General features: G+C 45.0%; 1 protein-coding gene across 1 annotated transcript; it reads right to left on the reverse strand.

Moving 5' to 3' along the window:
* Positions 1-2,086: 2,086 nt before the first annotated feature.
* Positions 2,087-33,095, reverse strand: LOC132579355 (sodium/glucose cotransporter 1-like). The gene is made up of 15 exons (XM_060249661.1): positions 32,950-33,095; positions 29,970-30,041; positions 23,805-23,909; positions 23,427-23,486; positions 21,147-21,251; positions 17,189-17,294; positions 16,815-16,895; positions 14,173-14,387; positions 10,841-10,976; positions 10,496-10,603; positions 7,582-7,732; positions 6,446-6,614; positions 5,555-5,770; positions 3,888-3,993; positions 2,087-2,815 (listed from the first exon to the last, which is right to left on the reverse strand). Exons 1-15 carry the CDS (start codon positions 33,073-33,075, stop codon positions 2,601-2,603), a joined length of 1,971 nt encoding a protein of 656 aa, XP_060105644.1. The 5' UTR covers positions 33,076-33,095; the 3' UTR covers positions 2,087-2,600.
* Positions 33,096-70,724: the final 37,629 nt, after the last annotated feature.

Here is a 70,724-nt window from a genome sequence, read left to right on the forward strand (position 1 = left end):
TTTTCAAGGCAGGAGATGTTTGGAGGTGGCTCGTCATTGCCTGCCTCCACATCAACCCTGCTTAGCTTCTGAGATCTGACGAGATCAGCCTCTCCTGAGGCTATCCAGGCCAGTGCTTGGCTGAGAGTAATGTGACTGGCCCAAGGTCACCCAGCAAGCTTCCACAGCACAAGTGGATTTCCCAGATCCCAGTCCAGCACTTTAACCATTAAACCATGCTGGTTCTCATGATGGAATAGTGTATTGGAATTTGATTTTTTTTACTGGGCATAAAAGAAAATATTTTTTTTCACTGTCTGCATTTATTTTCTGTCCACTGAAACAAAGGTTGGTCCAGTGATGCCTTTAAGAACAGAATTTGTTCTGCTGCTTTAGACCAACATGGCTAACCACTGGAATCTTTATTATTACAAAATTAATGGCATGATAAATACTGAAAATAATTTTGTCAATAGAGGAGGGGCCCTAATCTGGATAGCCCCAGTCTAGCCCAATCTTGTCCGATCCCAGAAGGTAATGAAGAGGCGGGCAACAGCAAACCACCTCCACACATTTCTTGCCTTGAAAACCCCAGGGGGCCACCACAAATCAGCTGTATCATCATGGCCAAAAAAAAAAATAGAGGGGGATGTTAAAAATTATTCACCCTGAGCACCAAATAGGCTAGATACGCCACTGGTTTCAAGTTAGTAACAACACATAGTGTTCACCTACTTTATCCTAATAACAATCCCATGAGACAGCTTGGGCTGTAACTGGGCTGGGGGTCTTGCCCAAGTTCACAATGTGACCTTCATGGCCAGGAAAGGATTTGAATACAGTCTCTACACATGACACACTAACTCAAGGTAAGTACATTGCTCTCTTTTCTTTTGGTGTAGTTGTTAAGTGTGCAGATTCTTATCTGGGAGAACCGGATATGATTCCCCATTCCTCCACTTGCAGCTGTTGGAATGGCCTTGGGTCAGTCATAGCTCTTGCAGGAGTTGTCCTTGAAAGGGCAGCTGCTGTAAGAGCTCTCTCAGCCCCACCTACCTCACAGGGTGTCTGTTGTGGGGGGGAAAGGTGAAGGAGATTGTGAGATTCAGAGTATAGGGTGGGATACAAATCCAATATCTTCTTCTTTTCCAAACCATTCTTAGCAGCAGCAAACTCATCCACCTCTTAGGGAGAAGATCCATTCCCTTTGTCTCTGAAATGGCTGTGCCATGCCTTTAGCAGCCCCTGTGCACTTCTTTGCCATTCCAGAGCCCTTCAGAAGTTCTTCCAAATCATGACTTGTGGGATCTGCCCTCCAGTAACACAACTGCTGCAGCTTGACACCCTAGAGGCCCATAAATCAGACTGGGCACAAGTTGGATGATAGCTTTGGCTGGCATATCACACCAATAAGGAAGGGGCCTTGCTTTTTCAACAAAAGACAAAACTATTCTTTTAAAAAATAAATGCCATCTATTTTCACACAGACGCACAGCAACCTCATTGTACAAAGGCAAAGCCAGTAATTAACAGACTTTATCAGAGAAAACTCATCTCCAAATATGTTTCAAGCCCAGTTAAATTGCACTGGTGACCAACATCTCATGCAGATGCTTGCGGTTCATATTGTAGGACAAGAGACAAATATTATCATTTGGCATTGTGTGTAGTACAGCCAGGAGATTGTCTGGCAGCCAGAAGTTCTTGCTCTTTTAGTGTTATTCACCACTTGGGGGTGAGCTAGACCTGTTTTTAAGGCAAGAGACATTTCAGAGGTGGCTCACCATTGCCTGCACTGTGTCACACCCCTGGTGTTCCTTGGAGGTCACCTATCCAAATACTAGCCAAGGCTGACCTTGCTTAGCTTCCAAGATCTGATAAGATCAAACTAGCCTGGGCTATCCAGGTCAAGGCAAGAGACAAATGAAAACTGTTAATGGGGGGAGGCAATCCTATGTGGGGAAAGGACAATACTAAACATGAAGCAGGAAGGAAGGAAGGAAGGAAGGAAGGAAGGAAGGAAGGAAGGAAGGAAGGAAGGAAGGAAGGAAGGAAGGAAGAACGGACGATAATTTAAAGCTGCTGCCCACAAATGAATCTGGACAACTCCACAGAACAGTCTGTATTTACCAGACAATCACTTTCTCCTTCTGTTTTCTTTACAAATCACATCACTTATGAGAGAACAAACTCTCCCAACATATAGGCAACACAAAAAGTGGAATTTTTTTTTTAAAAATCACACTTTGTAAAAAAAATTCAAAGCAGATCATCAAACACTGAGCATCACTGTTGTGGTTCTGATAGCCCACCACATTTCTTTGCATGTGGGATCCAAGATGTGGTGGGTATGATCCCTTTCAGAAGAGGGAGATTGTAATGGCATAGGTCCTCATGAAGTACTGGAGACTCTGCAGTCTCACTGTTGTGGTCTCATTTTAGCCCACTGATTGTTTTAATTCCAATTAATTGATGTGATTAAACCATACTGATCAACTAAGTAGAAACAAATAAGTTATAGGTTCAACAAGGACATGACTATGGTTTCACAGCGCAATTTCAGTGAGTGAGTGAGACCTTCATTAAAAAAAACAACCACCCTGGAGGTGGAGCATAGATGTCTATGCAAAATACCCATGACAGAACACAGCCACACACAACAAGATGATGCCATTGATGTTGACCACACGCTTCCAAAAGGGGTCTTCAGTTGTGTCAGTTAATTTCAGCTGCATGGCTGCCTCTTCCTCTTTACTCAGCTTTGGGCCTTTCTTGTCATCCAAGCCACAAAACCAGTTGAAGGCCCTCCTGAAACAGCTCACGTCTTCATCAGGGACTGCAACAGAAAGACCTTCCATTAGACCAAAAATGTGGATCCTGAAAGAAGTGCCCGCTCATCCAAACAGCAAAAGCACCTGGTTACCCATCATTGTGTCTGGGATACAGTTGGGATGGGGGGTAGAGAAATGTGCCATATGCATCACTCCCTTTTGTAGGTCATTCTGAGAGACAGTACAAGACTTACATTGGTTTTATAACAGTTGAATGCCATGGTTTCCCCCAAAGAATCCTGGGAGTTAAATTTGGTGAGGGTGCTGAGAATTCTCTGCTTTAAAATCTGTAGTCTCCTTTACAAAATGATGGTAGTGGGATTTTATGGGGAGTGGGAAATAACTGTTAAACCACTTCAAGACTGCTGTGAGCCTGTGTTGTGATGGTTAAGAATGTTGGACTAGTATCTGGGAGACCTGGGTTTGAATCCCCACACATGCCATGAAAGCTTGCGGGGTGACCTTGGGCCAGTTGCATGGGGCCCCCATTGGGGGGAACAGGTGGGGTACAAATGAAGTAAATAAATGGATAAAATCTGGGGTCCCTAAATATAAGATTAAGCTGCATATTACATGGGTTGGATCTCCCAATGTTTTAATTTTCCCTCCAAAGCCATAGGATATGATGGGGTTGTTGGGAGTAGGAGAATGATTGCAGTGAACCATTGGTACTAGTCTATGGTTTTTTAAACCTGAGAAATTTTAGAAATTATTTTAACTTCTGCCCAGATCCCTGCATATGTTTTATCTGAGCAGAACCTGCCAAATTTGCTTCACATTTTGCATTCAGCATCAGTGGGTAATCTCTAACAGAAACAAGGTTTTGAATCCTGCCCCTATAGGAACCCCTACAGCATGAGTCACATCAGACTTTCAGACCTCTTCAGCTGGCCCTTTCCTCCATCACCATTTCCCAACCTCTTCCTCTGTGGCTTGCGGCAACTGCTGGTATCCCTATCTGGGTCTGTACATTTCTCTGTACAGCACAAGACAAATTATGGCCAGTTGGGGGTGATCTGGCCAGATTCACATTTTCAGTAACACTTATTTAGTGCCAAATATTGAACTTGGAAATACCAATTTCATCGTCGAGGTCAGGCTCCTCAGGTTTTATCATATCATCTGCATCCAGATCAATGCGTTCCTCTGTCCTGTCGCGCAAGGTCCAGCAAAGACGATAAAGCTACCATTGCATAAAACAAGAGCACAGAGGTGACCTTTGGGGGACAAGACCTGAGGGGGACATGGTCAAAGATCCCAAGCACTGGAAGAACTTGAGAGATTAGCCCACTAACAGCTGTGCCTTGTAATCCAAGCACAAAAGCTCTGAAGCCGAAAAGGATGCCAAAATGCATCCTACTCTGACCTTCTTTGTACCCAAAGATTAGCAGTGGGCCCATAAGGGTCAATCCTTTGTCATTTTGATCAGTGCACAAAAAATGTCTTCTCCCATTTGTTTTCACAACAATCCTGCAAAGTATGCCAGGCTAAGAGAGAATCTATCAGGGAAGCTTTACAGTAAAGCAAAGATTTGAACTTCCACCTCTACCCACACATATCCAGACCCAAGAGGGCTTCCATTACCCCTTAAACTCAACAATTAAGGAAAAAGTATTGGGATTAGAACTGAAGGCAATCCCTTTTGCTCTGGAAGCTCAAAAATAGAAGCGTGTCCTGGACCCCAAAAGGAAAGGAGGCTCTTGCTTTCCTTATGTCTTACAATCACAGAGATGGATGGGGCCATACATGCCATCTAGGCCAACTCTCTGCTCAATGCAGGATCAGCCTAGAGCATCCCTGACAAAAGTTTGTCCGGCCCCTGCTTAAACACTGACAGTGAGGGGGAACCCATCACTTCCCTAGGCAGTCCATCCCACTGTTGAACAACTCTTACTGTAAAAACGTTTTTCCTAATATCTAGCTGGAACCTTCCCACCTTTAATTTAAACCCATTATTCTGAGTCCTCTCCTCTGCTACCAACAGGAACAGCTCCCTGCCCTTCTCTAAGGCCGTTTTCCCACTCACGTTTTACTGGCGCCACGACCATCCTGACGCCGGCGAATCTGCCTGGATTTCGCATCAGAAGCTCCGGCGCTCCCAGAAGCGCCGGCTACTTCCGTCGCTAAGCCAGCGCAAACGGAAATCGCAAAGATGCAGGAAAACGTTTGCGCTGGCTTAGCGACGGAAAGTGCCGGCGCTTCTGGGAGCGCCGGCGCTTCTGTTGCGAAATCCAGGCAGATTCGCCAGCGTCAGGATGGTCGTGGCGCCAGTAAAATGTGAGTGGGAAAACGGCCTAAGTGACAACCCTTCATATACTTCAAGAGAGCAATCATGTTTCCCCGCCCCCTCAGCCTCTTCTTCTCCAAACTGAACATTCCCAAGTCCCTCAGCCTCTCCTCATGGGACTTGGTCTCCAGGCCCCTGAACATCCTCATCACTGTCCTCTGCACCAGCTCCATTCTGTTCACATCCTTTTTGAAGTGAGGCCTTTGGAACTGCACACAATACTCCAGGTGCAGCCTGACCAATGCAGTGTGCGGCGGGCCTATGACATCTTGCAATTTGGATATCATGCACCAAGGACTCAAAAAAGGTCCTTGGGACTGACCCCCATTAACCCAGGCTTGCATTGTGCTATACCCAATATATATTATTTCTTTAATGAAATGCATTTCACCTATTGCCTGTACCTTGAGGAGCAAGGATGGGGGGGGGCAGATGAGGAGCAGGAGGCGCTACTTACATGTACTTCATCAATAGGCTTGGTCAAGAGTGAGACGGTCAAAACAATGATGAGGGAGATGACAAAAAGGATGATGGCAAAGTAGAGGTAGTGAACTTTACAGATGATATCCGGGCAATTGCTGGGTTCCAAACAGCTGCCAGTTCCATAGGCAAACTCAGCAATCATTCGAGAGAGACCAATCAGCAGCCCAATAACCAGGCCCCAGAAGGCTCCCTGCGGAAGACACCATACAGTAGTCAGAGCTTTGGCTGTTGTTTGTTGCTATGCCTTCTCTTCAGTCATGATTACTAGTCTGGTGAAGGCTTTTGGGGAAGTGGAAAGCATTCAGATATTCAACATATGCATTCAACACATGCATACTCCTTGCAGTCTAAAGCCAGTCATGTGAGACTGTAAAAATGAGCTGGGTGGGCAGCAAAGAGTGCAGCCATGTAAAAGATACAATCAAGGCTTTTTTGTAAAAAAAAAAAAAGCCCAGCAGGAACTCATATCCATATTAGGCCACACCCCCTGACACCAAGCCAGCTGGAACTGAGTTCCTGTGCATTCTTGCTCAACCCCACCCCCCCTGAGTATGATAAGACAGAATTAACACACTCGTAGCCACAGGTATGCAAGAATTGCATGCAAATATTGAAAAGACTATTTTCCTTTAAAAGTACCCAAATTCTCCCTTCTTCTGTATGACTTCCAGACTCATGCAGACGCCATGCTTCTAATACTGGGTTGACTAGTGATATTCCATTCCTCTGTCTAATGAGGGACTAGCCGCAGTGGGATTGGCCTCTGATCAAAACCTCCTCCATTGATTCCTCGCCTCAGAAAAATGATGTTGGCCACAGAAGTGGGCCCAGGGCACCCACTGTTGCCATGGCCCATCATGCTTACTTGTTCATTGACCCTTCTGCAGAAGATAGCCAGAAAGAAGACAGCTGCGATTGGTGGGCCCAGGTAGCTGGTGATGGACTGGATGTAGTCAAAGAGCTGCCCGCTTTGAGCTGACTTCACCACAGGGACCCAGGCAATGCTGACGCCAATCAAAGCTAAGATGAACAACCTGCAAATGCAATCAAAGCATTCATTATAGCAAATACCCAACTTATGCCTTTCATTTGAAAATCCTAGAGGTAGGTTTAGACCTCCCTTCTGAGTAAGCTCTTTCCTCTCTTATCGTTTTCCACTATCTGAACTAACAAAGTTGGAAATGAAAGTCAGTTTAACTAGATCAAACATTAAGTATTCAGATTCAATTTTTGTTGGAGGGGAGAGGTTTGTGTGTGCACCTGGAAGTTATGGCAACTTCTGGTGACTGACCCCTACTGGGGACCTGGAGGATATTCAGGAAGGTGACTGAATAAAGCCTGCCCCTGCCTCTGGCTCTGGCATTCCAAGGGGGTCTCCCATCCAAGTACTTGTGAGAGCTGACCTTGCTTAGTTTCTGAAATCTGATGAGATTGGGATTGCCTGGGCTATCCTGATTAGGGCTAATACTTGGGTTCATATTGACCACCAAAGTTCCCTCTAAGCTTGCTCTTGTGAGCAAAAATTCTACTTTGTGAAGTACTGGCATTAAAGTTGTGAGCTACTGGCATTGAAGTTGTGAGCTACAGCATAGATTATTGTGCTCTGGGATCATCCTTCCTGAGCTAAGACAAAAAAGTATGAGCTGGAGGCTAAAAACGGTGAGCTAGCTCACACTAACTCAGTTTAGAGGGAACTCTGCTGGACCACATCTTTATGCATGTTTTAAATGCAAACATTTCAGTAAATAGAAAAATCCTTTCAGTAGCACAGTCAGTGTGTGCTATTGTGCCTTTGTCAAGGAACCATGTTATCCAAGGGGAAATGTGCTTAATGATTAAATTAAAGGAAAGGTCTATTGGATAACAAGGGCTTGACATCCAGGCTATCAGGAAAGGTACATGCAATGAGCCCACATTTCCTCAAGGGGGCACTACAGCATCACTGGTGTTCTGAAGCAATTTCTCTCAGGACAAACCCACGTTAATCATCATCGTCATTACCTGCCTACTATCATGAGCTCTCTTTCTGACGCTTGCTTTCGTATTTTGGTGTAAATATCCATGGTGAACAGTGTGCTGGCACTGTTGAAGATGGAGGTGAGAGAGCTCATCAGAGAGGCCAGCATAACAGACAGCATCAGGCCTCGTAAGCCTAAAACACAAGCAAGACAGAAGAAGAGGGTAAAGAGCTGAGCCATGGTGAAAAGTACCTCAGGTGCCAGCTCTGAGTTGGGAAATACCTGGAGATTTTAGGGGTGGAGCCTGAAGAGGACAGGGTTTGGGGTATTATGCCATAAGGTCCAACATCCAAAGAGGCTGTTTCTCCAGGTGACCTGATCTCTGTCACCTGAAGATCAGTTGTAATAACAGGAGATCTCCAGCCACCACCTGGAGGTTGCATGGAGAAAAAGGCACCACCCCCATAAAAATCATCCTGTGACTAGTTGTTAGAAATTCAATCACAATGAAAATATTTAGAATAATGACATTCTAGTGTTCATTCTTAAAGAGACAGTTAGGTAAATATTTAACAATAATCCATGGAACATCCACAAGTTGGAACAGGTAATATGTCAGAAAGACCTTAGTAACAGTTCTCAAATGAATCCAATAATGTTTTTCTCTATTTACAGGAAGATAAGTCCCGTTCCAGCCACTGAAGAAGAGAATTCCACTTCAGGCGTACAGCCACGCACCTAAAGAGTATTTCTGGAACATCTAGGACCCTGTTTTCACAGAAGGCTTTATCCAAGCTTTACTCTTTACAGAGAAACTTCTCACTGTTCCTACACCTCTTCATATTTCAAAGTTCCAAGGAGGTTCTAAATTAAATAACTTCGAAGTGTGAAGTGTTGGATCAGTGAGAAGTTTATCTGTAAATCGTACAGCTTGGATAAAGCTTTCTGCAATAATGGGATCCCAGATATTCCAGAAATACTCGTTAGCGGAGTGGCTGTCTGCCTAAAGTGTGAACTTGGAAGTGTGAAGAGATGTAGGATCAGTGGATTGTTATAATTATTGTTATTATTTACCTAACTGTGCCTATAAGAATGAACACTAGAATGTCTTTGTTCTAAATATTTTCAGTGTGATTGAATTTATAACAACTAGTCATAGGATGAGTTTTCACAGGGGCTGTGCCTCTTTCTTCATGCTTCTTTCTCAGTGATTCTCACTTTTGTTGTCAGAACCACCTGGAGGTTGACAACCCTAAAAACACCCCAGCTGAAAAGCGTAACTGGGTGATGAAGGCACAGCAGAGCTCAATTTATACTCAAGCTACTGAAGCTGCAGCACAGAGCCTCAGAATATGAGGGACCTATAAATGTTGTTTTTTTAAACTTTACAATTACTTATGGGTGGGGTGGGTGGGGGAGGTAATGCTATGGGGCTTCTTCAATTGAGGGCTTCAGCATGCCTTATCAGGCCCTGAGGCACAAGTGTCCCCAGTTCCTTTGGTGCGGCTCCTCTGGGTTTAAACAAATACATTTTGCCCCCTAACTGGCTATGAAGTGTCTGCAGTTAGGGTAAGTATTTAGGCAAAATTTGCCATACACAGGAAAAGGAGTAGGTGGAGTTGTGTGATTATTTTATGTTCCAAAACATTTGTTATAAAAAAAAACCCCACTATCTTTCAGGGCAGGTTTTTTTTTAATGCTGCCTTTTGTCAGAATGGCATATACTCAGAAGAACTTTGCCGTTCAGTTTTTAAAACAGCCTGGCCCTTATTGGGGAAAGATGTTTCAAATGCAAATGAGGGCAATCCCATGCAGAGAATGGGCTTCAGGAATACCTCAGGGGTGATAGGAATATCTACCACCCAACCAACCAAATTCCCCATCACAGTATGTGGCTATTTATTAACTAGTTTATTTGTTATATGCATCCATTCCATCTATAAACAATCCACAAAACACAATGGCTAAGCAATACCTTTGGCTCTCTATTGGCCAGGTTTGCCAGGCCATTTTGCCGACACAGCTGTGCTTAGAAAGAGCTGCATTTCAAATGGTCTTAGTGGGGTCCCACAAGAGGCAAATGTTTTCTGTCTAAAAACACTGTGGGGAGGGGACAACCGACAACCTGTGAGCAGTGCAGAATCTGACATGTGACTGGGGACTTGCCTTCCTGAGAGTCTCACTTTTCAGCAAAGGCATTATTCCAATGTAGGTAGGTAAGGCTTCCTAATAGCTCAGTCAAAGAGTGTGTTGGGGGATTCAGCACCTTCACAGCTCCCCGTCACAACAATCTCTGTTCCCCCCACCCAAGCCTTATTATTACACTCAGTCTCTTATCTGTAGGGACCCATTTCAAGATTAAGTGGAGGGCAGACAACAGGGTAGTCAGATTTACGACTAGGGTTGTCAGCTCCAGGTCGGGAAATGCCTGGAGATGGCAGGGTTTGGGGATGAGAGCGATTTCAATAAGGTATAATGTCATACAGTTCACCTTCCAAAGCAGCCATTTTCTCCAGTTGCTCTCTGTTGCCTGGAGATCAGTTGAAATAACAGGAGATCTCCAGCCACCACCTGAAGGCTGGCAACCCTATTATGACTGCAAAACAAGCCATGCATCCACAATCCCAGGAGCCTTTTTTTATGTGCAGCTGCCTTCATCATATATGAAGCTGCCTTACACTGAATCAGACCCCTGGTCCATCAAAGTCAGTATTGTCTTCTCAGACTGGCAGCGGCTCTCCAGGGTCTCAAGCTGAGGTTTTTCACACCTATTTGCCTGGACCCTTTGTTAGTGGAGATGCTGGGGATTGAACCTGGGACCTTCTGCTTACCTTCTGCATCCCCACTAAACTTTGGCTCTGCATGATTTTCCTGATATTTCTAGGCCAAGGTTTACTTCTACCATTCCACAAAACAAGTCCACTGTCCCAACACCGTAGCTGTGGCCAGAGTCTCACCATTTGGCATAAGCTTCACCACCAGTGTTGGATAAGCAATGTTTGAACAGCCAACTGGTGTATCACAAACCTCTTGGCACACCTCGGGCACGACACAAGCCACTTCATCTGAAGAAAACAGAAAGGAGGACTGAGTTACCAACAGGCTGGCCCAATGTGCTTTGCAGCTCCAAGCCACTGCCTTACACAGCCCAAGAGATGCATCCCAGAATTGCCTGCAATGTTGCAGAAGACCCTGAAGGGGTCCTTGAGGAAGCAAAGCCCCAGCTGCCTAATTCCTCCCCTCCTACAATTGATTGTGGAGAAAAATGAGCCACTAGCAGCCAAGAGAGAGCTAAGGCTCACCTGTGTACAGAATCCGACTGATCATCCCAGGCATCACCATCAGGAACATGGGGAGCAGTTTCATGTAGCCACACATGATGCAGCCAGCCTTGACATGGGACATGTTCTTGCCTGAGAGGCATCGCTGGACAATAACCTGGCAGAAAGATGTACAAAGGGAAGTGAGAAGTGGCAGGGACAGTTTCCAAGCAGCTAACTTTGCAGCACACATTTTAAAATCAGTGAGGTAAAAAACAGGCATCCCTGAAGGCAAAGCTAATATGAGTTTAACAGATAACTCCCCAACAGTTCACCTATCTTCTTTGAGGGGAATTGACAAAGACATATATATATATGCCAGGGAGACACATTGCATCACGTAAGCAGCCTATTTTGGAGCCCTGGTTAAAATATGTAGGCCTTTGTTCTGCTCATGCAGTTTTATAAACCAGGCTTTATAGAGTCATCCATTGTATGTATTTTGACCATGTTGGATGTGATATCCATTCTACAATTTGGCTACCACATACAAGATCTTGGATAAGAAAATAAAAAAAAAAACCACCTGTGGTGCACTTTCTGCCATAATTGCTAGTTATGGCTTCCTGAAGAAACAGAAGAAAACTTGCTCATTAATAAGAAGTAAAAAAAGGTAGTCCCTTGTGCAAGCACCAGTCATTTCCGACTCTGGCGTGATGTCACATCATTATGTTTTCACGGCAGACTTTTTACGAGGTGGTTTGCCATTGCCTTCCCCAATCATCTACACTTCCCCCCCCAGCAAGCTTGGGTACTTGTTTTTCTGACCTCAGAAGGATGGAAGGCTGAGTCAATCTTGAGCCAGCTACCTGAACCCAGCTTCTGCCGGGATCGAACTCAGGTTGTGAGCAGAGGTTGGACTGCAGTACTGCAGCTTACCACTCTGCGCCACGGGGCTCTTTCATTAATATGAGAGGGTATATTAAAGAGACATCTGTGGTTCCTGTGATTCATTAAGAATATGTTTTGACTTTAGGGTGGTGATGTCACAGTGCTACCAGTTTGCCATATTTGATTTGCCTCTACAGAGGCTGAGAAAGCAAGACAACTGAGGAGATCTCAGCTTCCTCCTTTCTGCCTGTGCTGCAAGCACACGGTCTCTTTCCTTTTGGCAAGCCAAAGGCTCTGGACATGTCACTGATGGTTCCTTGAGTTCTATATGGATTACAGACAGCCTTCCTCATCAAGGTTCAACCAGTTGTACTAATCACATGTAGATTCCTCTTGAGAATGCTCAGTGAAACATGCTAGATGTTTTCTATTAATTTAGGATAGCACCTTCCTTAGTTTTGCCCACGGTATCCTCCTAGCCCATTTGACTGGGGGAAGGAAATTGATCCCACACAGTGGCGGACTGGGTATAAAAATATTGGTTGTCAGGAGACAAAGGGGACCCACCCACAACTCTAAGGCTATCATTTAATTTTTATAAGAAATAAATAAAATTTTCAAAAAAATACATAAGTGGAAAAAAGGTACAATTAAAACTTTTGAGATGAATTACAGTGTACATCTATTGTACATTTTACTGACAGTATGCAGTAGATATTAAATGTAAATAATATCTACTGTAAATTATAGTTGCATTAGTTGCATTACAGTAATAAGATTGGAACTTCTATTATATTTTCAAGCTATTAAAAGGACATTAACATTTTTAACATATTGTCTACTTCATCAGGGGCCTACTTGCCATCAGGCAAGCTGACACCCTGGCCAGTCTGCCACTGATCCCACACAAGAATTTTCTAGGCAAGGCTTTTTAACTAGTTCAGGTCTCTTGGGTTGGATCCAGACTAAATTGGCAATTTCTACTAATTCCCCCTTTCTGCCACAAACCCCGCTTGTGTGATCCCCTGGGAATAGCATCTGGTAGAGGGCTGCAGTGGGAGGGAGCAAAGTTCCAATCTATTGATGGAAAATTTAGCCTCAAGAAGGGCTGAGAAATACCGTATTTTTGGACCATAAGACGCACTCCCCCCCAAAAAAAAAGTGGGGGGAAAAGTGTGTGTGTCTTATGAAGCAAAGGTATGTACCTTCCTCCGGGGGGGGGGGCAATCCGCTGCCTCCGCCTCCGATCCTGGTGCTTCCCCCGCGCCTGCCTGCCTGGCTCCAGCTTCTTCCAGCAAGCGCTGGGATCGCTCCACGTGGCCCCACCACAAACCCAGCACTTCGCGAGTGCCGGCTGTGGAGAGGGCAGCGTGCTTCCTCCTTGCCTGCCTGCTGGCTCCAGCTCTGACGCTTACAGCAAGCGCCAGGATCGCTCCCTCCACCCTCCGATCCCAGCGCTTGCTTTAAGCATCAGAGCTGGAGCCAGGCAGACAGGCAAGGAGGAAGCGCGCTGCCCTCATCACAGCCGGCGCTCGCGAAGCGCTGGGTTTGCGGTGGGGCCACGTGGAGCAATCCCAGCGCTTGCTGGAAGAAGCTGGAGCCAGGCAGGCGCGGGGGAAGCGCCGAGATCGGAGGCAGAGGCAGCGGATCACCCCCCAGGAGGAAGGTGCGTCCTATCGTCCGGAGCGCCTTATGGTGCGAAAAATACGGGTAATTTATTTCTAAGCAGTGACTTTGGTTTGGGGTATTTTAGCCTAGGCTTACATTATATATCTGGGCTCACTGGACGGAATCATGTGAAGGCTCCATTCTCTGCAGAATCCTCAGAATGGTGCAACTTCTTGTTGGAGCTAGCTTTTTCCTAGTGGGATCATCTCTGGGGGTTGTGAAAATAAACCAAGCATATGGCACTGGGCTATGTATGCTGACTTCTTGCTTCACTGTAATTCTCTTACTGAAAACCTGAGCCCTCTTCAAGTAATGATGCGCCTCCTATGGGAGTTCTGCCTCAGGCTTTACGACTTGCACTCCAGGTATCCCTGCCCAGGAGTTTTGTTCTACCAGCTAGCAAGATCTTGTCTGGAGTATAAGAACTCAGCACTTATATTACAGAAGCATAATTACATTAGAAGATATTAGAGTAGAGAAGAAAACATAAGAGAAGCTGTGTTGGATCAGGCCAGCAGCGCATCCAGTCCAACACTCTGTGTTGCATAGTGGCCAAAACCCAGGTGCCATCAGGAGGTCCACCAGTGGGGCCAGAACTCCAGAACCCTTCCCACTGTTGGCCCCCAAGCACCAAGAATACAGAGCATCACTGCCCCAGACAGAGTGTTCCATCTATACCTTGCAGCTTCAGTACAGACTGAAGGCATCAGACCACTGTGGTCTAATCCAGGAGCTGAACACTGGCATCCAACATCACACTAAGATCAGGGGCCAGGGCTCTCAGACTACATCAGCATCACTAATCTTTACATTACCTGGTCTGTGCACCAGTACCACAAAGCCAGGATGGACAAGCCGAAGATGAGTCCTGGCCATGGCAAGTCACCAGTGATGGGGTTCCGGAAGATCTGGAAGGCATCCGGACGGGGAGTGTAACATCTCTCGGGAATAGTCATATTTCCAGTGTTAGATGGGATAGCGTTCATGTATTTCACCATGAAATTCTCATATCCTTCTACTTTATGAAATGCTGCAAAAGATAATGCAATCTTTTAGGGCAAGACAGAGGTTAGATGAAACCCAAGAATGTATGCACCCATATACACATACCAAGGAACAGTTGTGCTGATGGTATGATTGTACAACCTTAATAACCCAAAGGGTTCTAAAATTACTCTCATCCAACCTCATCCTTCGCTCCGCCACCCTTAATGGTGTCCAAATTCTACTACTTGGAACAGCTACCTCATCTTGCCCAGAATTTGCCCCACCCCAAAATCAGTAATAGTATCACATTGACTCTTGAAAAAGAGTCAATAATCCTGAATTCCCCTCACAGCTCCTCTGTCACATTTATGCCTTTCCACTATTACATTATTTATTTTTATTTATAGTCCACCTCTCTTATTGCACAGTGTAGGTCAATGCAATCAATTGGATGAAATATCCAATAAGGAAAGTAATAGAGTTAGAATGCAGAAATTAAAACCAAGTTTGGAAAAAAAATCTGGAACAAAGATGAAACAAAGCATATATATCAACATGGCCAATTTAACAACACAGGATAATTTGGATAATACATTAAGCATAGATGGAAGAACTATACACAGTAGTATAGCCCAGTCTCTTTCACTTTATTAAAACTTTCATTCTGAATCATTCTATTATAACAGAGCCCTATTCTGTTTGTTAAAATGCCCTCCTGAATAGTTCAGTTTTATGTTTGAAGTGGAAGCCTTGTTGACTTCCTCAAGCATGTAATTCCATAAGGTGAAGGTCTCAACAAAGAATGCAGATGTATGCAGGGCTCTTTTTCTAGCAGGAGCTGCTCTGCATGTTAGGCCATGCCCCCTGATGTAGCCAATCCTCCAAGAGCTTAGAGGGCTCTTAGTACAGGGCCTACTGTAAGCTCGAGGATAACTGGCTACATCAGGGGGCTTGGCCTAATATGCAGAGGAGGTCCTGCTAGAAAAAGAGCCCTGGTACGAGCCACTATTGACCTTGCCAATTGCAGGATGACACTGCTCAAAAGAATGGTGGAACATAGGATAAGAGGCAGTCATGCAGGTATAAGGATCATAGGCTTGCCAGTCCCCAGGTCTGGGTGGGGGATCCCCCGGTTTTGCAGGCTCCTCCCCACCATCAGCCAGCTGGCCAGTGGGAGGGGGGAGCCCCACCCAAACAACCACCATGTGCCTTTAAATCTCAGCAGGCTTAGAAGAAGTTTGGAAACTGCCTGTGTTCTGGAAGTTTGGTGTTTGCCTTTAAATCTCAGGAGGAAAGCTGGATGGGGGTGGGACGAATAGGCAGAGTCATATGGCTCTTCCTGGTGAGTGTGTGAAGCTGTGGAAAGTAAGAGAGCAGAGTCCCTCTCTTTGTTTTGCATTCCTTTCAAAAGTCATTTGCATAGTAAAATAAATAGCAAAGAGTAAACTATAACCTGATTATGGAATGGAAGAAAACTCCACCCCTAGACTGCTTTGTTTCTTACTTTCATTTTCCTGTGTTAGTATGAAGACATTGGTTGAAATACAGCAGACTTTACATTCAGCAACTCCTGTGAGTAAATTGCCCTAGTGAGATCACGAAAGTGTGAGCTTGCAAATTGTTTATTTTGGCTGCTCTCTCTGTGTGTGTGTCCTTTAATAAAGCCATGGCAAGGGACTTGTGAGGATGTGACAATTTTTACTTTCATTTAGTGATGCAGCTGCTGGGGAAGCCTTTGAAGGTTAAAAAAAAGAGGACGAGGAAATGAGGACTGTATTCAGGGGAATTGCGCTGCTGTATTTTAATTTATTTTTGAGGGAATGGGAAGGTCTCTAGGTTCCACCACCACCAAAGTCCCCAGATATTTCTTGAGTTGGACCTGGCAACCCTAGGATCCAAGGCCATGAAGGGCTTTGCCTGTGATAGCAAGTACTTTCAACTGAACATGGTAACAGATGGGCAGCCAATGGAATGACTGCAAAATGGAAGTAATGTGTATGTACCACCTAGCTCCTGATAATAAGAACATAAGAGAAGCCATATTGAATCAAGCCAGTGGCCCATCCAGTCCACCACTCTGCCACACAGTGGCCAAAAAACCAAAAACAAAACAGGCGTCATCAGGAGGTCCACCAGTGCAGCCAGGACACTAGAAGCCCTCCCACTGTTGCCCCCCAGGCACCAAGAATAAAGAGCATCACATGCCCTAGACAGAGAGTTCCATCTATACCTTGTGGCTAACGAGCTACAGCATTCTGCACCAACTAGAGCCTCTGAGTTGACTTCAAGGGGAGACCTTTGTAGAGTGCACCACAGTAGTTTAGTCTTGATGTTAACTGTGGCATGGATATAGGTGGCCAGATCAGCCATGTCAAGGGAGAGAGCCATTTTCCAAGCTAAACTAAGTCGGTAGAAAGCTTTAGACTTGGAAAAGTGCCCACCTACTGATTATGTGGCCTGCAGGACTTACCGAATGCTGTCAAGATGATAGACCCCACCAGCATGATGATAGTTTGCAATGTGTCTGTATATATGACAGCCGCAAGTCCTCCTGAAAGTCCAAGGGCAAAAAACACAAAGCAAATTGATGAGTCTGTATTCCAAATCTTCTGTGGGACCTTCCCCCACCCCATTTCCCCTCTGGAAGCCGAGTGTTTTCTCACTTCCCAAGCCCAAGGGTGTCCACAACACTCAACAAAATTCAGGCAGGGAACAGTCAGAAATGACTGGCAAACAAAGGCAGCTTCCTCCCAACCCAACTAGGGGGGCTGCAGCTTGTGCTGCTTATTTTAATTAATAGAAGGTTGCTGATGGGAGAGTCACTTGCAGAAATGGAGAACTCACCTGTGATAGTATACAGGGCTGTGATAGTAAGCAATATGATGATAGCAACATAAATATTCAGTCCCATGGCTACCTGAATAAATATTGCTCCAGAAAATATATCTGCCTGAAACACAGACAAAAGTGGCATTTTAAGCAACATGTTAGGCTACACATCTGTAGAACTTTCCCCTCCTGCTCCTTCCAGCTATATTTCCAGCTGTGTTTCCCCTATTTATAGGAAGCGGTGACTCAGTTGAGAATCTGATAATGCCATCTGTGAATTGTTTTTTTTTAATTATTTCATTGTTAGAATTGTTTTTTTTTAAATTATTTCATTGTTAGATTTTTTTTTAATTATTTCATTGTTAGAATTGTTTTTATTTAAATTGTTAAATTGCTGAATTGTTTTATCTTGGTGTATTTATGACAATTGTATGCTCAGAGCCCTGAATATTCAAGGATTAAGCAACCCACAAATCAAAATTATTAACAAACAAACAAATATGGGACCAATACATCTGTGGCTATCTGGATTCACACATGCATGTAAGATGCAAGATAAAAAAGGGCTGTGACTCTCCTATGCATAGTCGCATAAGAGCAACCACACTGAATTCAGTGCGACTTGCTGCAGAGTAAACACACCTTGGACTATAAGTGTGGCTGGCCATCTTTGCCTACAAACCAGCCAGAGATAAAACAAAGGGGGTCTTTTCAGGACACCTCCTGCTTGCTGTGGAACTGGATCACCAGCTACAAACAGCCACCAGAGCCACTGGACTGTGACATATTGATGTATGGAAAAATGGAGGTGGGGTAAAGAATGAATGTAGTTTGTGTACATAGGACTGGCTAAATGTACGGGTGATAGACTTGCACATAAACAGATTGCCTGGCAGACCAATTGAAAACAATCTCCATGTCCTGGCAAATTTCCTAAGAATGGCTTGGCTTGATCAGATCAAGGTTCACCTAGTCCAGCCTTTCAGGTCCCTGAATGGCTAGCCAAGATGCTTCCAGGAACCATACAAACCAAATGTAAAGAAGGATCACCTTCCCCTGACAGCTATCCCAGTTTTTTTCCTCAGTTCCTAGAATTCACAGCGTAGTGTATCAGGAGCTTTAAGCAAAGACCCTTTGCTTGGAAGGATCTTGGCAGCTAAGTGCCTGTTTCTCTATTGGGCTGTTTATTGCTGGAGGTGTGTTTTGGGTGGAGTTTGTGTGTATATAGTTGCAGCTTGCCTCATATGTTTTCAGAGTGTGTTCTTGCTAAATAGTTATGCTGAAATCACTTTAGCGTCTGAAGGGGTTGTTTAGTAGAAAAATAGGTGGTGGATCTTATTAGCATAACTCATTAGCATATGCTGCCCCCCCCACCAGCCAAAAGCAACCCCAATGCAAGAAAGGAGGGCCCTGGGCGAGCGAGGCCTGCTTCCACTGGCTAGAGATCTAGCCAGCCCAAGCAGGCCTTGCTCACCTGGGGTTCACAGTCAAAAGGTTAGCAAGCCACCTGCCACCCAAAATCACATAAGAACTGTAGAAAGGGTGGTGTGGGCTTCTCCAGGGGTTAATTAGGGCTGCTGGGAGTGTGACAAAGCTCCTGGTGGCTGGCTGGCTGCCTGTTCTCTTAATCCAGGGATTGTTATGCAGCTGCACCTACTATTCAATGGACAAGGTAGATAGGTTGGGAGGAGGGGGGGCGTCAGAAAGGTTCAGGAGCTGTGTTCCTGTGAGCTCCTACTGAATTCATGGCCTGAACCCACTACTTAACACACAGTTTCCCCATTCATTTCAGTGTTGCCATGTGGATGGTGCCCCATGTTAAGTGGCACAGCAGATAGACTAGATTTTCTGCCCAAACGTCCTGGGCTGTTCCTGAGTTTTCTGGTTCTGTCATCCAGGGCCCTCTAGGACCAAGCTCCTGTCCCTTCACCTTGCCCGTGGCTCCACAAGGAAACAAGCTCTGAAGCACCTTACTTCCTGAACAATGCTGATTTTCCCAAGAACCCTCCTAAGCCCTTCTCATCTAAGAGCTAGTTCAATGGCTTGCATCTGATACGTCCATTAAGTGCCTTTTATGGCCCTCTTTAAAGCCTTATCATATCTCTTAATGGACTAAACTTTGTCTTGGGGAGGCATCACCTGAGAAGCCACGTGTAAACAATGGCAAATACCAAACAGGAGAAAAGCAAAGAACTGTCGATGCCAAACTACCAGAGACATGAGATCTGGGATGGATCCCACCAAGAGGTTTTTAATGCTGAATAGCTGGCATTAGGGTTCCCTATTCAAATCAGGATTGTGGTAGAGTGGGGGAAAGAGACTTCACCCTTTCTCCCTGTATAATTTTATTATCCTCAAATGCTTCTCCAGTCACCCCCTCTGAATGGCTATTGACCACTCTAGTGAAAATAAGGTTTAGCGAAAATAAGGTTTCTTTAATTTTAAACTATATTTACGTATTTCATTTTGGTAGTTGCATTGTGCCACAACTGTCACGGAAAGGTGAGAGATATAAGCAGGGCTTTTGGGGGGCAGGAATGCACAGGTACGCAGTTCTGGCTGGCCTATCATCAGGGGGTGTGTGACCTAATATGCCAGTGAATTCCTGCTGGGCTTTTTCTACCAAAAATGCCCTGTGTGAAATAGGGGGGATGTCAGGGGTGTGGCCTAATATGAAAATGAGTTCCTGCTGGGCTTTTTCTACCCAGAAAAAAAAGCCCTGGATATAAAATTTCAAAACAAATGAACACACAGTTTGCAAAACTGTTTACAGGGTACATCACTGCAAAATATTCTGTGATGCACAAGTATTAGGGGAGGGGGTTAGCAAGAAGTCTTGGACTTGACCTCACTTGCACTGCTTTAACGTCAAGAAAATGGACTACTTTGCAATACTCTCTCTAAGCTGTGGAATCTTGTGAGCAAAAATTCTACTTTGTGAGCTACTGGTATTAAAGTTGTGAGCTACTGCATGGGGCTTGCTCTGGGGCCATTTTTCCTGAGCTAAAACAAAAATGTGTGAGCTGGAGGCTAAAAACTGTGAGCTAGCTCACATTAACTCAGCTTAGAGGGAACACTGCCTTGAAGTCAAGAAAATATCCTGTCTGTGGCTACCATTATCTCCCCAGGACAGGTGGAGTGACTAGTTTGCACATAAGGGAAGAATCCCACCCGGCTTCTCTAAACAGTGAGAAGAAATTTATCCAGGAAGGGAAGCACACCACTAAGAAGGGTCTCATTAGTGTTTAATTAGTAACTCTGATAGAGATCAGTTATTGCCAGCTTGGTGGAGACTGAGGGCAAAAGGCCAGGCCACTTAGGTTAATTTGTAGGATTATCATTCAGGCTCCTACACAAAAGGGCAAAGAGTAGCCTTCAGAGGCAGCTGCCAGAAAGCAAATGGGCAGAGGCTGCCTGAGTTCCAAAGCTCCAGGCTTTTCAAGTGGTGAAAAGCAACAGCTTTTGATAGCTGCAAGTGCTAGAAAGAGTGTGTTTCAATGGGGCTCATGGGTTGTGCTTGTATTAGGTAGTGGGAGAGGAATTGCCCTTTGGATTTTACACCTCATGCAAAAGGGATATTTTGGCCCAGTGGGAAAGAGGAAGAGAATTAGAGCAGAAAGTCAAAGACTATCTACCAGGAAGGGCCACATTAATTTAATTTACAAATACCAGTGTGCTGCAGTCTGCAGATCTCTCTAACTTTACCTTTCTCTGAATAATAATTGTGCTAACAGGCCAGGATTCTGCTGTGGGCAATGCCATCCAGCTTATGATAGATTTCCAGCTTGAAGCTCTGCATGCCAACAGCCGCCCATCTGTGTCCTGCAGTCTGTCAGAGCAATCAGTCGGAGAGGGGGAGTCTGATCCCAAGTGGAGGGATGGGGGGAATAAAACATGAGGAAAGATTCCTTTCTCCCCATACCCTAAACACAATGGGGTGGAGAAGTCAACAAAGCAGGCAGGCTTGACTCACAGAGATTTTGGTGAAGATGTAAAGGAGCACAGAGAGGACTGAGAGGTAGATCTGTATCCGCTTCCCCCCAAACCGCTTCCTCAGATACTCCGGCATGGTCACCACCTAGAAAGAGAAGAAGAGCACAGTGTTTTGAGCGAGCAGAACAGAGAGCACAGGCAGGCAACTACTTGCTGGCAGCACTGTGGATTTTGCAGATAAAGCATGGGCCATGTCTCCAGAAGGCCAGGTTTGGATCCCATCTCAGCTACTGAAGCCATTATTAGACAAAAAGGAAGTAATAAGGAATGGGGATGTCTGAATGAATGGACAAGATGAGGCCTGGTGACAGCTAGAAGAGCTCCTCGGGCTGCCAAGGGTTTCCTGATGCTTGCAGATAGAGGTGCCAGTAAGAGAGGAGGGGGAAGGCTCTCTTTGCAGAACTTGTAGGACTCTGCTTTCTCCTTTAGGCACCACCATGGAAGCTGGAACATTTCCCCAGTCTGCAAGTAATACAGTCTGAACTTGCTGCCAGGTGGCTGTATTAGGTCCCAGCTGTTGTCAGCTGTTTGTTTGTTTTTTGGCATCACGTCACAGCTGACATGGCAACCCTGTAGCGTTTTCAAGGCAAGAAATGTCCAGAGGTGGTTTGCCACTGCCTGCCTCTGCATAGGAACCCTGGACTTCCTTGGTGGTCTCCCACCCAAACACTACGCCCTCTGAAGCTGCCATTTCTTCCAGGGGAACTGATCTCTGTATCCTGGAGATCTGTAAATCTGGGGAAACCCCAGATCCCATGTTGAGGTTGGTAACTATTCTGTTGCCACACCCCAGCTCGGGACAGAATGACAGCCAGCCTGAAATCTGACATCTCTTGAACACTGCAAAGTAGGAAGTGAGACAGGGCAGCCCTCAGGACAACAAGAAGCTACCCCAGGGACCCATCTTCGGCCATTGTCCCAAAAAGGAAGAGTATAAATTACCCAGGAATGAATTGGAATCAATGTCATTCAACATTATTTTGGTTGGAGTTTTGATTATATTGCATTTATATCTCACCCTATACTCTGAATCTCAGAGTCTCAGACAGTCACAATCTCCTTTACCTCCCCCCCCCCCAAAAAAGACACCCTGTGAGGTAGGTGGGGCTAAGAGAGCTCTAACAGCAGCTGCCCTTTCAAGGACAACTCCTACAAGAGCTATGGCTGACGCAAGGCCATTCCAGCAGGTGCAAGTGGAGGAGAGGGGATGAGGATGAAGGGTTTGTGCCAATGGGGTTTTGGTGGGGAGAGGAGGATGAAGGGTTTGTGCAGGACTGAATCTATATGTTTTTGAAGGGGGGGGCAAAATTAAAAAATGATGTCCTCAGGTTCAATCCTCGGCATCACCTGTTCAAAGGATCAGACAGTAGGTGATGTGAAAGACCCTGGAGAACTACTGCCAGTTTGAGCAGACAATACTGGCCTTGATAGCCCAGCAGTTTGATTCTGTATAAGACAGTTATACAGTTCATGAGCTCATGTGTTCACCTGCCAAAAGGGCAGGTTCCCTGCCAGCACTACTGAAGGATGTGTCATGGCAATGGCAGCTTACAGTGACTTTCCTCAGCTGAAACTGGAGAGCCAGCTGTGCCCCTTAATCCAGCCACTGCTTTTCATGCTCTAGTGGGACTGCCTTTGAAAAGTGCTTGGAAACTTTAGCTGTCACAAAATACAGCAATTAAGAGCGTAAAGTGGTGTGGGCCACCACAAACATATTGCCACCAGCATTGAAAAAGACCCCCTCAGGCTTCCATTGTGTTTTCACATCAGTTCAAAATTGTGAAGAACCTTTAATAACCTAAATAACCTGAGATCACCTTCTCCTCCACAAATATGCCAATCAAACCGCTGCCATGGTTGAAAGTCCTTTCCACCTTCAGAGGTGGTGCAGGGGTTAGCAGAGAGAGGGTGTTTTTGGTGGTGGCAGCCACCTAGCCTTCTGAACTCTTCCTCAGCAAGGCTTTATTGCACACTGGCAAAGACTGTGATCTTCTCTCATTTAGGATCCTGGGCTCTGACTTCATTGTTGATTTTATTATTTAAAGCTTTATGCCAAAAAGGGAGAGTATAAATTACCCAGGCGAATACCCGGAAATGAATTGAAGTCAATGTCATTCAGCATGATTTTGGTTGGGGAAGCTGTGCCTCTCTCTCCTCAGAAAATGCCTTTTCTCTACCTGCCAAGTATACACAGAAAATAAGAGGCCAGACAGGCATTAACCTGGAATGAGGAAATGGGCCCTCTGCTTTGTGTACTTACTCCAGCCTTGATATAGATGGGTACAAACAGCCAGCCGAGAATCACCACCATCACCAGGGCCTGTGAGCAAGGGAAGATGGATTTTTTTAGTAAAGGTCTCAAACGAGGAATGACAAACCCACCAATGAGAATGACTACATTTGCAGTGGGGAGCCAAAAAGCACAACTGTGCCTGCTTGCTTAGTCTCTGCCACAAGAAACATGGGCAGGAAGGAAAAGAATCTTCCACTAGAGGTCCCCCAGGACTACCTACCTCACCCCCAGAACTACACCCTACCCAGCAAAAGGCACTTATGGGGTGCAGAGGGAAGATATTTCTGGCTGGGAGGATTTCAAACCCAGTTTTCCCAACATGCAGTTCAAGATGATCTCACTCACATTCCACTCAAAACCTCCAATGGCGATCCCTGAAGCTGCCCCCGTTCCAGCCAGGCCTACAAAGTGACCACTGCCGATGTTGCTGGCAAACAGCGAGGCACCAATCTGGACACAAAAAAAGGAGGGAAACCTTTGGTCAGACTCTTAATCTTTGCTATAATACAGGGGTGGCCAACGGTAGCTCTCCAGATGTTTTTTGCCTACAACTCCCATCAGCACCAGCCAGCATGGCCAATGGCTGGGGCTGATGGGAGTTATAAGCAAAAACATCTGGAGAGGTACCGTTGGCCACCCCTGCGAGTATAAGTCTCTTGATCATGACTTTTTTGTAGAAAAAGCCCAGCAGGAACATATTTGCATAATAGATCACATCCCCTGACATCACCATTGTTTCACACAGGGCTTTTTTGTAGAAAAAGCCCAGCAGGAACTCATTTGCATATTAGGCTACAACCCCTGACACCAAGCCAGCCGGAACTGCGTTCCTGTGCTTTCCTGCTCAAAAAAAACCCTGACGTGATGCAGCTAACATTTTTGATGAGCTTTTCATACCTGATACACTGGACTCTCACCCATGGAAGTTCCCATCACAATAAACGATACTAGGCTTTGGTCAGCAAACTCAAAGCCCTGTCTTAATTAATCATGAGTGTGCCATAAACCACAATGGATCTGGTTTCTCTTCATCTTGTGATGGATTATTCTCAAATGGAATGTATGGGACTAACACAAAGCCAGCCTGATCCCCCAGGAACAATATGCCCCCCCCGACAGTGCTCCAGTTGCTAAACCAGCTAGGCTAGCAATAGATCCATGTGCTTTAATATGAAGCTACTCCAGTCTCATGGTGTTCAATACCCCCCTAAATTCCCTGCACCTAGAAATCAAGCATAAAATGCCTGGAGCTGGGGAGGGGTAGAGGAGGACACAAGGCGGAAGGATTAGCAGGGAGAAAACAGTTCCAGACTCCTAATACTGGATTTATACCCTGCCTTTCACTCTGAATCTCAGAGTCTCAGAGCAGCTTACAATCTCCTTTGCCTTCCTCCCCCACAACAGACACCCTGTGAGGTAGGTGGGGATGAGAGAGCTCTTTTGAGGACTGCTCTTGAGAGAACAGCTCTGAAAGAGCTGCCACTAACTCGTCACCCAGTTGGCTGCATGTGGAGGAGTGGGGAATCAAACCTGTTTTCCCAGATAAAAGTCCGCACACTTAATCACTACACTAAACTGGCTCTCAAATCTGGGTTAAAACATGTGGATGGATATGCTGCCCTCATATATAGTTTGGCTGTGAGCAACACACTCCCAGGGCCAGAATTAGATCCATCAGCATTTACCAATCCTACACTGAACCATTAGGCAGCTCTGCACTTGAGAACAGAAGCAATGAGAGCTGGCACAGCAATGCTGCAATGCTGCAAGTCTTTCCTCTCTTGAAAGCATCTCTGCATCCTCCTGGTAATGATCCCTTGCATCCTTCCTGCATTTTCATGCAAATGAGGAAGAGCCATGATTGCAAGGAGTGCCAGGGAATTTCCCTTCTGGAGAAGACAATTGTTACATGTTTGGGAGTGTGAGTTTCTGTGGCAATGAATGTGGCAACAAAACATCCATGAGGAAACGATTTTTAAAAGTCCAGAACTTCTTGTGCAGATTTCATGGGGTGGAGGGCAAACAGCAGATCAGGTTGGGGGACTGGCACAGGGGAAGGATGCATCCATACTGGGGTCTTATCTAGCTACTGCTAACACAGAAAAATGCTTTCATCTGAATACAAATCTCCCAGTTTTTCATCTCATTCAGCTTTTGCACAGGTCTTGAATTAGAACAGCATGACTGCTAGGATTCCCAACCTCCCACTGAGGGCAGGGGTTTCCCCAGTTTTGGGACCCCCAATCCACCAGCATGGAGCTGGTCAGCAGGGGGATCCCTGCCCCCAAAGAGCGCTGTTGTGCACAATATTCCCGGCATGATGTCACGGGTTACGTCATCACACCAGGCACATCACATAGGGACACTCTAGCAATCTGAGTAAAACCTCTATGGCACCATAGAATCCCTCCCCCCATTGCCGCAGTGACCTTATTGTGCCGCACAAGAAACTTCCCTCACCCAGAGCCAGGTAAGACCAGGCAACCCTAATAACTGCAAAGATGACAAGTGCATCCATACAAGATGCCGGATGGAGAGAGAGGGGGAGAGGCTCAGTTCTGTGGCATCTCTCTCACACACACAATCATACACAATCTACAGATTAGTAAGTGAGAGGCAGCAGCTTCACCACCATCTGAGGCCCAGCTGAACCAGGATTCAAACTCCAGGCCTCCCTGTCAAACGCCACTGGATGCAGACAGGGTTTATGCTTCTCACACCTGCTGAGTATGACTGAGGCCAAGGGAGGACCATTGTTTTAGTCGGAGAGAATTTTCATAGCAGCAACAGACTAGCTCCTTGAGCCCTTCCTCCAGCAGTCTGCTGGGACGGAGGAGGGGCACTAGTAGGCATTCTGGAAGGAGGAAGGGCAGTGTGAGATAGACTGGGATCAAGAGGATGCTACTTCCTTAGTGTTGAGGTCTGGCTGCTTGCTTTATTATCAGACAAACATATGGCCAAGCAGTGGAACAGAAATTGACAGGCTCTTATTTATACAGGTAAAGTAGATGCTGTAATTGCTCTCACAGCAGCCAGTATCAGTTATAAACTGCTAAGTGCTTGCAAGACATTTTGTTCAGTAGTCCGATAGGCAGGATGGCTTGCAAAGCCTCCTAATGGAGACGCTTAATGGAGGGGGGAAGTCCCCTTCTGGTTTGATTGACATATTGTGAGCAGCCCAAACTTCTAGGGTGAGGCCTCTCTTCCTGAAAGTTACCTAAGTTAAGTATTTCCCCTTCAATTAATGTGTACAGCTAATGTTGGGTTATTAGGAAAGCTCTTCCAATAAATGATTAACTGCGTTTTCTTGTCTCAACTGTTCCCTCCTCCTGCTCTTACTTTTTCTTTGACAGTTCAAGAAAGAAAGAGCTCTGTTGTGCACAACATTCCCGGCATGATGATGTCACAGGTTTCTGTTATCGCTGCCTCTCTAGGAAAATGTCAGTGCAGAAAAATCCCAGCCACGCCTCTTTTGCTGATTTATACACTCTGTTATGGACTTTCCTTTAAACAAAAAAAGCAATGGGTTTCTTCAACGTCATTGCTATGATTTGTAATCCTAAATTTGGTAACTCCCTAGGCAAAGTGAATGCTTTGATTCTTGCCCTATGAGTTGGCAGGAAAAATATGCTGTTTGGGTTTCCTCATGTTAGCAATGCCTTTGCAGTTTTGTTCTTATTACATGTTCTTTGGGCAACTTCTTAGCCCTTTCATGATACAGTCTAACGCTAAAACATCCTCCCCCACTGGGAAAAGTACATATTCAGGGGGTATTTTACCATTAGAGAAAAAAAATGCTAAGCCCCCCACAGCATTGCAACTCTAGTGCCTATCTTCTACCTCCCATCCTATATGTTTTAATTGTAAAGAGTAAACTCTAAAACGTAACCCCTCACTGTCTTATTGAACAGGGCTACAAGAAGGTAAAGGACATAAACCAGACATTAAAAATACAATATTTAGAAATCAATGAGCAAACGTTTTAATCTTCCATGGCATTCTGTTGCTGATCTATAAGTTAAAATGAACCTTTTAAGGGAGAATCCAACACAAAACTGCTGAATTAAAATTGATTAACATTTTAATTTATTAACATTTAAGATGATGCACCCCTCCTCCCAGGCTCTCCTTTTGCCCGCCCCACCCCCCCCCCCCCCCCCGCCAACTCTGATCAGAAAGCAGCCAGGCAGCCCAGAATTTGAGATGCAATTTTCAGGGATGCTATCTTGGATCTCTTTTTAAACTGGCTTTTTAAACTGTACTAACTTTGTTATATCTGAATTTTAATGTTTTGTATATTTGTTTTATGGCCTTTGTTGTATTTCACCCAGAGGCCAGCATAAGCTAGGAAAGGGCAATTAATAAATTAATCAAACAAACAAATAATAAGGAATGAGAATTCTTAACTCTATAGTGTTAAGATCTTTCACAGCCCACCACTAACATATATTAATTACTTCAGCTACACCTCTGTAACTTCCTACCATAGCTACTTATTTTGCTTTTTTCTCAACTAAGTTTTACATCTGGTCCATTTAAAAACACATAAGGGTGTTGCACAATTACCTCAGGGCGGTCACCCCTTGTTAGCAATACTTCTGTAGGATTATTCTTTGGATTGGAGGCTGTTTTAAACTTGTCTGTCTTTGTGATATACCTCTCCCCTGATGGATTTATACTCCAATGTATCTGATAAAGTCACTAGAAGAAATTGTGTTAGTCTTTAAAGTGGTACTGGACTCCTATAATTTATTTCATTTACACCCCACCTTTCCCCCAATGGAGACTCAATCTGGTTTATATAACTCTCCCTCCTCCATTATAATCCTCACAACAACAATCCTGTGAGGTAGGTTAGACTGAGTGTGTGGGACTGGCCCAAGGTCACCCAGCAAGCTTCCATGGCAGAGCAGGGATTCAAATCTGGTTCTCCCGGATCACAATCAGACACTCTAACCACTACACTACAGTGGCTCTCAATACTTAGTTTTCCAAATGTGACATTCATGCCAGAAAGAAGAGATAAGAACCACATATGATTATTCTAGAGGGGAAGAAGTCCCTAGACATGGTCCTTCACCCTCTCTCTAACCCTGTAAATAGCAGCATAGCCGTATATCTCAATGAAAGCAGAAGTGGTATATTTGTAACTTTGGAACTCCACCTGAAATTTCATCCAAAAAGTATCAACTGGTAAAGAGTTCTTTCAGAACTGAACCAAAAGACCCATTGCTCAGGTGTTCTGTGGTTTCTTAAGTGCTAATTTGCAGCTTCAGGTGGTTGCCTTGACCTTCAGGGAAACAGGTTCAGGCACCCAAGCTTACGTTCTACAGCTCTAGAGCAGCTTTTTCAATCTTGGAAGTCATATAAGAGGGGAGGGTTCTGGGTTCAATATGGGCTGCCGCATGACCAAAATACTTGAAGCTACAAATTACAATTTCAGAAATCAGAAAACACCTGATAGCATGCATCTTTCACTTCAAGTCTGGTGAAAGTTTGGCCAGAAGTTGAACTAGGAAATAAAACACTTCAGTCACTGGTGTCAGAAGTACCTAACTGGTCTTGCCTGTGTTGGGCTTCCTATGACCATTCTGTGAATGAGGGCTTGAAGGGGGAGCAGGGAAGAGATCGCTGTGTCATAGCGGGGAGAACAGCCCTTGGTAGGGGAGCAGGCAACCAGCTACAATGAGGGATGGCAATCAGCCCACATTAAACATCTTCTTCCTTTAACAGAGGCTTGATGTATGGAAACAGGCAGCTGAAGCTTTTCATGACCTGGAGGCAAATAACAGCCCTTTAGACCAGTGTTGCCTATAAACTGAGCTAGTGTAATCTAGCTCACAGTTTTTTAGCCTCCAGCTCACACATTTCTGTCTTAGCTCAGGAAAAATGCCGCCAGAGAAAGCTAACGTATGCAGTAGCTCGCAAAATAGAATTTTTGTTCACAAGACTCCACAGCTTAGAGGGAGTGTTGCTTTAGACATCTGCTAAAGAGACAGGCCTGCAGGCAACCCTACTCTGTAAGCCAGTTTATATGGCCAACATGCGACAAAGCTTTGTCTGGACTGTACCATCACACTACAATAGTGAGCTAAACACTGGAACCATGGAAAAAGTAATTACTTATACACAGAAAATTAGTAAAGGGTTTACCCCAGCTTCTCCATGATTTTTTACAGGCAGAGAGGGTTTTTTCCTTATTTTGTGAAAGGTCAACTGTGCGACCCCCTTCTCTTTCACACACACATAAACACACATACACAGACTTGTACTTGGTCTTTGGCCTGTTTCAGGTAAGCTCCTTCAAAACCATTATCCACAATGATCCTGCCCTGTCAAATATAAGGCAAAAAGATAAGCACTAATGGGAAACCACAGTCTTTAAAGTTGCACCCCTTTCCTCCGGGGTGTACTTGCAGAAACAGTAAGTAAAACCTTTTTTGGGAGAAAAACAGATAGCACTGCTGCACACACATAAAGAAGAGACGACGCTTCTTGGATGCAACTTACCGGCCACCAAACCATGCTTCGGCCTGCTAAGAAGAATCCACCCACAGTTCCGCGGTTCGTGGAGTACATAGCCTAGAGAAGGGGGGGGGCAATCAGGAGGAGATTAGAGCTGTCAACCAGTTAAATAATTTGTGATAGATTAATCTGTCTCCAAACCATTTGTATTAATTACATATAAATATGTTTGTATTACTAAGATGTACAGATGCACAAGGGGGAAAAGTCAATTTTCCTGCCTGGGAAAATGGTAATATGAATTCACTCTCAAAAATTCTCAGGAGCAGCAGATAATAACTGTTACATGGCATGCAAGAGCCATTCCATGAAGCTGCCTTTGGAAAGAAAGAGTTTGAACGGAAAGTATTTGGACAAAGATGCACAAGTCTAGCATGCAATGATTCCCTCTTGCTCCAACAAACAGCAGAAAGCTGAAGTCCCATAAGTGTGATTTACGCCATGGTATCATCACAGAATCACTGACAGTAACCGTGAAATAGTAAGTCATTAGGGTGATGTTTGCTAGAAAGATCGTTATTCTGAACAAGCATTTAGCCTATTCCTTTTTGCAGTGGATATTCAATGCATGGTTAGTTGCAATGCGATGAACGCTATGGAGTATCTAGTTCTCTAAGTCCGAGCTCCTCTTCATTGCAAAGCCCTTCCAGAATGAAACCATAAAGTACCACAAGCATAATATAAAAATTCTTCAAAAAAGCCAAGAAACTTCCAAATAAATGTTATTGACTTCATTTATACCCTGCTCTCCCCCATGGGGATCCAAAGCAGTTTCCGTTATTCTCCTCTTAGTTATTGTGACTGTTTCAGCCATGAATATATGCCAGTGAGTTTCTGAAATATGGCAGCTATGGACATTCACTTGTGGATGTTGACAATCCCAGATAAATCTCAGACATTCAGAAAGCCCAATCTGAATGCTGACATTACTGGTGTGCATCTGAAAAGAGCAGCAATGCATATCTAGGTTTGGAATTTACAAAATGCATCTGGGATTTTGGGCATTCACTTGTGAACATGAACACAGGCGTTGCCTCAAAACCAGTTCCTAGTCCTATCAAACCCTATGGCCAGAAGGTTCTCCAGACTCTCACAGGGAGAAGGGGGTGCCCTTTCTTTAGAGTTCTTTTAAGTGGAGCTACTGTGGACTTTCTAGGATCTTTCTCCTACAAAGCTTGAAGCTATAGCCCTTCTCCTAATATCTCCATTCACCACATTTTTGGGCATTCACTGTAAACAAATAGCACTGAGGCTTTGTCTCTCTGAAGCTGCTTCATGGGAAACCAAGATCACATTTTCCTGTGGTTTAATCTCAAGCCAATAGAAATCTGTGTTGGAAATTCTAATTGAAAGTGGGATATAAATATTTAAAATGACATTTCTGATTACTGTGGGCAAGATTTAGAAGGTTAGACTAGGAAGCAAACATTTCTCATTCTGTTTCGCAGAAAGCAGGAAAAACTGGAAAAATCTGTTCGAATGAAAGGCTGTTTGTTCTCCTTTTAATACCCTGTAAATGGAATGAGTGGTCACAGTAACCCAACCACAGAAGAGGACCGCATAGCCAAGCCTATAATAAATCACCTGGAACCATACTGTATAGTGCGGTTTTACTGCTCAGTACCACAGAGTCAGAAACGACTGGTGCTTGCACAGGGGACTACCTTTACCTTTTTAATAGAAGCTTGCAGCTAACATTCTTACTTCACTTTTTTTTTTTAAACCAAAGCATGTTCCTAGTCCTCATGACTTTTGATGGGGGAGGAAAACTACCCCACATTGTAGCACTAATAACATTATCCAACAATCCATTATTCCTGAAAAGCGACCTCTCTCATACTTGGCCTTTCTAACTTCCTAGTATGAGCAAATCATAGCTTGATACAGATATGTTAAATGGGTTACCTGGTACAGGTATCCCCAAGCTTTTTGAGCCTGTGGACACCTTTAGAATTCTGATATATTTAAGATAGTGAGCCCCCAGGCTCCAGCAAGGATTTCCCTATTTGGGGGGGGGGGTTGGCCCACTGCTAGCCAGCAGGAGAAGCCCCACCCCCAAACCATGACACCATTTCCCGTGCCATTTCCACTGAAACATATTAATAAAACATAAAGAAGAGAGTGCCACTGAACACATGGCATCACCAGTAAATAATCACAAGTCTCCCCATCTGATATCAGAAGTGAAGAGTTTGCAAAACATAAAGGGCAAGCTTGAGGACCACTAGAGGTCCCCGTTCATTCACTTCACTTGAGAAATCAAGCCCTGTCTTCATATCTCACTTATTCTCTCTTTGTTCCTGCCTTCACATTCTATAACAACATTACCATACAATATTTGACCAGGACTGGCCCAGTCGCACAATGTTGTGGCACGGCAAGGGAGTTGGGGAGGGGGCTCTCACACCATGCAGCCTTCAGCCACTTGGGTGGCAAAACATCCTGGCCAACCCTGGAGGCAGGTAATCCTGTCCTCCTGAGCCTTTTGCGTTGGTGGTAAATTCTTTAGATGACAGAGCCGCACGTTACTTTAATCTTGCCTGTCAGGACCATCGATGGGGTTGCATCAGTGCCAGTCTCCATTCCCAGAACAGTCTCTGCCCCTCCATCTCCTCAGTGTACCTTCCTCCTCCTCCTGTTCCCAGCACTGCCCACACACCAGTCTTGGCATCAAAGCATTAATGCCATTCTGTTCATGGCTCTGACTGTGGCCTCCATTCCTAATACTCCCACACCTCTCTTTAAAGTCCTCACTCCAAGTCCCTCCAGCCTGCTCTTTATTTCTGCCTCAATCCAATTCATGACCCTGTCCCCTTTTCAGGGAATCATGTAATCCTCAATGCACCTGTAACCTTCCATGTTCAATTTCCTAAAGAAGCCGTTTCTCATATTCTGCTTTCTGCACCAGTATTATCTGGACCCTGACAACCTGGGTTGGTAGTAAAGGAGAAAAATCAAGACCTACCCAAAGGCCCACTGCTAAGACGACTATGAAATAGATAACGATGACTGAAATGTCCGCTGCATTATTGATGGCAATGGTGTTGTTAGAAGCGGCAGAGGCTCTCGTGATCCATGTAGAGCTGTCCATCCTGCTGACTGTGCTTCTTGCTCCTCCACGGCTCCCCTTTTTATATCACCTGGCAGTGCCTACAAGTTAATTAATGACAAACCTTCGTGGTCCCTTTTTGCAGACTGTATATATAATGTGTAACTTCAAAAGTTTGTCCTGTATTCTTGAGATGTATTAAGTCCTAGCAGGTGCCTTTCTGCATGGCACTTTGCTCTCAAGCTTCTTCGCTTCTGGAGTCCATGGAGAAGAAGTCCTGGCTTCACATGCCCTGCAGTGGAAGGTGCTGAAGCTTTTTGTAGTCTGGCAACAGGTGGTTGAGAAAGCAGCAGCAGGAGTGGCTTGGCAAGGTGCTGATCTGTGCCTCTGGATATCATCCTGAAGTGGTTGGTCTGGAATGTTTGGTTGGAACTCATGTGTTCCCTGCTCACCCGGAGTTCAAAGGAGGTGTGACCTAAGGTCCGGGGATCCCCTAGGACTCAACAACCAACTTCCTTGTTGTGATGTGTCATCCCCACTGCCCACAGGAGGCGAGAATGCACCGTGGTGCTTCAGGGCAGAAAACAATATGGAGCTGAGTTACTCTCTTATTACAGAGCTACAAAGTCCAAATCTGCAAAAGCCAATCAGTGCAATAATTTCATCTCAGGCAATCTTTTGTGTTACATGGACCCCAAATAAACCAATACTGTGATTCTCAAAAGTGTGAGGTAGGTCACCTTATAACCCAATGAATTACAGTTAGCAAGGGGTGAGGAGGGCTTAATACATATTTAGGGGAATATATACAGGGGGAGAGCAGGCAGCATTGTATAGCATGACCTCATTTTGGAATCTAAGCAGCGTTCTACTTGGGTGGGAGACCTCTGAGGAAGGCTCTGCAAAGGAAGGCAATGCCAAGCAACCACTGCTTCTCAGTTACCTTGAAAGCCCCTTGCTGGGGTCACCATAAGTTGGGATGTGACTTGACAATGCATACACACATTTACAGGACCTACAGAAATAAGAATAGCTCCAGAAGGGTAGTCATGTGAATTTATTGCAGGAAAAACAAATGTCTAGCGGCACCTTATCAAATCACAGGGGTTCTAATGAAAATCTTAAATTTAAATCTGATTTACAGTTTCTAAATAAATCAATAATAAGGCCCAAGAGTTTGAAAAGCTGAAAATCTTAATGCTGACAAGGTATGCCCAGAATCCTTTCTGGTATTGCAAGGAATTCTAGGGCACACCTCTCAGACTGCAAAACCTATGTGAGTTTTTCACTACTGGAATGGGTTTGGTACTGATTTGTCATTCTGACATAATGGGTTTCACACAGGGCCTCCAAAAAGATCCATTGGAAGAAAAGCATTACTCTAAAAATAACTTTCTCAGAATGAAAACAGTCCAAACCAGCATATAATACTACTCAGTTATACTATAGATGCTGCTTATTGCAATCAGGTCCTATAAACATCATGGGACAGTTCCCAGATCAGTGGGATATAGACAGATAAACTAAACCAAATGAACCAAAGGAGCAAAGAGAATTTTGGATATGGTTAGGGGTGCATGCGTAGAATCTAAAGTTTCACTTCCTCCTCCTCATGTGATTATTCAGTTAATTGCTTGCCAAGAACCAATTGCCTCAATGAACCATAAACACCACCTGTTCCAGAATACTGTTTTACTCCAGTATAATCCCACTGTGATTTTTAATTTTAAAAAATTTCCCCCATTCTTGTACAACTATTTGCTGATAGCAAAGGCTAAACCTCATCAGGAAATTCTTGCCAATTATGCATACCTTGTCAAAGAGAATAAATTTAAACTGAAAATAAACAAGGAAGTAAAAATACCTGGCTTAATAGCAATGATTAACATGGACGAACTATACAAGAGAAGCCTCATCTTTCAACTCTCTCAGTACCAGATAATGCTTACACACATCTCAGAGTTGTGACTTTGTTCTTCTTTACACTATGGAACGTTCAGAGAAAGAGCTTTGCCAGAGCTGCCCCAAACACACCATGTATAAATCCAATATTCTTTCCATGGAAATTAGGGTTGCCAGCCTTTCCCCCCTTATTTAGTTAGTTATACCCTACCTTTCTTCACAAAGGGGACCCAAGTGGAACATTGTTCTACCTTCCTCCATTTTATCCTCACAGCAGCCATGTGAATTCAGAGACAGGGACTGACCCAAGGTCGCCTCACAAGCTTCCATGGCAGATAGGCTTGCCAGGTCTGTTGGAAAATACCTGGAGACTTTGGGGGTGGATCCAGGAGAGCATGGGGTTTGGGGAGGGGAGGGCCTCAGCATGGTATAATGCCATAGGGTCCACCCTTCAAAGCAGCCATTTTCTCCAGGGGAGCTGATCTCTGCCAGCTGGAGATTAGTTGTGGAAGCTGGCAACCCTAATGGCAGAATTGGTGATTTGATCCTAGGTCTCCCAGATCATAAGCTAACACTAACCGGCACACCAGGCTGGCAAGACTCCTTTGCCTTTACCAGTTGCAAAGCAAGAAGACATTAGGTGAGGTTTCTTCTCCCATCATGCCAAAATAAATTTATTGTGTTAAAGGTCTAATAGGCATGCTACCAGGGGGAAAAAAAAAATCAGCTCCAACTGGACAGAGGGTTGCCAAATATTCAGCTGCTTACAGTAACTATCTTTAAAACATGCCATGCAAAGACTTTAGCAGATAATAATCTTATCTCTATGCTCTAAATAGCTTCACTCCCTGAGCCCAGAGGTTGTTTCCTGATCAGTTAGTAGTCCCGATTGGACCATTACAGTATGATCCACATACCAGCATATTCCTGAAAGGAGATTTGCTTGCTTACATATTCCTTCCTTTGTTTTTTATATAATCCAAATCAAACTGATCCATTCCTCCTCAGTCCCCCTGGAATTCCAACAAAGGCAGACTGTGTCCCAGAGCCTAGGTCCAAATCCCTTCACAATTCTATCTTCAAACCAGGGCTTTTGTTGTAGAAAAAGCCCATGAGGAACTCATTTGCATATTAGGTCACACACCCTGACATCACCATTGTTTCACACAGGGTTTTTTGTAGAAAAAGCCCAACAGGAGCCTATTTACAAATTAAGCAACACCACCAAGCCAGCTGGATCTGCGTTCCTGTGCGTTCCTGTTCAAAAAAAGCCCTGCTTCAAACTCCTTTGAAATGGATGGATTTATTCACTAAGTTCTGTCAGGCCGAGTTTCCAGGTTATGTCGCCTTGAGCTCAGCAGGGTCCGCGAGTTGTCTCGCCTGCGGCCCCTCTGAATCAGGCGGGTGGAGGGTTGCCATGGATGTGACACTCCCAAAGAGACCCTGAAGGGGTCTTCTTTCGGTATGGGACTTTTATAGCAAGACAGGGTCACAGCGGCGGCTGTTCCTGTTCTTCTTGTATGCCCCGAAGCTCCCCCCACCATGATAGCCAATTCAGCAGAAAGAGGTGAACACCCGATTGCTTGGTTCTCTTTTTTTCAATAAGCTTCTGATCTATCGCTTCTCTACCTCAAGCATGACAATTCTACGTGGCAAGTAAGTGTGCTTTCAATACCACTGGCTAATGGATCATTTTGCATAACAACAAGCGGGCCAGTTCAAAGGAAGGGAATGAGGTTGATTACATCTCCACTTTCCCTGTGAATGAGGCTTCGAAAAGTTAAAGAACACTTTTAAACAATGGAAATAATTTGATTTAATCTGAATACAGATACTTAAATCAACCCGGACTATAATTGGATATCTGTTAAAGAGACTATTATTTGGTAATATGGTCTGAACAAAATGAGATATATCTTAGAGAGATCTCTCTTTGTCATCTGATTGAAATTGAAATGCTAATACTCAAAACTCCAGCTGGAGGAGATTGGGAAGGACGGACTATCTGGGTCTCCGAGCTACTTTTCAACTTGGATTAATAGACTGAGTTTGTTGACAGAGAAAAATGGCTTTGCCAAGCGAAATCTTTTATAAAAAAGACATTTTGAGCAGTTTATATTCTTTGAAGCAAGATCTTGGTTCATTAACAGAGTTAAGAAACAAATGGGAGCTTTTGTGCTGAAAGCTAGTGAAATCTTAAATCTACACAAGCAGAGTGTTAAAGAGAACCTGGTGACATCTATGGAATTGAAAAGGGAGAGTGATCCATTGGGAAAAAAACAAAAGAAAACTAAAATGGAACCTTATGGTGCACTTAAAAAGAAAGACCGGAAATGGAGACTGACTGAAGTTATGTCAAGAGGAACAAAGGCTGTGGAATTCTTCCCGCTTTTTCTGAGAGGGATGACTGCACTAAGGAGAAAGAAGGTGCATCTTAACAAGAAAATCATTAAGTGAATATTTTTTAGGAAGAAGGGTTTTTGAACTAGCTCTCTCTCCATGGATAGCCAGATATGGAACTTGTAATAAGAACTGATATGCAATATTAAAAGGCTAAGTGAATTTTTTTGGGCTATCGTAAGTTGTTTTGCCTAGAGTAATATGGACATAAAAGCTAAAGGACTGAAAAGTTTTGAAAAGAATTTTATGTAAAAATAGTTAACTTAGATTAACTTTTAAGAAGGCAGACAGCACAATTATTTTGTGATTTGGTAAACTTGCTTTTAACAAACAAAGATATTTGCTTCTTATGCTTATTATAATGACGATATGAGTAAATTAACAAACTAGTCTGTTATCAAAGATTTCAGGTTTTCACGGCTGGTAACATCATTAGGGTTTGTAGACTCTTTCGGGATTTTTTTAGGAAGAAAGGGTTTTGAATTGTCTCTTCCTCTCTTTGTGAGTAGTTGGATATGGAACTCTTAATAAGAATAGATATGTGACTTTTAAAGGCTAAGTGAGATTTTTGGGTTATATTACGTAAGTTGCTTTTCCTAGAGCTATAAAGATATAAGAGTTGGATCGAATGTTAAGAAGGCAGACAGCACAATTACTTTGCAATCTGGCAGATCTGCTTTTAGTACGCTTTTCTGGAGAAACTGTCTATACTGAGATAGATAAATTACTATGTTGTTTTGGGGGTTTTTGCTTGTTAAGGATAAAAATATGAATTTTATACGCTTATTTTAATGATGATATTGTCAAACTAACAAGTTAGTCTGTACTTTCAATATGGTTAAGCTTACCCTGCTAGTTTTGTGTTGAGATTGCTCTGACTCTTTTTATACTTATATGTGTTGAAGAAGAATTGCTTAGACTTGTATTTCAAGTAATAGTCTAGTAAAAAAAAAATTATAATGAAAGACTAAGATGGTAAAATATATGGAGAACTTCATACTTGCAGGTAGAAAGAGTTGGGTATTTTATTTGGAGGTAGAATTACAACTGATATATTTGTATTGTTCTTTTTTTCTGTGTCTCCCATTCTGTACACACCCCTTCCCCTCTTTATGTATCTATGTTTGTACTTTTTCTTTTTGTAGTTAAAATCAATAAAAATTATAAAAAATTCAAGTTCTGTCAGTCTTCCCCTTGTCCAAGGCCTGATGTTGCCTAGAAAGGTAGATGAAAATGGAGCCTACTGAATCCTGCTGATAAAGTGGGATATTCCTGAGGTTTCTGTTATTAATCTCCCTGGTTTAATTCACCTCTTGGCCCTGAAGCCTTATGAGCATTTGCTCCAGTGCAAGCCACTGATTGGTTGCAAGTCTTGGCTTGTTACTGGGCTTATGGAGTCACCTGGAACAATATCCTCAGTGTAGGGTGGATCTGCCACTCAGGGAGCATCTGGCAGTTCTGAGAAGGGTGGCTTGGAATGAAACCTTTGGGATGATAGGTAGAGACCGTTGGTCAGAAAGCAGGAAGTGGGGGCTAACATACTGGCTTTCATGCTGACCTACCAGAGATATGTATTGTGTGATGACTAACTAATTGTACTGTCTCCTCTTCAGATGTGTTTGGGGCAGACTGCTTTTTGCCTTCTCAAGCTATTTTGATCCTAGATATAACAATGGCTGGAACCAAAGAGTTCCAGGAGAGGGTCACATGCAGAAGCAGTGCTGGATTCGTCAGCAAAATATGGAAAACAAGACCAGCAGCCATTTTGTAGGAAAAGAAGCACCATGTTAAATTATCTTTTAATGAACTTTTCATGAAGTTCATAAAGACAATTAAACATGTATGTCTCCCTCCACTGCTTCACCTGCTGTGTTTGGTTTCATGGATATGCTTTGGTTGCTCAGCCAGATGCCTTCAGAAAGCTCACAAACAGGGCATGAAGGTGAGGGCCTCCCCTTGTTGCTTACCCCAAGCATCCTCTCTGATTATGTTTAATTTAACTAACAACCAATCGTAGCACTTCTCCATGTTTATTCTCTGTAAAGTACTGGGGTCGGCGCAGTAAGAGACCAGAGTCGGAGAGTGATTTCAGCAAGCTTTACTTCAGGAACACCAACACAAACTGAGCTCTATTCAAACCTCCTGCTCCTTTATACAATTCTTGCCCCCTTCTGATTGGACCTTAACTATGTACATGGATTGGCTATTTACAGAGGCCTAAGGGCCTATCAGGGTACAGTATGAGCCTAGATGTTGATTGGCTACTTATGTTTCAATCCTTCCCCTGATTGGGCATACTTAGGCCTTCTCTGGAACCCTGGTGTGGAGTACAAGCTTGGCTTGTTCAGCTTCCCTCCAAAAGTAACAGTTCCCTCCAAAAGTAACAGTTCTCCATTTGAACCTAGGACACAACACCCCTCCCCCCATAGTTCCAGCTATCAGGTGACATAGTCCTGGAGATATGCCGGAGGGCGGCGGTCTCGTGTCGAGCGTCGGAGCTCCGAGGGGACTGGGCATTCCGACTCGGTTGGTGGTTCCGCGGCTGCAGAGCTGGAGACATCTGGGACGGCGGCCCCGGGAGACCTGGGTTCAGCTGCGCGGTCGGGGGTCTCCTCCTGCTGGGCCGAAGCGGGCTCCACGGAACCCTGTTCTGTGTCAGGCTCACGGGGACTTACGTTGTCCGGATCTGGAGCCTCTGACCTTGGCTCCCCGGCAGGCAGGCGACCACGGAGTTGGTCGATGTGTCGCCTCAGGAGATGTCCACCCTCCAAAGTCACTGCATAGGAGACCAGTCCGGTGACGTGGTCCACCTTTCCAGGGAGCCAGGCGGGGCCAGTGGTGGCATAGTTCCGTGCCCACACTGTCTCACCTGGGTAGAACCCTCTGGGGGCTTTAAGGTGTTCCGGCGCCGGTCGCCTGTCTGGGGCTCGGTCAGGGTGCAGCTTGTCCAGCAGGGTGGTGATGCGGCGGCCCATGAGGAGTTCGGCTGGACTGCGACCTGTGGAGGCGGTGGGTGTGGTCCGGCAGGCCATTAGGAAACACGCCAAGTCTTTTGGCCAGTCTGAGGGGCCCAGACGGTTCAAGGCCTCCTTTGCCGTGCGCACCATCCGCTCTGCCTGGCCATTGGTGGCTGGATGAAACGGGGCAGAGCGAATGTGCCTGATGAGGTTCCTGGCTAAGAAGTCCTGGAACACTGCGGACGTGAATGCTGTGCCGTTGTCAGTGACGATGGTCTCCGGCAACCCGTGGGTTGCAAAGATGGCCCTCAGAGCCGTGATGGTTGCCTGCGATGATGGCGAGGGCACCTGGACCACCTCCAACCACTTGGAGTATGAATCCACTAGTATGAGTAGAGTCCGCCCATGGAAGGGGCCAGCAAAGTCCATATGCAGTCTTGACCAGGGGGTTTTGGTGGATTCCCATGGTTGCACTGGGCCACGTGGGGGGTCAGGCCTTGACACCTGGCATGTCGGGCACCTTTTAACCCAAGCCTCAATTTCTGCATCGAGGCCAGGCCACCAGACATAGCTCCGTGCGAGAGCCTTCATGCGGACTATGTCCGGGTGTGCCTCGTGCAGGGCTCTAAGCACTTGGTCTTGCAAGGGTTTGGGGATGACGACTCTGTTGCCCCATAGTAGGCAGCCTTTGTGGGTGGATAGTTCGTCTTTCCGGGCTGCAAACGGAGTAAATTCCGGCCCAGTCGAGCCCTTGGGCCACCCCCTCCCCACCCAGTCTAAGACACGGGAGAGGACTGGATCACGAGCGGAGCGGGCAGCAACGTCGCGGGCGAGCAATGGCCTGTCCGGAAGCATGTCCATCAGTAGGATCTGATGAGCCGGGGCTGGATCGGGATCCACGTCAGGCAAGGGCAAGCGGCTCAGGGCGTCAGCATGGCCCATTGCCTTGCCCGGGCGATGCACTAGGGTGTAAGTGTAGCCGGCTAGAAAAATGGACCAACGGAGGACCCGTGGGGACAACACCTGAGGGGTCTGCCGGTCTGATGCAAAGAGGCCCAAGAGGGGTTTGTGGTCCGTATAGAGGGTAAAGGGCCGGCCGTAGATGTAATCATGAAATTTTTTGACACCGGCCACAACTGCCAACCCTTCTTTGTCGATTTGGGCGTAGTTCCGCTCCGCCAATGAGAGGGTCCGCGAGTAGTACGCGATAGGGACTTCGGTCCCATCAGGGAGTCGGTGGCCCAGAACTGCCCCCACGCCATAAGGGGATGCGTCGCATGCCAGGACCAAGGGCAGGGTCTCGTCGAAATGGGCAAGGACGGAGTTGGACATCAGGAGGCCCTTGATATCCTGGAAGGCTTTAGCGTGCTGGCGGCCCCACGCCCAGGGTCGGTTCTTGTCTAGAAGCCGGTGCAGGGGTTCGGCCACCGCTGCCTTGTGGGGGAGAAAAGCATGATAAAAGTTTAGGAGGCTGAGGAAGGCCTGGAGTTCTTGCTTGTTGGTGGGCGCTGGAGCATCTCTGATGGCACGCAGCTTGGCGTCGGAGGGATGGACCCCCTGGGCATCGATGGAGAACCCCAGGAATTCCACCCGATCCACGCTCAGGAGGCACTTCTCCCGTTTGACCTTGAGGCCGGCTGTTTCAAAACGTTGTAGGACTCCTCTAAGGCGGGCGGCGAATTCTTCAGGCGAGGCTGCCGCGATCAGCACATCATCGAAGAATGGAGTGACTCCGGGAAGTCCTTTTAAAAGAGAGTCCATGAGTTCCTGGAACAACCCCGGAGCCACACTCACGCCAAATTGCAACCGCTTTACTCTAAAGGCCCCCCGGTGGGTCACAATTGTTTGGGCGTTGGCCGTGGCCTCATCCACCGGCAGCTGTTGGTAAGCTTGGGCCAAGTCCAACTTGCCAAAAATTTTTGCGCCGGCTAGGGTGGCTAGAACGTGGCTGACGATGGGCACAGGGTATGCGTGGGCCTGAAGAGCCTTGTTGAGGGTGCACTTATAGTCTGCACAAATCCGCACTTCCCCACTGGGCTTGACTGGAGTCACGATGGGAGTTTCCCAGGTTGCGTGGGTGACAGGCTCTAGTATTCCCTGTGCAATCAGTTTATCCAGTTCCTCCTCAATTTTAGGCTTGAGCGCGAATGGAACTCGCCGCACTTTAAGCCTAATAGGCCGCACTGTGGGGTCGAGGTGTAGTGTAACCGGGGGACCCGTGTAGCAGCCCAAGGTGCCATCGAAAACGGCCGGGAACTCTTCACAAACCTTGTTAAAGTCCACTCCGACAGTCTTATTGACCCCCCTGATCTCTATTCCCAGGGGCTTGAACCAGTCGAGACCCAAAAGGTTTGTAAGGTGGTTCTTGACCACTAGCACTTGTAGCTGGCCCTTGAACCCCTTGTATTGGACTGGGACCGGGCCCACTCCCAAGATAGGCACCTTATTCTTCTGGAAGTCCACTAAGGTAAACCCCGGGTCCCTGAGACGAGGCCTCAGCCTGGTGGGGATTTTAAAAAATGTCTCTGCCGCTATAATAGATGATGCTGACCCAGAGTCCACCTCCATTTGGCAGGGCACCCCCCCGATCCCGACATTGACCCGGATTTTGGAGGGCCTGACTGGCGAGGGTAGGTACTGTACCGGGTATGGGTGGGCGTGGAGAGCGTCGGTCTCGAAGTCTGGCTGGCCCTCGGAGTGCGCAGATCTTTGCGGGACGCGTGCTCGGGATGTGGATCTGCAGGCACAGGCGATGTGGCCTTCCTTGTTGCAGAGTCGACAGGTGGCATTCCGGAATCGGCAGGTCTTTCGCTCGTGCTGGCCCCCGCAGCTTGCACATGCTGGTGGTGTCTTGTGTCTCATGCCCTGTGGGGCATGGGTGGTCTTCCTTCCTGCTGAACGATAGCCGGTTTGTAGAGCTTTGTCCTCGTCTGAGTCCTCTGTAGATGGTTCAGGGTTGATCTGGTGTGCCGCAGCCTGTCTTGTCAGCCGTGGCTCTGCTGATCTGCCCTTCTCCCAGCTGGTGGCCACATCGATTGCCTTTGTTAGGTCGCACTCGGAGAGGGACAGGAGTTTCTGTACTAGTTTTTCATCCCTCAAGCCCCATACAAACTGGTCAAGAAGGGCTTCATTGAGGTCTGCGAAACTGCATCGGCTTGCCACCCGGCGCAGGCTTGTCAAGAACGCCATCGTGGTTTCGCTTGCCTTCTGTGTCCTTTGTCGGAAGTCCCAGTGCCGGGTGAGCTTGGTTGGCTGGGGCTGGAAATACTTCTCCAGAGCGCTGATGATGTCGTCCACCGGCGTCTCTGAGAGCTTCCTGGGTTGGAGAAGAGCCCTGGCTAAGTCCACGGTCTCCGTGCCACACGTACTGATAAGCAGAGCTCTCTGCATGGTAGTCTCTGTAATCTTCCGGAAGGTCAGGTATGACTGGAAGCCTTCGACCCATGAGTCCCACAGCTCGGGGCAATCGATGCTAAAGGGCTGCAGGAGGTTAGCTGAAGCCTCCATTCTTGGCAGCGTGTCTGGGCGGCTTGAGAGATGGGGTGTGCGCAGAGCGGAGGTGCGGACCCAGATGGCTTGGATTTAGCCACCTTTCCGTGTTCCTGGTTCTGTTGCTGGTTCTTACTGGCATCCCACCTTCGTCGCCAGTGTAAAGTACTGGGGTCGGCGCAGTAAGAGACCAGAGTCGGAGAGTGATTTCAGCAAGCTTTACTTCAGGAACACCAACACAAACTGAGCTCTATTCAAACCTCCTGCTCCTTTATACAATTCTTGCCCCCTTCTGATTGGACCTTAACTATGTACATGGATTGGCTATTTACAGAGGCCTAAGGGCCTATCAGGGTACAGTATGAGCCTAGATGTTGATTGGCTACTTATGTTTCAATCCTTCCCCTGATTGGGCATACTTAGGCCTTCTCTGGAACCCTGGTGTGGAGTACAAGCTTGGCTTGTTCAGCTTCCCTCCAAAAGTAACAGTTCCCTCCAAAAGTAACAGTTCTCCATTTGAACCTAGGACACAACATTCTCCCTGATATTTCCCCTTGAGTTTCAGATCACTCCCTATTCCAAAGATCACCGGCATTGATTGTGTTGGTCTAGTTTGGGACACTGAGGAGAGTTTGTCTGTCTATCTGGTGTACTGACTGTCTAGCACTCCAGCAGACAGCCTACTGAGTTTGCTGAAGGTGGTAGCCGTCCCCAAGACTGGTGGTTCTGGGAGAGTTCAATGTCCATACTGATGCTTCAACCTCCTTGCAGGCATTGGACTTATATTCCATTGCAGCACGGGGACTCTCCCAGATTGTGTCAGGTCCCACACGTCAAGCAGGCCACACACTGGATCTGATTTTTGGCACAGGGATGGATATGGATCTGATTGCTATAGAAGAAATTCCATGGTCAGATCACTTTGCCCAGAAGGCCTGGTTGGGTATTCCAGCCCCCTTCTGTCTAGGCAGTGAACTGATTTATGCTCACCCATGGAGACTAATGGACCCAATGCTCTGTGGGATCTGATGCCTTCCAGCCAAACCAAGAGAGGAAGGAGGGAATGGACCTTCCAGCCAGCCAACCTAATTAGGGTTGGCAATCCCCAGATGGGGGCAGCGGATCCTCCAGTTTGGAGGCCCTCCCTGCTCTTCAGGGTCATCAAAAAGCAGGGGAGGGAGAGGGAAATGTCTGCTGGGCATTCTGTTATTCCCTATAGAAACCAATTCCATAGAGTATAATGGAGAATTGATCCATGGGTATCTGGGGCTCTGGGGGGGGGGCTGCTTTTGAGGTAGAGGCACCAAATTTGCAGCATAGCATCCAGTGCCTCTCTCCAAAATACCCTCCAAATTTCAAAAAGATTGGACGGGGGGTCCAATTCTATGAGCCTCCAAAGTTGGTGCCCCTATCCATAATTTCCTATGGAAGAAAGACATTTAAAAGATGTGCGGTCCCTTTAAATGTGATGGCCATAACTCCCTTTGGAGTTCAATTGTGCTTGTCACACCCTTGCTCCTGGCTCCACCCCCAAAGTCTCCTGGCTCCTCCCCCAAAGTCCCCAGATATTTCTTGAATTGGACTTGGCAACCCTAAACCTGATGCAGGTATTTTTGGTGCTCTTCCTTACCTGCAGGCCACATAACAGACCTGGATGAACTGGTTCCAGCCCCTGGATCGTCTGTCTGACACCCCTGCTCCATAAGGCCTTTTCTCAAGGCAATCGAGAGGAAAACATGTTCCTGGCCTTTAGCACTTCATACTTTTAGTTGGGAGATCACATGATCAAATGGGGATCCAGGGATGAATTTATGAGAATCTATGTTGTTATTAGTGAAAGTATTGTCTCTTATTTAGGTTGAGAAATTAAGGAGACAGGACAAGAGGGGGTAACTAGCAAAATCTCCGCTGTTATATATGGGGATCCTTCCCACACAGGACTCACAAATAAACCAGGCTGATGTTTAACCAGCAATTTTTAATTGAAAAATAATAAAAGAGCTAAAATACACATATAAACACACTGTGAAACACACATACAAGGGCTAAGAGAAAAATAAAGGATGTTGGGGGAGAAACGGTGGTTTAGAATAGGCAATATTTACCAGTCTTGCAGATTAGGTCTATGGAAGAGAGACGTGACCAGCTCTTGGTGTGAGGCTGACATCAAGAATGCACAGATACACAATGAAAATGGGTGCTTGTATTTATAGGGATAATGTTCTCTAGGGCAGTATAACTGATTTGTCCCAATAACAAATAGCTTGATGTGTTTACTAGAATCTTTCCCAAATATTGGAATAAATGTTTAATGGTTCTTCTGGGTGGGAGATCAAAAAATTAATCGTAGCTTGATTGCTTTCCCAGAGCTGATAACATCTGTCAATGATCCCAGTCAATGTGCAGGATGGGGGAAAACTTCCAGGAGTTATAAGTACGCTTACAAGGGTAAATTTGTCAAAGGGGAGGTTGGCCAGGGATGAAAGAAGTAGTTCAAAGTAAGGTCCTGCTTTCCTGAGAAACCCATTGTTATAAATCATGCATGCTTTAAGATGAAGGAGAGTTATTTGCAAGTCAGCCTCTTCAGTCACTTCCAAATAGTTTCCCAAGCTGATTTCCTAGCTGGTATACTCTTTCTTTCTTTCTTTCTTTCTTTCTTTCTTTCTTTCTTTCTTTCTTTCTTTCTTTCTTTCTTTCTTTCCCTCTTTCCCTCTTTCTCTCTTTCTCTCTCTCTTCCTTTCTTTATTTCTCAGGTTTTTAAGAATAAGAAAAATACAAAATAATAAAGAGGAAACACATATTATGGGGTCACACTGGGAACTTGGCGTGGTGGTATCCTGGCTTTGAAAAAGCTGGTGCTCTTTGATTTGTGCCACAGCAATCATACAGCCCCCATCCTGCTGTCAGGAGAGGCACAAGCTGCACATGTGCAGGAGGAGCATTCAGACTGCTCTTGTGTATGGAGGGCATGTGCATCGCACACCACAGCTGTTCACACAGCTGGGAAATGTGCCTTGCATGCGCTTTAGAGATTTGCTACCAGGAAGTTCCTGGTAGTTATGCAATCCAGTCCCAGCCCATCTTAAGATGAGGTAAGGATGGGTGGGACTCAGGGGTCAGATATATACATGTGATTGTGCATGTTAAATCTGGAGGGGAGGTGTGGCTAGGTCAGGCCAAATTTCTCTTGTGCTTGCATCCATAGCATGGTACCGTAGATGCAAAGTTACAGAAACTGAACTGAAGATGGTGCATTGGGACGGCCAAGTAAAGTGATCATTACAAACCAATGTAGGAATACAAACAATTGTTTTGGTAAGTAGTTTTGTTACAACAGTAAGATATGAAAGGAGATCACTATACAATTATAGTACAGATATTTTACTATTCTTTTAATATTATTCTGTGTAAATCTGGCAAAAATGTTATTGATTTGTACATACTCGAGGAAAGGTCACTATAAAGTGTGACAGGAAAAAGGATACAAAGGATTGTTTGAACATTGCAGATGGTCAGATATTATTTCCATAATGAAAAAATCCCATACAATTTTGTACCATTTTAATATTGAGGATCATTTTTCTTCCAAAATAGAGCTAAGACTGCTTTTGCTGCTGACAATAAATATAAGGTCCTTCCTAATTGAAGGGATTGATTTGTCTGACCACAAACCTAATAAAATTACTTCAGGTTGCAGAGGTACTACATAACCCATTATTTTATGCATGTGATGAAGAATCTTTTCCCAGAAGTTTTTTATTTTGTGGCATTCCCACCAGCAGTGAAGGAATGTCCCAGGTAAACCACAAAGCGTCCAGAAAAGTGGGGAAAGTGTGATAGATATGGTAGAGTTGAGATGGTGTCATGTACCATCTTGTCATGATCTTATAGGACAAAAGTTTAATATTGATTGCTTTAGATCTAAAAAACCCGGGTTGCCAAATTTGTTCCCAGTGAGTATGTGTCAAAGCAACATTGCAGTCTTTTTGCCACTTGTTTTGATATGCTAGAATGGAATTGTAATTGGAAGATAATAAAATAGAGTAAATTTTGGAAATTAGTCCTTTGTGATGTTGTGTTTCTTGCTTCAGTAAGAGTTCAAAAGGTGTAAGCTCTCTATTAAAGTCACGTTTGGGGTTCATGGTCTCTAGAAGATATGTGAGTTGTAGGTACTAGAACCACAGATGGGATATTTCAGAATTTTTTCCAGCATCTTTCTATCCATATTTTTGCCATATTTTTCCAGTATATTTTCCAGTATCTCCCACCTCTGTGGGAGATATCAGTTTTGTCTTATGAAGAAATTTCCACTTTTTGTATGCCTTAAAGTCTCTACCTGGACTGAACCAAGTTTGCCCCAAGAAAGATGTTATAGATGAGACATCAGGGGCCAAAATCTTTTTCCTTTTGTGCCAGATTTTAAGTGTAATAAGTAAAAATTCATTTTGTTTAATTTGTTGCAGTCTGTCATGTGAAGATTTCCATAGCAAACCACATGAGCCCAGTTGTTTCAATAAATAACCAGTGTAATGTTTCAGCAGAATATAGTAATGCAAATAAGTTGGCCAATTGGGCAGATTCATAATAATATGCAAGGTCAGGAAAATTCTTCGTGTTTTGAGGACTGTGACATTATTTTATGAGAAACTCTAGGACGTCTATTTTTCCATATGAAATTATTTAGTATTTTCTGCCAGGTACAGAGGTCTTTATCAGTAATTGCTATGGGAAGCATGAAAAATGAAAAGATAAGCTGTGGTAAAATTATTGTCTTAATAGTATTAATCTTTTCAAACCATGTCAGTTTTGATTTTTTGTAATTCTTTTAAGAAGAAAGTAACTTTTGAGCTAGTCCGTTGTGGTTAGTTAGTTTAAGATTATGGAGGTTCAAAGGAATAGTTACACCTAGATAGGTCCAAGATTTATCTATCCATTTAAATAGAAAGTTTGATTTTATGAGGTTAGCTGAGTGCAAGGACAATTTCATGGGAATTAGATCTAAATTTTGAAGCATTAATTCATAAACCAGATATGGAGCCAAGCTTTTGTAGGACATTTTGAAGATATTTAAGCAAGGCAAGAGAGTTAGTGAGGTAAAGAGCCATATCATTGGCAAATAAGCTAATTCTGAAGGTGTGGTCATGAATGTTGGAGGATCACCGCCCCCAAAGAGTTTTCACCAAATGCTAGAGTGTTCCCTACATGATGTGCCCAGCATGATGATGTCATTTTCATGATGATGTCATTTCCAGGTGATGTCATCATGCTGTGTGTGTGTGTTGGGTGCCAATGGAGCTCCTCGGGGCAGAGATCCCCCCACCGCCCAGCTCAGTATTGGCAGGATGGGGGCCCCAAAACCAGGGGAGCTCCCGCCCCCAGTGGGAGGCTGGGAAACCTACTCATATCTCTGGCCACATTCTGCAAGAAAGAAAGGGAGAAATTAAGGTTAGAATTATTATCAAATATACACACACTTGAATTAGTTACCGAAAGGGAAAAATTAGAAGCCTTAGAGGTCTCCAATATCCCCCCCCCCAAAAAAAATTATACTTAAAACAACATCTTGCCTTTTCAGCAGTATCTATGTCATGGGTGGGCCAAGAGACATCAGCCTTTCAGTGTAGAATTTATCATCTGACATTCTTAGTGAACTTCCTCCTAAAGTATAGGAATGTCATTCTCCTCTTCTAGATATTTGTGTCTGAGGGAGGTGTTCCGGGAATTCTGGCCTCCTCCTTCACTCTTTGAACTGTGTTTCAGAAGAAAATTGCAATCCTTCTTGCTTTTAGGCCCACTAATTGAGTTCAATAGCTTCTTTCCCAATATTGCTTATGACTTCCCACAGAGAGCAAGACATGAGTTTCCCAACACACTTGAAGGTGCACCGTGTTTCAGCCCATCAACTGAAGAGCTAAATTACACCCAGCACTTGAATGCTGTTAATTATTTACATAGTGGCTTTGTTAAGGCCGAATAAACAGCACAACTTTTTAAGGGCCAGTCATTATTGAGTAATGCTGCAGTGAGGAAGGAAAGGCGCTCTCTTCCATCCTGAGCTGTTTCCCACTGGAAATAGGCTCCCTCCCCCCTAATTTATTTTCAGTTAGTAAACGGTATAGGAGCAAAAGTGGATGTCCACCCTAAATCACCAGAGCAGATGCGCTGTAAATCTGCAACATGTACTTTTATATGGGACAGCTGGGCTAATATGATTATGCTTTCTCTCTGCAGATGCAGGACCCCTTTCCCCATGCTGTGGTCCCAATCTATCCATACCCATACTCAGAATGCTTGCCTTTTAAGACCAAATCAGACACCTAGAGTGTGCTGCCTATAGGCTGGCCCTGATGTTCCAAGAAAGTGGAATACCTAGAACTAAGTTACATATAGGGGTCGTTTTGTAGAAAAATAGGCGGTGGGATTGTTATGCAGCTGCACCTACTATTCAATGGACAAGGTGGGGAGGAGGAGGGGGGACCCTCAGAAAGGTTCAGGAGCTGTGCTCCTGCTAGCTGCTTCTGAATCTGAGGTCTGGTTACATAACATTCTACTTGGATGTCAATAGAGAGGTTTCCCCATCTCTTTCTGAGTCAGCTGATACAAACACAGAATTCTTAATACACTGAACTTGCTAAGTTATTTCCGGCAAGGTGTATTTAAATTCAGGAACAGATGAGCAACTGCCTTCCCACAGCAGTAAATTCCACAAGCCCAAATCAGCGTGTCTTTGTGTGGTCATGTTTCTACAAGCTCCAACGCATTGCTGAGTGACATAACACTTCTTTGGGGTTTCATTCAAATTTACTGCTATGACAATGTATCTGTTATGAGTATCACAATTAATTCTGTGGGAACTGTGGTGCCAGCCAGCCTTTTCCCTGAAGTTCCTAATGGGCAAGCAAATTGTTCCTATCCATGGCCTAGGGAAGCTGTAACCAAATTAGTCTAATTGCCATGATATAGGACTGCACAATGTATAATCATTCACTCTGGGTCTACCCTGGTGATTTAGGATGGACTTTTGCAAAGCTTAATAGGTGCCGAGGCCAACCAGTTCCCACTTGCCTGCTGCCAAGCAGGTCAGTGAAGTCCTTAGGTTTTCTCCAAAAAAGTTTTCCAAATGGAGGAAATGCAACATCTGTTTCAACTTTATAGCAGACAGGAGCAGATGAGATTGGCTGTCATGGATCACCTGATTCCCCAGACCAGAAGGATCCTGGCTTTAAGATATGAGCAGTTCTTATATCCAAATGGTGGTGTGGGAACTTGGAATTGCTGCCTAACTCACAAGACATCTGGTTTGAGCCCTGGAACATCTCACACTGTAGAGCAGGGGTGTCAAATTCATTTGTTATGAGGGCTGGTTCTGACATAAATGAGACCTTGTTGGATTGAGCCATGTGTGTCATAAAATGTAATGCCAGGTAGCAGAGATGTAAACTTTATAAAGGGCACAGTCAAATGCAATTAAAGAATGTTTTAAAACTTAAAATAAAACATGCTTAAAACATTCACACTCTTGCAATATTTTGTTTAATAGTCTCTGATAACTGACACCACTTGCTCTGAATTATTGAATCAAAATCTGGAGACAATGTCTGTGCTGTAGCAATTTTGAGTATGTTGCTCTGGTGTTGTTCAGGTGTGTATCTTTAAATTGCAAACCTACTTCTGATTTATTGCCATTCATTACAGAAATCTCATGGTCCATGCTCTAGGGGAAAACATGAAATGGCTGGGCATTGCAAACTTTTGTACATAACTTGCTTTGTCAAGAACATGTGAAGGCACCATGGCACAGACTGAGGGCTATGTGTTTATCTACAAAGCTATAGTTTCTCCCAGAAAAATACCTTCAACTCCTATGAGATGTGCAAGAATACAGAGACAGCAATGTATAGTGGTCAGAATTAGTCTATCTGGGAAGCCTAAATTCAAAATCCCCTGTCTTCACCTCATTGTCTTCTTGTTATTCCTAATCTAAACAGTTCACATTGCTTTCCTACTGAGAAAGATTGAATCATGAGGTCATGAGTGCAGTGAAATGAAGGAGGGGACACAGTTGCACCCAGGATAGCCCTGACAAAACAAGCTTAATGAGAGAGAGAGAGAGAGAGAGAGAGAGAGAGAGAGAGAGAGAGAGAGAGAGAGAGAAACCAAGCAAGCCCCTCCATTGGCTGGGATTCCCCCTCCCTCAGGGAAGAGGGAGGGGGAGGAGGAAAAGAGCAAAGAGAGGCTGCTTTACTCAGCTGCTTCTACCCCATAGAAAAAAACAAAAATGGCGATGACAGAAACAGGAGAGAGGGAAAAGGAAGCAAATCATAGCGGACCACATAGAAACCCTCTGGGGTCCAGATCAGACCCACAGGCCAGACATTTAACACCCCTGCTTGCCTTGTCAGGCTTACCTTTGGCTTAGAATTAGAGTTGAAAGCCACAGGCAACTTTGGAACTTTTTCAGTCAGAAAAAAAGTAAAAAGGTATCAACAGCTTTTCATAGTCTCTTGAAGAGGGGCAATTCCCAGCTTGGCTACCTGAGATCCTTTTTAACTGCAGATACTAAGGCTTGAACATTTTGAATTCCTTCCTGGTATTTTGGCATTAGCAAGATTATAGAAAAAGACTAAAGCCAATAGGATGGGCTGGTTGATGTGTCAAGCAGGGTTTTGAACTGATTTGTTTGCTTGCTGACAAACTGGTTTTGTATTTTTTTTTTCATTTGCTTCTTCAGCTGCTGCTGACAGTGACAATGTTACTAAGCATAACCTTAGCAGTAGGCTACTTCAGTGAGCAAATTTATGAGTAATGAGGATGCCCAACTGATCCATGTGCAGGTGGGAGGGACAGCAACAGTAACATTGCTCTGCTCACTTGATCTTTGCATTCTGGCATGACTAGGGTGGCAGTGTGAATCTGATCCAACTAATAGGTGCACTTATTGGCTGAGAACAGACAGCTGACTCAGGGCAGTATCAAGCCGCCCTGGAAGAGAGCTGGCCAGAAAAGGAGCGGCAGGGAGCCTCTGGACAGCATGCGGCCCACTCCCAAGACAGGGACAGGCTGTGTGCACCCTGGAGGAGCTTCTAGAGTGCTTATGTGCCTGTTGATCACTCCCTGCATGCTTCCTGGCCATCCAGACAGTCGGGGAAGCACCTTGGAGCTACCTCAGAATTTAGGTACCACTTTCACTTTCTGAGGCATCTTCAATCTGGCCCAGGATGGGCTGCATGCAGGACAGGGATGGCAGGCAGATGTGCGCATGTGTATGTGCTTTTTTGATCCATCTGCCTGCCATCCACGGGGCGGCTTAAACCACTCACCTGTTATCAGCCATTGTGCCTCCTCAACTAAAGATGCTCTTAATGCACCCCTGTGCCAGGGCCAAGGATCCCAGATCTTTAACCACTGCACATACAACATGTGGCTTTCCTTGCACTCTTGCTGCAGCCAGAAATAAGAAAGTGGGAAGTCGTCCAAATAAGTCGTCGTCTTTGTCAGACCTGGTGACGTCCAGTCAAGGACTGACTTAGGTAACTCCGCCCCATCCTCAAGAGAAATTGCACCAGCAACTCTGTGCCTGTGACTACCAAGCCATGCAGGAGCTGGCTGCTTATCCATATCAGAAGTTTAATCACTCCGTGGACAATTGAAAGTTCCTTTTGACTTGGATTAATTTCTAATGACATACTTTTAGCAGCAAATTCCTTTCTCTGCTGATCAGTTGCAGTTGTGGTAATTACTTACACGTGCCTTTAATTGCAGCTGTATAACATGGTCACATGGACACAGCATTCCAAGGAAGAGCCAAATCCAGCTCACTGGACTTTAATGCTGAAGTTCAGCCTCCATTGCCCAGCTAACAGTCTCCAAGGAGCCAATTAGACTTCCCATGCAGAATATGAAAGCCACTCTATAGCATTTCTATTTAGACTTCTGTATATTTTTCCTAATAAGAGTCATCTGAGCAACAGTTAAGGTTAACAGTGGACTGCCTGCTGTTGTGCAGATGACAGACAGCAGAACTTTTAAAACCAAAATGTTTAACCCTTATTGTTTCCTAACTGTAGCTAAATTATAATGAAGCGTGGCTAAGAAAATGGGATGTGTTGGGACCTCTTTCAGGCCTACAATGCTGAAGAGACAGAGTCCTCTTCAGGTCTGGTGTTGGCATGATCTCTCCAACTAGCAACTGGTGGGGGACCCTTGGGCTGGCCAAACAAAACCTTGATCCTAAGACAAAACTGGTTTAAGAACAACAAAGTTTTATTTAAAGTTTTGTTTGCATGCACACTTCCTCATGTTAGAGTCCAGTGGCACCTTTAAAACCAACAAAATTCATGCCTCAAATAAAATTGTTGGTCTTAAAGGTGCCACTGGACTCTAATTTTGTCGTGTTGCAGTACAGACCAACACAGATGCCCACCTGGATCAATCTTAACCCTAAAAGACTGCCTTTAGCCCTTTCCTTGCCTCCTGGGTTCTTGCCTTCCTGCTGCTCTTTCTAGTCATTTAGTTCCATGGGCAAATCTGAATCAGTCACATTTATGATCTGTTCCTTGAGAAGGGAGATAAACACACAAATCACAAGCACAACCAGCGAAGCATGCCTCTTTCAGCAAATGTAAGGCGTGTTTATGTGTGAGCTGATTATTCACAATGTTTATAAGCATGTGTTTGGTGTGAGCGCAGGGTACAGTGTACTTTGTGCACCCTGGAGTAATTAATGCTACTTTGCTTCCTAACCATTGAGATAAGGATAATCTGAAGGACAGGAGGGCAAAAGGTCATTACAGGAAATATGGTTTTAAGTTGCAGAAAGTATGAGGGGTAGGATGGATGTCTTTTCAGTTCCCCTCTCTGAGCCAGCTAGAGAAAGCTGTAGATAATTGGCCCCCAAGTCAGAATAAAGAGTCAGACACAAGGTGATTGGATATAACTAAGGGCCATTTTATTTAACTTTAATAATAAACAGCAAGGACTAATCAGAACTGTGACCTGATCAGGGCAAGGGGTCTCAACAGACACTTCTGCTGCCAATCAACAGGCGAGCGACACAGCCCCTGGCCAGAGCTGAACACCGCAGCTCCAACCAGGCTGGCTCAGCAAGCAGGCAAAACCCAGAAGATTCCACCACAAGCTGTGCAACTCAATGAAAGGAACCTTCCAGGTAAGCCCAAAGGACTGTCTGCATTCTCCCACCCTGGACCATCCAACCCAAAGGTTGATCCTGCCAGTCCCCTAACCCAACAAGGGGGGATGCTTTCTGGTCCTCCCCTAGCCGCATAAGATCATCAACCACAAAAAACCTGCTGAACTAAAGTGACCAACCTATTTAACAGCACCTCCCTGCAGCCAAATCCACAACTCACTGACATGCTATGCAGGGTAGGTGAAAAAACACCCCAACAGTCCTGCCAATCAGCTGGTGATCAAAAAATTCCTACCCAGCCCCCCCCACACACACACACAAAAACCCCATGAGGCGACCAGCAGATGCCTACATAAAAATCAGGGCGGGAGGGAGGGCCAATCGCCAGACGGGGACTGGCCCGAGCCGGGAAGGTTCTGCTGTTGCTACAGCAGACTCCACCCCCCATGAGCACAAGCTCAATGCATTGATTTGCCTTTCCTTCTATCCTTCTAGGGCGGCAAAACAGTTTCTCCCCCCCCCCCTCCGCCTCACAGTAAAATTGTGGCTGGTTGGGATGAATTTCTCGTTCATTGTGGTATAAGTTACCTTTGTTGCCCCAGGGCTCCCCCTCACAGGGAGTCTGAATCCTGCTATCCTGCAGGGGGAGTGAAAGTGGAAGTAGGACTGCCAAGATGAAGCCAAGGCATGCCCTCAGCCAAATGCCTGCAGAACATCTCTGCCTTAGAGTAACATGTCCTGCAGGGCCTGGATGGAATTTGGCAGAGAGTTCCACTGGGTTGGGGCCAGGGCAAAGAAAGCTTTTTCCATTAAGCATTCAGGAACTGCCATTTATACCTTAAATCAGTGTCTGGAGGCTGTAGACAAGCAGATGTAGCTGAATCCAGGAAACCCCAGACCTTGGTATGTGTGTCATAAATGAGAAGAAGGTGGTATTCACAATCCAGATAAATTTAGGAACCAAGGAGGACTTCTGCATTCTGGCAAGTAGCTAAAATGACCAAGGATGCCTTCTAAACAGCTGCATCTGTTGGATTTTCTTGATGACCCTTCCTTCTCGACGCAGCTTCATGCTTTTGTAAACTCCAGGATTGACTATTGCAATGTATTGCTTGTGGGACTACCCTTATTGATGACTTAGAAGCTGCAACTGGTGTAGAATACTGCTACTCAGGATCTTCTGATAAATAAATGGAACGAGTACAGTCAGCTAACACTACTGGCACTGTTCTGGCTATTGAAGGCACATTTTTACTCAAAGTCTTTTAACTACTCAAAGTCTTTTAACTTTTACTTTTAACAGTGAGATCAGGAAGCAAAGGGAGGCTTTGCAGACTATGTGGTCAAACTCTGTCATGTTGCTGACTTTTGTGAATTTGGTGACCAGCTGGTCCATCTGCTTTGTTGGTCATCTAATCTGTGGAGTTTGGGATTTAAAAAACAACAACACAATGCTAACTCACCTCTCCCACGAGCCAAAACTGACTGCATAGGAACACACAAAGCTGTCTTATATTATCTCAAACCATTAGTCGCACAACTTCTGACTGTCAGCGGCTCTCCAGGGTCTCACAGAGGTCTTCTATGTCCCCTGTTAACTGAGACCCTTTTAACAGGAGGTGCCATCTTCTGCATACAAAGCATATGTTCTGTCACTGAGTCATGGCCTCACTCAAGAAAAGGGCTTGGTGGTTGAAACAGTATCCCAGAACATGAGAGAAATCCATCAAGTGCATCCTGTTCATATCCACACATTCCAAAATCATTAAGGATAAAATCAGCATCCACAAGTCAAGCCTACAGCATCTTCATCATAAGGACAGCCAGTTTGGTGTAGTGGTTAAGAGTGGCAGACTTTAATCTGGAGAACTGGGCTTACTTCCCCACTACTTCACATGCAGGTGCTAGGTGACCAAAGGTCAGTCACAGTTCTCTCAGAACTGTTCTCTCAAGAGCAGTTTTCTCAGCCCCACTTACCTCACAGGGTGTCTGTTGTGGGAAGGAAATTTTATTTATTTATTTATTTATTTATTTATTATTTGTATCCCGCCCTTCCCACAAGTGGCTCAGGGCAGCTCATATTGAAGATATTGAATTTATATCCCGCCCTATACTCTGAATCTCAGAGTGGCTCACAATCTCCTTTATCTTTCTCCCCCACAACAGAAACCCTGTGAGGTGGGTGGGGCTGAGAGAGCTCTCCCAGAAGCTGCCCTTTCAAGGACAACTCCTGTGAGAGCTATGGCTAACCCAAGGCCATTCCAGCAGCTGCAAGTGGAGGAGTGGGGAATCAAACCCAGTCCTCCCAGATCAGAGTCCGCGCATTTAACCACTACACCAAACTGGCTGCCACTATGCCAAACTGATTATAAGCTGCTCTGATACTCTGAGTGAAGGGCAGGGTATAAATCCTTATCCTCCTCCCATATGAAGCTTCCCACTCACACTGGTCATCTTCAGAGACCCTGCTTCAGTTGCTATCACCTTCTGAGGTTATATGGATGGTGAACTGACAAAAGGGCTTTCTCCCTCATAGCACGAAAAGTTTAGAACATATTCCCTCCCCAGAGGGATTTGTTTGTCTCCCTCTAGCACAGTATTCCACCAGTTGGTGAAGATTTATTTTGTTTCATCTGGCATACCTCAGTAATGGTTATTGGTCCTCCTTTATTATATCTTTTTTATTGTATCTTTTATTATATCTTTTTATTGAATTATTTTATAATTTTAAATGTAGTTTACTTGTTCAAATGTTTTAAATTTTTAAAATGTGTACTACCTTGGGCTTCCTGCTCATATGGAAAGACTCTGTGAAGCCAAGACACTGTGATAAATTTCCTTATTCCAGAACCACTCAAAAATTACAGACCTACTCTGAGTACAAGGTATACAAATGGGATTTTGTTAGAAACATCCATGCTACTGACGGTCAAGGTTCTGAGACTATGACAGTGGCAATAATCAACAGCCACAACTGCAATGTGGAAGTAGGCTCAGGTTCTGTCGTTGCCCTCATAAATGAAAACACATTCTTTCAGATGTTCCAGTATGACCCGCCCAAATTACCAACATCAAAATGGTGCTGTTGTGATTACAATGGGCAGGCTGCTGAAACTATGGGTGTGCCCAAGAGTCTGAAGCAGTTGTTTCATTTTAGGAACATGTTGGGTTCTTTAATATGTGAATTAAAGCTATTTACTGTTTGAATGTACAGTGGCTTCCAATCCAGAAGGATGTCCAAGGCAACTTGCATAGAATAAAATGCAATCAATAGGACGCTTCCCTTTCTTCTGACAGTGGTGCCCTAGGATAGCATCCGATCCAGTTTCACTTCTCTGATCACTGGCAAGTGAATGGTTAGACTGTATGCTCCTTCTCCTCTAGCTGCTTCAGGAAGTTCACATATCTGTTTAAGTCAGTTTCAGTGAGAAACACATTTCCAAGCATAACTTCCTCCCACAGATAATTGTGTAGACATTCACAGGAATTTATAACCTTTGAACAAGGATCCTTCCTTTTGAATTTAAAGAAGAAAAAAATCCTTTTCTACAGGCAATAGGGTTAGGGTTGCCAAGTCCAAATCAAGACATATCTGGGACTTTGGGGGTGGAGCCAGGAGACATTAGGGGTGGAGCCAAGATCAAGGCTGTGACAAGCATAATTGAACCTTTTCAATTCCTTCCTTCCATAGGAAATAATGAAGGATAGGGGCACCTTCTTTGGGGGCTCATAGAATTGGACCCCCTGGTCCAATCTTTTTGAAACTTGGGGGGTGTTTTGGGGAGAGGCACTAGATACTATACTGAAAATTTGGTGCACCTACCCCAAAAAATAGCCTCCCCAGAGCCCCAGATACCCACAGATCAATTCTCCATGGTTTTCTATGGGAATAAATCTCCACAAGGAATAACAGAGTTCCCAGCAGACATTTCCCTCCCCTACCCCACTTTCTGACAACCCTGAAGCAGGGGGATGGCCTCCAAACCGGGGGATCCCCTGCCCCCACCTGGGGATTGGCAACCCTAAATAGGGTTGCCAATCCCCAGGTGGGGGCAGGGGATCCCCCGGTTTGGAAGCCCTCCCCCCACTTTGGGTAATCAGAAAGCGGGGGGGGGGATTTCTGCTGGGAACTCATGATTCCCTATGGAGGCTTATTCCCATAGAAAATAATGGAGAAGTGATCCGCGGGTATCTGGGGCTCTGGGGGCCCTGTTTTTTGAGATTGAGGCACCAGATTTTCCGTATAGCATCCAGTGGCTCTCCCCAATATTCTCCCTAAGTTTCAAAAAGATTGGACCAGGGGGTCCAATTCTATGAGCCCCCAAAGAAGGTGCCCCATCCTTCATTATTTCCTATGGAAGGAAGGCATTTAAAAAGGTGTGCTGTCCCTTGAAATATAATGGCCAGAACTCCCTTTGGAGTTCAATTATGCTGGTCACACCCTTGCTCCTGGCTCCGCCCCCAAAGTCTCCTGGCTCCACCCCCAAAGTCCCCAGATATTTCATGAATTGGACTTGGCAACCCTAACAGGCAATTACATTTCTTCCTTGAAAAGCAGACATAGGCATGGACTAGCTGGTGTGTGATCCTTTCCCTCCTTTTGTAAGACCCTAAAGCATAACTTCTGTTTTACAAAAATGGAGTATATGGGAGAAGACATGACACCTTGAAAGGCATTATTTCCTCTAGCATTGCAATCCTCAAGGTGGTGGCTGGAGAGCTTGCAGAATTACAACCAGTCTCCAGATGACAGGGATCAGTTCCCCTGCAGCCCCAAGCTTTTCCTCCCAAGGACAGAGTTCTCACCCAACAGTCATTTTGGATGTACCTTTCTATACTTTGTTTACATGTCTTGTATTTTGTTTGTTTTGTGGTGCATTGAATACACAGAACCCTTAAGAGGAGTGTTCACTTGATTACTCTGGAGAAAAACTGTTCCCTGTTTGATGTAATAAAAAAAGAGGATGTTGTCATTTTATAGCCAATGGCGTTTCAGTCCCCATTTTCCTCCCTCTCTAGGCTGTCATTTGTTCTCCATTAGCCACAGCAGCACTTGGGAAAAGGTGTCTGCAAAGCTATGTGAATATTTCCTGCTCCTGGAACTTAATGGTTCATGTAATTCCTTGGCAACACAGCCATTTCCTGGCTTACAGGAGTCAAGACCAACTAATTTTTATTTAGAATGTAAGCTTTTGTGTGCTCTTAAGCACACTTCATCAGATGAGGAATCCAGCACAATGAGCAAAGCTGTGCTGGATTCCTCGTCTGATGAAGTGTACTTAAGAGCACACGAAAGCTTATGTTCTAAATAAAAATTGGTTGGTCTTAAAGGTGCAACTCGACTCCTGCTTTGTTCAACTGCTTCAGACCAACATGGCTGCCTGCTTGGATCTATTTCCTGGCTTAATAAGGGCTTGATGCATGGTGCCTGAAAGGAACCAGGCCCAAGGCACCATCTGGCAAAATTCCTGGACCACGTAATTTCCTAAAAGTCACATCTTGAACCAGCACTGGCCTCTTTGCCAATGTACATCACCAAAGCTTCAATTGATTGTGCTGAGAAAGAAGAAGAAATAATTCTTAATTGGTACAAATTTGCACAACTGCTCAAGGAATAATGAAAAAAACAAAACAAAAATTTGCTGTCACAGAAACCATAAAACACAAACAAAAAGCAAATCATTTTTGGGACCAAGGAAAATGGATAAAAGGCAGCAGAGGGAAAAGCTACAGCAGACCCATTCCCAGATATCATGGCGCTGGAGAACCAAACTAGAGGTTTGCTTTGACACTACACAATATTAGATGCACATTAAATTGCTCAGATATCATGGTTCTGGAGAACCAAACTAGAGGTTTGCTTTGACACTACACAATATTAGATGCACATTAAATTGCTCAGATATCATGGTTCTGGAGAACCAAACTAGAGGTTTGCTTTGACACTACACAATATTAGATGCACATTAAATTGCCCATGGGTTTGTGCTGTTTTGAAGTCAGTTCCAAGGGTGAAAAATCTGTGGGCCAGATCCCAGTCCTCACCTGTACCACAGGATCCAAGTGAGGGTTCTCCTTCCTCCCAGATCCCTTTTGTGCAGTGAATTATCCATTAGCAGGATATCTGTGTGTAAGAAGGGTAGGACATTGCAAATAAAATAAAATAAAACACAGATGGTGGGAAATTAGTTTGGGAAATGACAGAAAAACCAGCAATGGGTTTCTGGTTAAAATAACTCAGAATGAATTCTAAGGTGAAGGAAGTATACCATGTTCATGCTGCTGTATAAAGCTATTAGAATACCTGGTCTCTCAAAAGAGCACAAAATTGCTAGGCAAGATAGCTCAGTGATGGACTCTAACCTGAAGGTCACACCAAAAAGGCACCTGTTCAGATCTGAAACAATTAGAAAACTCCCAGTTTAGCCAAGTGTTAATGAGTAGCTTATCTTCTGATCTGACACACTATCATACACAATGAGTCATATTTAATTGCTAACAGACCTAGCAAAAGACATCTTGATACTTGACATGGGAAATCCAACTGGCACCCTCCCACCCGACTTAACAGTTGTCTCCTTGCAGAAGCTTCTTTGAAGTGCACTGAATCTGTATTTCACAGACAGATTCAAATGCTATTCTTAGCATACATCGCTTCTTAAAGGTTGGTTCATGCGTGCACATTCACCCCTTGATACTTTGCTTGTGAGAATTGTCCATCATAGCTGTACCACAGACTGGACATCTGTTTTGCTTTACATCACCTCTGAGCACAACATTTCACTGGAGCTGGGTCACACATCCATCTGGCAGCCATCCGAGTTCAAATGGTATGTTATGGGGAAGTGCACATGTGTTTCTGTCCCAGGTCTCTCTCGATAGCTCTGGTAACTCAATGGGAGTTGATGTATTACCATTTCCATTGGCAGTTCCATTTCAAGTAGCAGCAGCAGTAGAGCAAAGAAATGACAACACGATCATGCTGCATAATGTATTTTTTTACATATATATACATGACTAAGGAAATATATCAACAGCAGTCATGCATTTTCATGTGATGTGTAGTTTGAGCCTCATGTGCTGTCCAATTGCTTTAGGAATGCTCTGAGACTAAATGTGTTGGCTAGGTCTCAAGGGTGGTCGTCCGTAGCTCAAAGATGAACCAAGAGGTCTAGGCAGGTAAATATTCATACTGATCTCAGTTCAGAGCTAAATTCAGGATGTCAAAAAATGTTATGATTCTGCTAAGAAAGACTATGGCAGTTCTAAAAGACTGCAATAACAACAACAACAACAACAAAAGATTATCTCAGATGACTTGTAGATCCAGGAAACACTACCAAGTTGATCGCTATCACTGCAAAACCGCTTGCTTCATCCTCCTTACTTGGTGTTCTGAAATGGTTTATTTTTCTCTTTGATCCTCAGCTCTCTTTGTGGTTTATCCCCTGGGAGGTGAGGCTGCCAGTGCAATTCTTAACAGAGTTACATTCTTTTGACTTGAGTGGATTCAGAAGGGTACAACTCTGTTTAGGATTGCATTTTCTGTCTCCTTCCCCTGTGTACTCTGAAGCCTTGCCTATCTACTTGTCCGATTTTATCTTAAAGGAAAGCAGTGGCAACAAAGTGACAGACAGCAGGAGGGGAAAGGTTTTAAAGGCTATGTTAGAACAAACTAGAAAAATGCAAGGAGTTGAGAAGTATTTAGGCAGCCAACAGCTACAGCAGATCAGTGAACCTGGAGGCACCAGGAGTCAACCACTGTTTTAAAGATACAGATTTCAGGCAGCTATGTTAGTCCATGTGGGGGAGGACAACAGCATTGTAATGCCTTTTCTTAAGAAGAACTAAATGTTAAATAATAGTGAGCAGCCTTTTAAGTTTCCCAACATGTTTAACTGGGATGGCAGAAAAAGTCTTCTCAGCCCAGTCACTAAGGTTGTGAACAGACAAACTGTTTGATCCAATGTCGTTGCTGTTTCCCTGTGGATTTAAAATGCTGGTTCAGACAGCAACATCTGTCTCCCATTCCCAGTCATCAGCACCCCATTTCCACCCATCTTCGAGTTGGAGTTATTTGGCATCAGGAAAAGTCCAGTCTTTACAGATTGAACTGGTCTCACTGCACATTTCCTGATGTCTGAACTCTCATGAAATCAAGCTATTTGGGAAGTCAGATCACACACCTCTGTCTGTTTGCCATTTCAGTTCAAAATGTGCATATAAGCGGATCTTTGCCCCAGAGTTTTGAATTACCGCTTGCATGTTTCTGCACCCAAGCACTCTGTCAGGATTGGGAGCCCCCAGGAGAGTTGTTTTTGAGTGACAAATCCGCCCCCCCCAACCACTCTCTCCTGTTTCCTGGGGTTGGAAAGCCAGGGAAATACTCCTAGTTAGGCTCCCAATTTTATTTCTGCTTCAGAGTTACTATTTGAGAGCATTCCATGACTGACACAAGAGTAAATGTACTGAAGTCAATATCACTACTCTAATGTAAATCTGCATGATGCATACACTCCCCAGCGAAGGTACAGCGAAGGAGGGTGCTTCAGCTATGCATGAAAGGCACACACACACAAGAATACTGCCCACTTGCCCACGATTACTGTGCAGCAATAATCTGAACAGTCAACCATGGAATGTGCACATGGTGAGGTGTGTTAAGGGTGGCATGTTTGGACAAACTTCTCTGGAACAAATAACACTGGCTAAAATAGAGGCGCAGCCAGACTGTGCCAAGCCTGTTGACTGACCACAGCCTGAATCTAGATGGCATTACGCTGCTGTTGGTTTTGCATTGTTTTTACAGGAGCTTAAGGTGCTTCAAGATTGTTCACTTTGTATATTTTTATTTCCCTGTTGCCCTGGCTAAAGAAGCTTGAAAAAAATCCTGCAAAACTGTTTTATCCAAAGTAGATGGACATCCACATCATAAACAGCTATCTGCCTTCTAACTCCAAAGGTCAATTGTGTCTAGTCTAAAAATGGATAGAGCATGGAGACTGATAGACTCACTGCAGTTGGCTGATTGAAGACAAGAAGTTCTCACTTACAGAAGAAGAAATGTGAATGTGATTTTAATGTGAATTTTAATGTGAAAATTTTAATGTGAATTTTAATGTGAATTTAATGTTTTTATTACTGTATTGTTTACTTGAAATGCTGTTAGCCTCCCTGAGCCTGCTTCGGTGGGGGAGGGCGGGATATAAATAAAATTTTACATTACATTACAAGAAATCAAATGCAAGTGTGAAAATTCTTTCACCACGTGTTCAAAATGCATGAGGTAAGCCTTTCCATTCTGATGCTTACATGCTCCTTTCTCAAAGCATTCCTTCTCCAAAGAAAGTAGCTAGTCCTGGCTTTCCTTCATCTAATTAGAGCAGGAGGTACTTCAGAATACCCCAGGAAGCAGGGGTACAGAGAACACCCCATTCAGAAACAGTTGCTTCCATCATAGGAGAATCGTTGGTTTGTAAAATCCTAAGAATTTTGTGATTGGCCTCAGTACTTAATGGTGGCCATTTTGTGATGGCACCCGGGTAACCACGAAAAGCTATCTGTATAAGAAGACTGGTCAACTGTAATCTCAGCCTCTCCAAAATTGTTTGTACCTGTTGTAGAGTTGCCAGGTCTCTCCTGGCCACTGGTGGGGGATAGGGGGTGTAGGGTGGTCAGATCCAGGTTGGGAAACTCCTGAAGATTTTGGAATGGTACCTGGGAAGGACAAGGCCCTCAGTGGGGTATAATGTCATAGAGTCCATCCTCCAAAGCATCCATTTATTCCTGGGGAACAGATCTTTGTAGTCTGTATATCAGCTGTAATTCAAGGAGATCCCTCATCCCATCTGGAGGCTGGCATCCATAAATGGGGTTGGAGGTTCATTTGCCTTACCATGGAGGTGGATGTCAATTATGGCACTTGCATGCCTGGAAATGTTTAGTGCTAAACCAAGATAGCTCTCAAGCTGTGGAAAGACTGTATTTTATATGGAGCACAGGAACATCATCATAAAATTAAGACATGACTAATACAGCTAACCATAATGTATCCAGAGGCTGTGCCCTGGTAGAGGCTAAGTAAGCTTGTTCTGGGAACGCAACTGAAGAAACGTAGGTCATTAGCAGGCTTAATGAAGTCTATAGACCAAGCCTTTAATCTCATGGACTGGAACTGTCTTGTGTCTGAACTGATGTACCAGAATAGGTCATGAGAACAGGCACATTCCAATGCCAAAACAATAAGTGCTAAGCAAAACTACACCCTTCAAAGGGCATAAATGTGTTGTCAAAGCAGCTAAATTCCAGAGCCAATTGTGCTACCGAATCTTTGCTACAATTCATTTTCCTTTTCTCTAATAGAGAGCCAGTGTGGTGTAGTAGTTAAGAATGTCAAACTAGTATCTGGGAGACCTAGGTTCAAATCCTGACTCAAGTCATTGAACCTTACTGGGTGACCTTGGGCCAGTCTAACCTACCTCACAGGGTGGTTGTTAGGATAAAATGGAGAAGAGGGGAATGATGTAAACTGCTTTGGGGAGAAAGGCTGGGGAGAAAGGTAGGGTACAAATGATTTAAATAAATGCTTTGTGAATTACTGCTTTCTAAATCTCATGAAGCAGCTTGACGATAGAGGGAGAATATATTATGTAAGATCAAATCTGTGCTCCAATTGTTGTTTTCTTACCTCATGATCTCCTCTTCCCTAAACTGAATGACTAAGTACTGTTAAATACATGCCTTGCTTAAATAAAAACTGTTCCCAGATGTCTGTTCCAATGCCATTAATTGTGTCACTAAACAATTTCATTAACACCTCTAGGCCTTAGTTTCCCAAATTGCAACACACATGCACACAAAACCAACAGTTTCTCTTGGGAGCCCTAATTTATTCTCACTGACTATAGAGTCATCATCTACCATACGGAAATATATACCTAGCAGCCACAGTGCTTTTACACTGAGAATCAGTGATTAAGACCTCCAAAATCTTTTTTTTAAATGCAGCTGTTCTACAGTCAAGCAAGACTGTGATTTGGGTTGCCACCTTTTTTCTTCATGGCTCCAGTGTCTTAAACACCACAGAGAAGGTCCATCAGCCAGTGGTTTCCCTGTCTTTCCTGCTGAACTGTTTCACTTGCTGATTTATGCAGCTATGAAAGGCAAAAGAGTCCTGGCCTTAAGAAGTCAGCAACCCTTTTTACTTTTGAATGTGTACTGGGCTGCTGGAGGATGGAGACCTTCCAGACTTAACATTGCCTTGGAAGATGCACCATTTTAAAAGCCCCCTTTTTATTTCTGGAGAACAATATATATTCCAGTCAGGTATCCAAGACCCTCATCTTCCTGGCTTCTGTAACATAAAAGGAGCTCAAAAAGTAATTCAGTAGCCTTATCAGGTGGACCCATTCCATGGAGAGTTGGCTTCCAGTTCATAGGAGTTGATAGGAGATGAAACATGTCAAGTTTAGACTTAGGACATTTTATGTTATCCTGAGTATACTTTGATAAGTTTGATATCGTGAACTCAAAGTGCATAGATAGATAAAGACATAGCCACATAATTATTGCTAAAGTACGTGGACATATTAAGAAGTAATACAAAAATAATTATTTAGCATATTTGATGCTGTGGTGGAATGCTCCTACACTGACCTGCAGGTTCTGTTCTACCCTGCCCTTCTGAGTTTTCCCAGAACCTGGAAGGTCTTTTCTCTCTCCCTGGTCAACTACCACCACCACCAGACCTTTGTAGAAATTGCCCACCGGGAGGGTCAGGACTCCCAGCTTCCCTTCCAAGTTCTGAGTCCTTGCCTCTGTGTCTCCTGCTACCTTAGTGTTCCTATCTCCAGGTGCCAGTGGGTGTTCCCCCACTTCCAGGGGCTGTGATCCACCACCAACCAGCTGGCTGATAGGGGAAACTCCACCCCCAAACAGGGATGTTGCACAGCGGTGCTCTGGTTTTTGGGCAAACTCTATGGTTTTGAAGGCAAAACCACCAGTTTTGCCCCCAAACCAGTGTTGTGTGTGACATCTCACCAACCCCCAGAATGTCCCCCAAATAACCCCTGCTGTGACAGTTCCTGACACTCTAGCTACCTAGCATCTGGTTACCACAGCTTGCTGCTTTATGTACTGTAGCAGGGAAATAACGAGGCGCACACTTACTTATTGAAAACGAGGTATTTTACTATTTGGCACCAATAGCAAGGTTCATTTGAGCAGCAAGGCTTCCCAAAATAATGAACCCCCGCTTACTTCTCAAACCATCCGTTTTAAGCAAAGCAGGTCTGCGGGCTGGCCCTCACAGTTATCAGATTCACTTCCCCCCTCCCCTTTCTCCCTGGTCGTTTTCCAGTGTGTCTGCTTATCTATTCAACAAGCAGTTTCATTATAGAAACGTGTCTGCCATCAATACACATCTGTGACTCACACCCACTGAAGGCCTGTCTGGTTTCTTATCACATTGCAACTTCTTCAATATTACATCAGATGCCCTTTTTGCTTTTTAAACACAAGAGCATATTTTCATTTATTATTTTACAGAGTTATTCATTAATTATTCAGGGGTCTCCCCTTCAGTACCACTAGCTAAATAGCCACTTGCCAACTAACTACCCTCCCTTTCTTTCTGGTGCTCCTTTTAAAATAGCATGTCCAAGACAGTGGAGATCTGTGTGACACAGAGAACTACTAGCAGGATCATTTAATTTAATTGCCCCATCCTGGCTAGTGCTGGGCTTTTAGAGATTTACAACACTGGATAATAAACACAGCCATATAAAAACCACTAAAATCAATTAACTAAAATATGCTATAAAACCCTGATGGTGTCCTATTAGCATTCTTTGTTCCATATTTCTGGATGCTGCAAATAGGGGGGGGGACCCCATAAGGGGGGGGAAAGGTGCCAGTTCAGCAACCATTGCTGTCCTAATCAAAAACATATCTGCCTTACTATAAGGAAAGGAAAGGTCCCCTGTGCAAGCACCAGTCGTTTCCAACTCCGGGGTGACGTTGCTTTCACAACGTTTTCACGGCAGACTTTTTTACGGGATGGTTTGCCATTGCCTTCCCCAGTCTTTTACACTTTCCCCTCAGCAAGCTGGGTACTCATTTTACCGACATCGGAAGGATGGAAGGCTGAGTCAATCTTGGGCCAGCTACCTGAACCAGCTTTCGCTGGGATAGAACTCAGGTCGTGAGCAGAGAGTTCAGATCACAGTACTGCAGTACTGCTGCTTTACTACTCTGTGCCACAGGGCCTTTCCTTACTATAAAGCATTTATTAAAAAGAAAATATTCAGAAGCATACTTTTAGCAAAGCACCAAACTGAGCAAGGAATTAAAAAAAAAACAATGGTAAAATGCAATTCCTCTGTCCTTCCTTCAATATATGCAGACCAGTCAAATATATTAACTATAAACCAGGCTGCTTAGCTCAGAAAATACAGATTTTTACAGGAGTTCCATTATCTTCAAGTCTCCTTCAGGTGTGCAGGCCAGCATACCACAATGGCTGCCTCCTCCAGACCACAGTTAAGAGTTCTGTCTGCTTCAATGGAATCAGCACTATGGAGCCCTTCCTCCCATAAGTTTTATCATCTCTTTCCCCTCTCACTGACCAGATCAGGCCAGATTGATGAAACTTCTCCTGAAAGCTCCAGGAGTTTCTTCCTGAAGTCTTTCTAGTTTAGTTTAGTTTATTTGATTTATATCTCACCCTCCCTACCAAGGCAGGCTCAGGGCAGCTCACAAAACATAATAGAATAACAATAAAAACAGTTAAATTAAACATTAAATTAAACAATTTAAAACAGTTTAAACAATTTGGTGCTAGTCTTAATTCCTCCAAATCTCTTCCCTGCTTGGAGCAGGGGGGACAGGACCATCCCATTGTCTCTAGCTAGAACTATTAGCATTTCTAAAAAGGTAACTGAGGTGAGGTTGGAAAGCAATTGAACTGATTCTCCCCCACTGTCTGTTCCCTGTCCAGAGAGAAAAACTTTTAAAACTCAAGAGTGAAAGTTTTGTTCAGTTCAAATCTCCAAAGCAAAAATGCATTTCTTCACATTTGCTATAAATCTGTGACACAAAGCACCATCTCTTTCCATCATGGGTGGCTTTAGTCTTTTGATCTAGCAGTAGTAGTTCCTCACACCATGGTTGCTAGTTCTGCTTGGCAACTTATTTCCTGCTTGTGGAGAAACATGCCTTACAAGAACCTATTTATTGGGGGGGGGATGTAGTGTATTGCGTTAGCATTCAACAATACACCATTTCGCTGTTACGTTATTACGCAACAGCGTTAGTCTTAACCCCGCGCGGCCAGGAGCGGAGGCGACTGGGGAAGCCCCAGGCGACTCCGCACAGCGCGCAAAGCAACCGCCTATCACCATCTGTGGCGGGAAGCTTAACTGGCCAGGATTGGACTGGCCAGTCTGGGGGGTTGTTCCGGGTAATGTTTATAAGCGGGACCCGGCCCGCGTGCTCCCTCTCTCATGTGTGATGCACCCACAATAAAGCATGTTGCCCGATCTGCGTCTCCAGTACTGGTACATTACAGTGGCGACGAAGGTGGGATTCTAGCCACGTCGGCTACATCGGAGACAGGGCAACCCACAGGCCACGATCACCGCCGCCATCAGCATGGCTCACCAGAGCGGTACCACCGGCCACATCGAGACATTCAACCCCGCGAATCCCGAGGCCTGGGAGTCCTACTCGGAATGGGTTGAGTGCTACCTGAGGGCCAACCGTATCACTGAGGACAGCATGAAGAGGGACGTTCTCCTGAGCGTCTGTGGGGCGGCCACATTCGAGATCGCCAAAGGTCTCTCGGCCCCCGCCCGACTCACGGAGAAGTCCTACGAGGAGGTCATCAGGCTCCTCACGGGCCACTTCTTGCCCCAACCTTCTCGGGTGGCCCATCGGTTCCTCTTCCACAGGAGGGACCAAGCCACCGGAGAATCGGCCGCCGACTACCTGGCAGCCCTACGCCAGATCGCAGGCAACTGCAACTTCCCTCACCTGGAGGAGACCCTGGCCGATCGGTTCACGTGGGGCCTTCGCGACGAGAGGCTCCAGCAAAAGCTCTTCGCGAAGGAAGAGCTCACCCTCCAGAGCGCCTTCAGCGAAGCCGTGGCGTTCGAGAGGACCTCCCGGACCTTCCCCAAGGTGAGGACCGAGGCAGTCCACCACGAGGAGCTGGACCCCGACCGCCAGGAAGAGGGAGAAGCGTTCCAGCTGCGCCGCCCAGCAGGAGCACCCAGCAGAGCGCCACAGCGACCCCGAACGATGGAGAGACCGCCCGCAACGAAGTGCGCCAGCTGCGGCGACCCTCACGACCGGAGGAACTGCCAGTACCGGACCTGGGACTGCAGGAGCTGCGGGAAGACCGGTCACATTGCACAGGCTTGCCGAGCCAAGTCCAATCGCCGGAGACCGACCACTCACTACGAGTCTGCTGAGTCCCACTCTGTAGCCTCGACCACTTTACAGGTACTGAACTTGCCCCTGGCCACCCCCAACAAGATCAAAATGGCGGTCCTCATCGAAGGCGCCCTATGCCTCATGGAGGTGGACTCAGGCGCCTCCATTTCCATAATTGCGGAAGAGACCCTGAGGAAATTGTGCCCCCGCCAGCGGCTTCAGCTGAGGCCGGCGGACTTTATACTGTGGGACTTTCAGAAGAACCCGGTCCAAATTGTGGGGTGGGCCCGGGTACAAGTAGAGAGAGGGTCCTTCAGGGGCCCGCTGGACATCCTGGTGGTCAAGCACCACCTCACCACCCT

Source organism: Heteronotia binoei, chromosome 11 (assembly GCF_032191835.1).
Source record: "Heteronotia binoei isolate CCM8104 ecotype False Entrance Well chromosome 11, APGP_CSIRO_Hbin_v1, whole genome shotgun sequence".
NCBI classification, from domain to species: Eukaryota; Metazoa; Chordata; class Lepidosauria; order Squamata; family Gekkonidae; genus Heteronotia; species Heteronotia binoei.

Excerpts from the sequence above, each read along its gene's own strand:
- LOC132579355 (XM_060249661.1), bottom strand. The coding sequence starts at position 33,075 with ATGGACAGCTCTACATGGATCACGAGAGCCTCTGCCGCTTCTAACAAC. Across the intron at positions 16,896-17,188 it reads AGCCCTGTATACTATCACAG|GAGGACTTGCGGCTGTCATA; the intron begins GTGAGTTCTCCA and ends TTGGACTTTCAG. Across the intron at positions 2,816-3,887 it reads TGACCTCGACGATGAAATTG|TCCCTGATGAAGACGTGAGC; the intron begins GTATTTCCAAGT and ends TTTCTGTTGCAG.